Source organism: Canis lupus, chromosome X (assembly GCF_048164855.1).
Source record: "Canis lupus baileyi chromosome X, mCanLup2.hap1, whole genome shotgun sequence".
NCBI lineage: Eukaryota > Metazoa > Chordata > Mammalia > Carnivora > Canidae > Canis > Canis lupus.
The window spans coordinates 104,473,836-104,545,924 of record NC_132876.1 but is presented as its reverse complement, the minus strand read 5'-3'; the positions used below and the strand labels follow the sequence as shown (position 1 = coordinate 104,545,924).

Below are 72,089 nucleotides of genomic sequence, written 5' to 3'. Positions count from 1 at the left end.
TAACATTGATTTAAAGAATTATGACATTTTTCTGAAACTACTATTTAAGTGTTCTTTTTTCACTAGTTCATAATTTAAGCAATCTTATTCTGGCTGAAATGATTATAAATTCATCTGAAATCTAGCACAATTAAGAAGGATAATAGCCTTTCACTATAAGGCAGACTGTTCAGGTGACCCAGGACATTTGTTAAGATGATCATCTAAATCAGGGATCAGTAAACTTTTTCTTTTTTTTTTTTAAGATTTTATTTATTTATTCATGAGAGACATAGAGAGGCAGAGACACAGGTAGAGAGAGAAGCAGACTCCCTGTAAGGAGCCCAATGTGGGACTCGATCCTGGATCCTGGGATCACGCCCTGAGCAGACTCAAAACTGCTGAGCCACCCAGGCGTCCCAGTAAACTTTTTCTGTAGGGTACCTGACAGTAAATATTTTGGCTCTGATGGCCAAATGGTCTCTTATAACTCCTCAACTACTGCTATCATACTGTGAAATTAGCCATAGATAAGTAAGAGAATGGGTTTAGCTGTGTTCCAGTAAGACTTTATTTACAAAAGTGGATGAAAGGTGACATTTGGCCATGAGGATATAGTTTGCTAACCCCTGATCTAAATGAAAATTAAGAATTAAAAATTCTTGGGACATCTTTGCAGACCCCCATTTGAAAAACAATCTAGGGCAGCCCGGGTGGCTCAGCGGTTTAGCGCCGCCTTCAGCCCAGGGTGTGATCCTGGAGAACCTGGATCGAGTGCCATGTCAGGCTCCCTGCATGGAGCCTGCTTCTCTCTGTCTCTCTCTCTCTGTCGCTCATGAATAAATAAAATCTTTAAAAAACAGAAAAAAAGAAAAACAATCTATATCCTAAATTTCTGATTCTTTATAAGAGGGGTATGTTTGTGTGTTTATTTTTAGCAAGAGGGAAAGAGAACAGAGAGAGTGTGAGTTGGGGAAGGGTAGAAGGAGAGGGAGAGAATCTTAGGCAGGTTCCATGCTGAGCATGGGACCCAACATGGGCTCATCTTATGACCTTGAGATCATGACCTGAGCCAAATCAAGAGTTGGACACTTAGCTGACTGAGCTATCCAGGTGCCCCTGTGTGTGTATTTTTTTTTTAATTTTTAAAAGATTTTATTTATTTATTTGAGAGAGAGAGAGTACACACATATGCTTGTGAGCAGTGGGGAGGGGCAGAAGGAGAAGCAGACTCCCTTCCCCTTGAGCAGGGAGCCACATGCCAGTATCAAACACTGGACCCTGCGATCATGACCTGAGCCAAAGGCAGACGCTTAGCTGACTGAGCCACTTTGGCGCCTAGTTGTGTGTGTATTTTAAATTAGATTGTCAAAAATTATACAAGTTAAAACGTTCTTATTTTGACAAGTGAAACAATTCAGAGATATATAAAGACAATGTTCTTAATCTTTCCTCCATTTTCTCCATTTCTAACCATCATCAGATGGAAAATATTAATAGCTTGATTCATGTGAACACTTTTCCTGATAGTTCGACAGATCGATAAAAACATATAAATTGTCTCTTTTCCCCACTCGTTGTTGAGCCTCTTCTATACATGTTTCTTAGTATTTAAAAAAAACACCAAAAACCTAGATAATACCTTATCTATCCATTTAGACCAATAGACATAGATCTGTTTTTCCCTTCACTTATTATTGTGAAAAGGTGAAACAATAGTAATGAATGCCTATATAACTTTCATCTAGATTCATTTATTGTTAACATTTGACTATATCTGTGTTCATGCTCCCTCCCATCCCCAGTGTTAGGTTGAGCTGTGTAAAGTTGCCAATACTCAACTGTTTTTGACATTACAAAAATGGCACTTTAATATAGTGCAAACTAATATTTATTTTTTTTCTTGAATATTCCTGAATTATCTGAGACAAAGTAAATTGGACATTATGACATTTCACCCATAAATATGTTAAGTATACATTTTGTAAAAAAAAAAAAAATGTACCTTCTCATACATCCTCACAAGACTTAGAAAATCAACAATTTCCTATCTTTTTTTTAAAGATTTTATTTATTTATTCATGAGAGACACAGAGAGAGAGAGAGGCAGAGACACAGGCAGAGGGAGAAGCAGGCTCCATGCAGGGAGCCCGACCTGGGACTCGATCCCGGGACTCCAGGATCACACCCCGGGCTGCAGGCGGCGCTAAACCGCTGCGCCACCAGGGCTGCCCAGTTTCCTGTCTTTTTATATTTAGTTTATATTCACATTTCCCCAATTATGCCTAAAATCTCTTTATAGCTAGTTTTTTTTAGAACCAGATTCCAGTGAAAGTGCACACATTACAATGAGTTTTATGCCTCTTTAATCTTTTTTTAATTTTTTATTTGTTTATTTTTTTTATTGGAGTTCAATTTGCCAACATATAGCATAACAGCCAGTGCTCATCCCATCAAGTGCCCCCCTCAGTGCCTGTCACCCAGTCCTTTAGTCTTTTTTAAACTCAGAATAGTTACCTTTTTTTTTTTCTTAATCTCTAACTTTGGAAAGACTACATCTGTGGTTTTGCAGAATATAGGACATTCTCTATTTGTCTGATTATTTCCTTGCACTGTTGTTTAACTTGTCTTCTATTCCTTGTGTTTCCTGGAATTTGGCAAAACATTTGCCCAAAATTTGGCAGTGACTATAAGTAGAAAAACTCCTCCATATTTGGCAAGAATAGTTTGTAGATGATTTTCTGTATTTCTGTTGTATAACATCAGACTGCCCCACTCTTAAGTAATTTGATAACTTGGTTAAGGTAGTGACCACCAAATCTCTCTGTTGTAATAGTATGCTTTTTCCTTAGTGTTCTTTTAAAATAAGTGTAATGTTGGAAGCCTGGGTGGCTCGGTGGTTGAGCGTCTGCCTTTGGCTCAGGGCGCGATCCCAGGGTCCTGGGATTGAGTCCCACATTGGGCTCCTTGCGAGGAGCCTGCTTCTCCCTCTGCCTATGTCTCTGCCTCTCTCCGTGTCTCTCATGAATAAATAAATTTAAAAAACCTTAAAAAATAAGTGTAATGTTACATTGTATAGCCTGCTTTCATGGGTTAAGAAACTACAGTTTATTCAAGCATTCCTTTGGTTGTGGCATTTCATTTCCATTCTTTTACCATTGAAATGTCTCAATGAGCATTCTTGTATTTAAGTAATTCTGAAATATTGATGCTTTTATTTCTGAGGACTAGATTGCCTAATATGGATTGGAAAGGATGTGTATTTTTATTTTATTTTATTTTATTTATTTATTTTTTTTATTGGTGTTCAATTTACTAACATACAGAATAACACCCAGTGCCCGTCACCCATTCACTCCCACCCCCCGCCCTCCTCCCCTTCTACCACCCCTAGTTCGTTTCCCAGAGTTAGCAGTCTTTACGTTCTGTCTCCCTTTCTGATATTTCCCACCCATTTCTTCTCCCTTCCCTTATTTTCCCTTTCACTATTATTTATATTCCCCAAATGAATGAGAACATATAATGTTTGTCCTTCTCCGACTGACTTACTTCACTCAGCTATTTTTATTTTATAAAGGAAAGGAGAGGGAGAGAGAAAATCTGAAGCTGACTCCACACCGATCATGGAGCCCGACACGGGGCTCAGTCTCACAACCGTGGGATCATGACCTGAGCTGAAACCAAGAGTCAGATGCTTAATGGACTGAACCACTCAGGCACCCCAAGAAGGAAGTGTGTGTATTTATTTATTTGTTTATAAAGATTTTATTTATTTATTCATGAGAGACAGAGAGAGAGAGAGAGAGAGAGGCAGAGACACAGGCAGAAGGAGAAGCAGGCTCCATGCAGGGAGCCCGACGTGGGACTCGATCCCAGGTCTCTAGGATCAGGCCCTGGGCTGAAGGAAGTACTAAACCACTGAGCTACCCATGCTGCCCAGGATGTGTATTTTTAATTTTGGCTTTTTTTTTTCTTATTTGACATTTAAAATATTTTCTTAAAGATTTTATTTTATATTTTAAAGATTTATTTATTTGTTAGAGAGAGAGAGAGAGTGAGCATGAGAGAAAGCAGGGGGGAGGTGCAGAGGGAGAGGGAGAGAGACTCTTAAGCAGGCTCTGTGCTGAGTGTGGAGCCTGATGTGGGACTTGATCTCACGACCCTAAGATCATGACCTGAGCTGAAACCAAGAGCCAGACACTTAACTAACTACACCACCCAGGTTGCCCCTTAAAGATTTTATTTTATTTTTTAATTAAAACAATGATTTATTTATTTATTTATTTATTTATTTATTTATTTATTTATTTATTTATTTATTCATGAGAGACACATAGAGAGGCAGAGACATAGGCAGAGGGAGAGTCAGGCTCCATGCTGGGAGCCCGATGTGGGACTCGATCCCGGGTCTCTAGGATCACGCTCTGAGCCAAAAGCAGATGCTCAACCGCTGAGCCACCCAGGTGTCCCAAAGATTTTATTTTAAAATAATCTCTACACCCAACATAGGGCTTGAACTTGCAACCCTGAGATCAAGAGTCACATGCCAGGCACCCCAAAACATTTTTTTAAAATATTTTGTTTATTTACTCGTGACAGACAGACACACACACAGAGAGAGAGAGAGAGAGAGAGAGAGAGAGAGAGAGGCAGAGACACAGGCAGAGCGAGAAGCAGGCTCCATGCAGGGAGCATGATGTGGGAATCGATCCTTGGACTCCAGAATCAGGCCCTGGGCTGAAGGCAGGCGCTCAACCGCTGAGCCACCCAGGGATCCCCTCAAAACATTTTTTGACATTACAAACTTTCCAAAAAATTTGTAACATATTTCCACCAACAATAAATGAGAGTGCCTATTTCTCCAAATCTGCAATATCCCTGGATATAATTGCCTTTTAATCTCTACCCCACCTCTCAACCTGATGAGTAAAAACTGGCATTTTATTTTGCATTTCTGTGACTACTAATGAGACTTTGCAACCTATTACATAATTTGTGGTCATTTATTTTATTCTTATTTTTTAATTAAAAAATTTTTTAAAAATTTTATTTATTCATGAGAGAGAGAGAGAGAGAGAGACAGGCAGAGACACAGGCAGAGGGAAAAGCAGGCTCCATGCAGGGAGCCTGACGTCAGACTCGATCCCGGGTCTCCAGGATCAGGCCCTGGGCTGAAGGCAGCGCTAAACCGCTGAACCACCTGGGCTGCCCTATTTTATTTTATTTTTAAAAAGATTTTATTTATTTATGAGAGACACAGAGAGAGGCAGAGACACAGACAGAGGGAGAAGCAAGCTCCTTGCAGGGAGCCAGATGTGGAATTCGATCCCTGGACCAGGATCACAATCTGAGCCCAGCAGACTTTCAACCGCTGAGCCACCCAGGCATCCCATTTGTGGCCATTTAAATATCCTATTACTATTCTTTGTCCATTTCATCCAGTATTTCACCTCATTTATGGTCTCATTTGTTATGTAAAAAATTAAGATTTCCAAAATGTAGTAATATCTAGTGATGTCTGTCTTTTTCCTTATGGTTCTTGAGTTACTGATCTGCTTTAGAAGGTCTCCTCTGCCTTAGATAATATAGAACTATCCTAAATTTTCTTTTATTATTGTTGTGATTTGTGTTTATTACATGGTATGAGGTAAAGTTTTAGTTTTGCTTCCTTCTGGATAGTTTGGACTTATGTCAGTACCATTTATTAAATGATCCATCCTTTTGGCAAAGATTTGTAATTCCACCTTTGTAGAAATTTAAGTTTGTGGAAATTCCACTTTAGGGGATTTCTGCTCATGTGATAAGTTCTCAGGTATTTTTGGATCTATTTCTGCTCCACTGACCTATTTATCTGTTACTGTATTAATACCAGACTTTTTATTTTCATGTTTTTCATATATACATATATATGTATATTTTTAAAGATTTTATTTATTTGATAGAGAGAAGCAGAGACAAAGCATGAGTAGGGGAGAGGAGATATAGGGAGAGGGAGAAGCAGACTCCATGCTGAGCAGGGAGCTTGACGTGGGGATCCATTCCAGGACCCTGAGATCATGACCTGAGCAGAAGGCAGATGCTTAACCGACTAAGCCACCCAGACACCCCTATTTTCATGTTTTTCCAGTAACTTTTAATACTGAGTAAGATAAGTCTTCACTGTATTTTCCTCTTAAAAATGTCCTGGTGAGGCGGCTGGATGGTGCAGTTTGTTAAGCATCCGACTCTTGGTTTTGGCTCAGGTCATGATCTCAAGGTCCTGAAATTGAGACCTGCATAGGGCTCCATGCTCAGCATGGAGTCTGGCTGAGATTCTCTCTCCCTCTCCCCCAGCCCCTCCTCCTGCTTGTGTTCTCTCTCTCTCTCTCTCTCTCTCTCTCTCTCTCTCTCTCTCAGATAAGTAAATAAATCTAAAAAAATGTCCTGGCAATCAGTTTATAGGCATTTATTCTTTTTTTTTAAAGATTTTATTTTTAAGTAATCTCTATACCCAACATAGGTGAGAGTGAGCCAGATGGGTACTCCAACCACCATTTATTCTTCCACATAAACTTGAAAATAATTTTTCAGCATTCCCAACCTACTCCCTTAGGATTCTGATTGGGATTATATTAATTGTATAGGTATATATATGTAAAAATGTGTATGTTTGTGTAATAAATCTAGGAGGAAAATAATAAATTTGGGGGAAGTTAATATTTTAATGGTTAGATAAATATATAGGTATATATAATTGACGCTTGAATAACACAGGAGTTAGTCTCCTACTCAGAAATCCCCATATAACTTTTGGGGTGCCTGGCTGGCTCAGTTTGTAGAGCATGAGACTTACCTTGGCGTTGTAAGTTAGGGCCCCATGTTGGGTGTAGAGATTACTTAAAAATAAAATCTTTAAAAGAAATTCCCTATATAACCTTTGATTCCCCCAAAACTTAACTATACATAGTGTACTGTTGACTAGAAGTGTTACTGATAACATGAATGATCATTAACACCTACTTTGTATGTTATATGTATTATATTTTGTATTCTTTATTTTAAAATCTCAGATTTCTTTTTTTAAAGATTTTTTCTTTTTATTTATTTATTTATTTTTAAAAATATTTTATTTATTTATTCATGAGAGACAGAGAGAGAGAGAGGCAGAGACACAGGCAGATGGAGAAGCAGGCTCCATGCAGGGAGTCCGATGCGGAACTTGATCCCAGGACTCCAGTATCATGCTCTGAGACTCTTAACTGCTGAGCCACCCAGGTGTCCCTTTAATTTAATTTAATTTAATTTAATTTAATTTAATTTATTTTTTAAAGACTTTATTCTTGAGAGAGAGAGCGAGAGAGAGAGAGGCAGAGACACAGGCAGAGGGAGAAGCAGGCTCCATGCAGGGAGCCCGATATGGGACTCGATCCCGGGACTCCAGGATCACGCCCTGGGCCGAAGGCAGGCGCTAAACCACTGAGCACCCAGGCGTCCCCCTTTTCTTTTCTTTTTTAATTTAAAATCAATTTAGCATATAGTGTTTTATTAGTTTTAGAGGTACAGTTTAGTGGTTCATCATTTGCAAAAGATTTTATTTATTTGAGAGAGAGCACAGGCGAGGGGAGGGGAGGGGCAGAGGGAGAGGGAGAAGCAGATTGCCTGCCGAGCAGGGATCCAGTCCTGGGGCTCCATCCCAGGACCCTAGCATGATGACTTAGCCAAAGGCAGATGTGTAAATGAATGAGCCCCTTATGTTTCGTATTATTATTTTTTAAGTTAAAGATTGTATTTATTTGAGAGAGAGAGAGCATGAGCAGGGTTGAGGGACAGAGGGAGTGGGAGAAACAAACTCCTCGCTGAGCAGGGAGCCCAGTGTGGGGCTTTATCACAGGACCCTGCAATCATGACCTGAACTGAGGGCAGGTGCTTAACTGAATGAGCCACCCAGATGCCCCTATTTTGTATTCTTTTTTTTTAAGATTTTTTATTTATTCATGATATACATAGAGAGAGAGAGAGAGGCAGAGACACAGGCAGAGGGAGAAGCAGGCTCAATGCAGGAAGCTCGACGCGGGACTCGATCCCAGGTCCCCAGGATCACACCCTGGGCCAAAGGCAGGCGCCAAACCACTGAGTCACCCAGGGATCCCCCCCTATTTTGTATTCTTAAAGCAAGCTAGAGGAAAGAAAATATTAAGAAAGTCACGAGGAAGAGAGAATACATTTACAGCACTGTATTTAAAAAAAAATCCGATTAAGTGGACCCATGGAGTTCAAACCCATGTCGTTCAAGGGTCAACTATATACTTAAAGGTATATTATTCAGAGGAAGGATTAGCAAATTACTGATAAGCCACATGACTTTGAAATAAACCAAAAGAGAGACTTGATCTTGGTGAATTTCTTGCCAAAAATATTCTCCCTTTACCAACAGTACCCAAAACTCACAAAAATTTAGTTTTAGTCCAGAAGACAAAATTAAAAGATTTGGGTGTCATTGGAGTGCAGTTTTCTTTTGAATTGTAAAGGTAAAGTGTTTTCTTGTATGCATTGGGAATAAAAGTGTATCAGTGTATTCTTATAATGTGTCAGTAATGTATTCCCAGGTGTGCTTGAAAACTTGTCTAGATACTATTAATGTCTTAGTAAATCCATTTCCATCTGTCACACTATAATGTATCCTCTCTGTGTCGCCCTCAACATACAGATATTCATTTTCTCACTTCAAGTGGGAGACTTTTAGCACCAGTCAAATACCAATACAGTGAGCTCTGCAGGTGTGTCAGATGCTTCCTGTACCATTTTGTGTGTGGATCAGAAATGCCTTCCCAGCTCACACACCCTGTTGCTCATAGGTCAAAGGCTGGGGATACTACAGCCGGGATACGGGACCCTCTCAGTCATCAACAGCAGGGCTTCTCTGACTGCAGCTTTTCTTATTCCAACTGTTTGACCATCAGGGCTATTGACTTTGAATAAAGCTCTCAGGAGCCTTAACGAATTTAGCAAGGGTTCCCTAAGCTGGATTTGTTAGAAAGTGATATGAATGTTTTATTTGTAAGAAACAGAGGTCACCGGGCAGCCCGGGTGGCTCAGCGGTTTGGCGCCGCCTTCAGCCCAGGGCGTGATCCTAGAGACCCGGGATGGAATCTCTAAAAAAGAAATATAGGTCACCAATATGGGGGAAAGCCAAGGACTTTGGGCCTGTAGTACCGAGATCTGAACCCTAATATCCTTTGAGAGCACTGGCTTGGGTGTATGTCTTAAGCCAGTCAGTATCTCAGTTTCCTTATTTGCAAAATGGAGGTTAAAATGGTACTAAAATCGTAGGGCTATTATGAGGATTAAATACCCAATATATAATGCCTTTGAAACTTCCTGCCATATAATGAATACTTTTTTTTTTGAAGATTTTATTTTTCAGTAAGCTCCACACCCTCCGTGGGCTTGAACTCACAACCCTGAGATCAAGAGTCGCACACTCCACCCACTGAGCCAGCCAGGCACCCCCACAATGAGTACTCTTTAAGTGTTACTATTATTATTAGTTCTTGGAGGGAGAAATTGAACAGGAAGGCTTGGATCACTAAGGGAAAAGTCAGAAATGGGGCAGTGTATCTCAGGTAGGCAGAGCTTTAGATTAGACTTCTCTTGCAGGGGAGAGCTAGGGTAGCAAGACAATGAGATTAAAGTGCCTTTGTATGGACGATTCTGCAGGGAATAGGGAAAAACTGCATGCTGAGAGCTGTGTGTGTCCAGTTATTACCATAATCACTGTGTCTCCTGGGTTGATATCTGCATACTAGTTCAATATCTCATTTTCATAGGGCCCTGGTGCCCCCATATACCTTCAGCCCCAACCAGGATTGGCAGAGTTACTGGCTGAGTTACTCAGAGTGAAGGGCCTTATCTCGCTAACCTGGACGTTGCATGGCAGAGTGTGAATTGATCTTCCTTTCCTCCTTCTCTTCTTCCTCTCTCCCTTTTTAAACAATTTTTTAAAAAAATTATTCATGAGAGAGAGAGAGAGAGAGAGAGAGAGAGAGAGAGGCAGAGACAGAAGCAGACTCCACACAGGGAGCCTGATGTGGGACTCGATCCTGGGACTCCAGGATCTCGCCCTGGGCCGAAGGCAAATGCTTAACCACTGAGCCACCCAGGCGTCCCCATCACATTTGTATTTTAGGGGTAAATACCTAGTAGTGCAATTGCTGAAACGTAGGGTAGCTCTATTTTCAACTTCTTGAGGAACCTCCACACTGTTTTCCAGACTGGCTGCACCAGCTTGCATTCCCACCAACAGCGTTAAGAGGGTTCCCCTTTCTCTGCATTCTCACCAACATCTGTTGTTTCCGGACTTGTTCATTTTAGCCATTCTGACAGGTGTGAGGTGGTTTCCTATGGTGATTTTGATTTGTGCTTCCCTGATGCTGAGTGATATTGAACATTTTTTCATGTGTCTCTTGGCCTTTTTTTTTTAAGATTTTATTTATTTATTCATGGGAGACAGTGAGAGGTAGAGAGAGAGAGGCAGAGACACAGGCAGAGGGAGAAGCAGGCTCCATGCAGGGAGCCTGCCGTGGGACTCGATCCTGGGTCTCCAGGAGCACACCCTGGGCTGAAGGTGGTGCTAAACCGCTGAGCCGCCCGGGCTGCCCATCTCTTGGCTATTTTTATGTCTTCTTTGGAGAAATGTCTGTTCATGGCTTTTGTCCATTTCTTTTTTAAAAAAAAGATTTTATTAATTCATGAGAGACACAGAGAGAAAGAGACACAGGCACAGGCAGAGGGAGAAGCAGGCTCCATGCAGGGAGCCCCATGTGGGACCTGATCCTGGGTCTCCAGGATCACTCTCTGAGCCAAAGTAGACGCTCAACTGCTGAGCCACCCAGGTGCCTCGAGTTTGGTAAGTTCTTTATAGATTTTGGATACTAGCCCTTTATCTGATAAGACATTTGCAAATATCTTCTCCTATTCTGTCAGTTTTCTTTTGGTTTTGTCGACTTTCCCTTGCTATGCAAAAGCTTTTTATTTTGAAGTCTCAAAAGTTCATTTTTATTTTTATTTCTCTTGCCTTTGGAGACACGTCTAGTAAGAAGTTGCTGCAGCTAAGGTCGAAGAGGTTGCTGCCTGTGTTCCACTCTAGGATTTTGATGGGTTCTTGTCTCATATTTAGGTCTTTCATCCATTTTGAGTCTATTTTTGTATATGATATAAGATAATGGTCCAGTTTCATTCTTCTGCATGTGGCTGTCAAATTTCCTCCCTACCATTTGTTGAAGAGATTGTCCTTTTTCCATTGGATATTCTTTTGTGCTTTGTCAAAAATTAGTTGACTATAGAGTTGGGGTCTGTTTCTGGGTTCTCTATTCTGTTCCATTGATCTATGTGTCTGTTTTAAGCCAGTACCATAGTGTCTTGATGACTACAGCTTTGTAATGTAGAGTGAAGTCTGGAATTGTGATGCCACCAGCTTTGGCATAAACGTCTCTTTTTAATGGTCTATTTGTTTGAAACAGGATTCAGATGAGATTCATTTATTGCAATTTGTTGATATGTTTTATTTCTTTTTAATCTGCAAATCCCTTTATTTTTCTAAATTTCTTATTTGTTGAAGAATCTGGGTTTTTTTTTAAAGATTTTATTCATTTAATCATGAGAGACACAGGGAGAGAGAGAGGCAGAGACACAGGCAGGGGGAGAAGCAGACTCCATGCAGAGAGCCCAACGCGGGACTCGATCCCGGATCTCCAGGATCACACCCTGGGCTGAAGGCGGCGCTAAACCGCTGAGCCACCCGGGCTGTCCAGAATCTGAGTTTTTGACTTGTAGAAGTCTTCACAGCATCTAGATTTTGCCATCCACATCTCCCCTAGTGTAATTTAACATCTTCTTGTGTCCGCTGTATTTCCTGTAAATTGGCATATTGGTAGTTAGATAGAGAGGCTTGCTCAGATTCAGATTTGATTCTTTGTCAAGAATATTTCATAAATAGAGTTGGATACAAGAGGCACGTGATATCTGTTATTTTCTTTTTCTGTGATGTTGCCAGCAACTAAATGATCATTGTTAAGGCCCACTGACTAATTCTGTCATTTCTTCTTTATTAGCTGAAATACTTCCATGAAGACTTTCATTATCATTCACTATTTGGTTACACTGAGGTGGTCTTTGCAAAGAAAGGCAAAATAAATGCTTGTTTCTTTTTTCTTTTTCTTAATTTCTTTTTTTAAACCAATTTTCATGTAAATGAATTGGTCCTCTTGCGGTCTACGAAGCTTATCATTCAGAGTTAAAATTGTGTGTCTGAGTATACTCAACACACAGTGTTACATTAATGCCAGGTGTGCAACATGGTGATTAGACAAGTCTGTACATTGTGATGTGCTCACCACAAGTGCAGCTACCATCTCTCCTGATACACTGCTATGACAATATCACTGAATAAATTCCTTGTGCTGTGCCTCTTATTCCTGTGACTTATTCATTCTGTAACTGGAAGCCTGTATCTTGTACTCTCTCTCCTTTTGTTTTTAAAATATTTTATTTATGTATTCATGAGAGGCACAGAGAGAGGCAGAGACACAGGCAGAGGGAGAATCAGGCTCCTCATAGGAAGCTCGATGTGGGACTCGATCCTGGGATCCAGGATCACACCCTGAGGTGAGGGCAGGTGCTCAACTGCTGAGACACCCAGGCATCCCTGTATCTTGTACTCTCATTCGCCTATTTTGCCCAACTCCCTACACCTCTCCCCTCTGGCAACCAGTAGTTCTCTGTGTTTATAGATCTGATTCTGCTTTTTTTCTTTTTTTCTTTTTTTTTTTAGATTCCATGTATGAGTTAAATCATATGGTATTTGTCTTTCTCATTCTGACTTATTTCACTTGGGATAATACTCTTTAGGTCTGTCCATGTTAGAAATGGCACATTAAAAAAAAAGAAATGCTCATTTTCATCCTTTTTTATGACTATGTAATATTCCATTGCATATATATTGTGTGTTTTTTATTTGAGTAATTTTATGAACTCATGGATTTTCTAATACTTGATATATGTAAACAATTCCATTGTTAATGATTTTTAAAAGATTTTATTTTTATGTAATCTCTACACCCAATATGTGGGGCTCAAACTTTTATTTCCAGGATCAAGAGTTGCATGCACTGCCAAGTGAGCCAGCCAGGTGCTTCTCATTGTTCATGATTTTGAAATGATCTCCTCTTTGGTCAATGGCAGACTCTTTAAATTGGTGACCTAGTTTTTTTGATACAACACCAGAATTATTATAGTTTCTCCTTGCTTCATGATATAAGTTGGTGCAGGCTCTTGTTGTACATTCCTTGACCTTGCTATTTCTTCAAAAAGTCCTGGTTCTTTTTTTTATAAAGATTTTATTTATTTATTCATGAGAGGCAGAGACACAGGCAGAGGGAGAAGCAGATTCTTCGTAGAGAGCCCAATGTAGGACTCAATCCCGGGACTCTGGGATTATGCCCTGAGCCAAAGGCAGATGCTCAACTGCTGAGCCACCCAGGTGTCCCAAGTCCTGGTTCTTTTTAATGGAAAATGATATTTAGAGGTCATAGTCTGGGTCCTGGGGTACTCATTATTATTAGTAAGTCCTTTTTAATAGTACATTCTTTTACCAATGATAAAGATAGTATGTTTTCATTGTATAAGCGAAGATTTTGGAAGAGACCAAAAATATCATAGAGACCATCACTATTTTTATTTTATTTTTTAAAGATTATTTATTCATGAGAGACACAGAGAGAGAGAGGCAGAGACATAGGCAGAGGGAGAAGCAGGTCCTTGCAGGGAGCCCGATGCAGGACTTGATCCCCGGACCCAGGATCATGCCCTGAGCTGAAAGCAGACACTCAACCATTGAGTCACCCAGGCGCCCCATAAGTGAGGCTATATCAGAATATATATTATTAAAAATATTATTAAAATTATTATTTTAAAATAATTACTCAGAATAGAAAGCATCACCTTATATGTGAGTTCTTATATAAAACCTCTTCATTATGGGATGACCTCTGTTTGGGGAAGATATATCAGTCTGAAATGACCTTAACTACTGATAGTCTTGGATGCTTCTAGATGTCATCTGATAGAATTTGTGGAAGGGAGGCAATGAAATTTAGCACAGATTGAGTAATGAGGTTTGGGTGTATGACCTTAAATTACCAAATATTAGATGCTGTTAAAGGTCAGCTTTTTTTTTTTTTGATAGAATGCGTAAGTATACACTCACAAGATGAATGAAAAAATTCAATATTCCCATGTTATAGAAATGGACACTTTCAGTTGGGATAAAATTTCCAGTGTGGACATCATACAAAGGTTCAAATAATTATGTGCCTCAAACAGAAAGGATTTGATGGCAATGAAGCCTCTAGAACTGTTGTCGTCAAACTAATTTGCCAAGCCTCTTGCCAAGCCTCTAAAAGAATGTTGGAAACAATATACTTTCTCATAATTTAAAATTGACATTAAAAATTTTTAATTGTAGGGGAACCTGGGTGGCTTAGTGGCTAAGTGGCTGCTTTTGGCTCAGGTCGTGATCCTGGAGTGCTGGGATTGAGTCCCGCATCAGTCTTCCCACAGGGAAGACTGAATAAATAAATAAAATCTTAAAAAAAATTTTAATTGTAAGTGTGATTGGTTACACAGGATACTATTCTAGTATATTATAAATATTGACATTTTATTTTATTTTTTTATTTTATTTTTTTTTAAATATTGACATTTTAGAGTAAAACTATTATATCATTCCTTTAAATGCACTTAGCAAAATTAAATTCTATAGTGATTTGATAATTCTATCTTTCACTAAATACTTATTTTAAAAATTTATATTGTTACAATTCACTATGAACTAATAATTACATTCGATTTTCCCTACAGAATTTTATCCTAATGCAACACATTTTATGCATGAAAGTATTATATTGACTTTCCTGTTATATTTCTTGGAAATGAATTGTGTGTATGTGTATTTGAAATGTTAAAAAATGTTCTCATGACCATAGGCTATATATGTTAGCAAATTTATTCCATATAGAGTTATACAGTTGACCAAATCACAGATATTTGACACATTTTGGTAACTGCTTATCACACTTAAAAGATTATATTGGAAAAGAATCTCTTAGTGAGGGGCAGCCCCGGTGGCACAGTGGTTTAGCGCCGCCTGCAGCCTGGGGTGTGATCCTGGAGACCCGGGATTAAGATCCTGGAGACACGGGATCAAGTCCCACGTCAGGCTCCCTGCATGGAGCCTGCTTCTCCCTCTGCCTGTGTCTCTGCCTCTCTGTCTGCCTCTCTCTCTCTCCGCCTCTGAATAAATAAAAAATTTTTAAAAAAAGAATCAGTGAGATAGATGAGACTTATTCTCCTCAATTTATAATGCATATTAAACAAATACTATATATTGCAAGAATGAGACAAAGTTTGGCATCCATTCTATTGCCAGTTTTCATTTTTTATAGATTGAAGCTCTGAGAAAACTTGCACATGTAAGTAAGAAGTTGGAGATGAAAAGAGTTTGTTTATAGCCATGCTGCTTAATTCTCTGAATTCCCTCTTAGGTGCTAAAAACCACATGGCAATCTGTCATCAAAGCTTCATTTAAATCCTGTAGTGACTGACAGGTCCATTTGACCCTCCTTCAATTTTGTTGAAAACGAAGGGTTGAAAACCAGTGTACTTGCAAGAGAATCTGTTATCTATCCATGAATGTCTTCCTCTGTCTCAACACAGTACACATGCTGTATTTGGAGTTGTCCCTTTGTTTGGCACCCTGGAGGACTTCACACCTTGGAGTATTATGCCATGGTAAATTTAGAAATGGGACATTGTAAAAGGGGATGTAGAAACAGAAAACCTATTCTTCTATCATAGACATGCTTATAAGAGCTCAGTTTTAGAAGAGTATAGAAATTTGAGGATCTGGAAATGGATTCTTTTAAAAGTATCAGTCACCATGTGCCACTTGAAGAACTTCTAGTGTACTACCAGGTGTATACAGAACCCAGCTTGAAGATTTATGCTCTAGAATCTAGCATAGATTCTAGAATCTCACTGTGAGAAGACTCAAAACATGGTTTTGGTGATCACAGGCATGTGAAGAATGTAAATAAAATTATTTTTGTGTAACATGAGGTGGGGATAAAAGCAGTATTTCTAAATTAATAGTTCATATTAAATGTTAGATTAAATAGGTATGTATAAATAAATAAATACTAAGTAAAGAAATCAATCAAATACCATAAGTAGTTATTTGGTTATTTCATCTGCATCCATAAGGGCTCATGTATTTACCTTTGACAAAATCATTTTTGGGAACAAGCTCCACATTGTGAAATAGGAGGATTACTTTTTATTTAAGTATATATAGTATATAGTTTAGATTTTTATGCATGTTATGCAGATATAAATACTATATATGTGTATATATATAGTGAAATTAGGGTCATTCAATACTTTTTGTTTTATATGTTATATATTTTTAAATGTTTAAACTTTTTTTAAAAAAGATTTTATTGATTTATCCATGAGAGACACACAGAGAGAGAGAGAGAGAGAGAGAGAGAGAGAGAGAGGCAGAGACACAGTCAGAGGGAGAAGCAGGCTCCATGCAGGGAGCCCGATGTGGGACTCGATCCTGGGACTCCAGGATCACGCTCAGGCACTAAACTGCTGAGCCATCCAGGGATCCCCTAAATGTTTAAACTTTTAAGGAATTTTTAAACCTTTTATTACAGAAAACATTAGACATATATTAGGGAGAATAGAATAATGAACCCTCAGGTACCTGTCACCTAGGTTTAACGATTATCAATTCATGACCAACCTTTTTGATATTCTGCACTTGGATTCATGAAATCTCATCATTTGCAATCATATGGGTGGAGCTAGAGTGTATTATGCTAAGTGAAATAAGTTAGAGAAAGACAAATACCATATGATTTCACTCATATATGGAATTTAGGAAACAAAGCAGATGAACATATGGGAAGGAAAAAAAAAAAGAGGGAAACAAGCCATAAGAGATTCTTTAAAAAAAAAAAAAGATTTTCTTTATTTATTTGGGAGAGCATGTAAGAGCAGGGGGTGGGGTAGAGGGAGAAGCAGACTCTTCACTGAGCAGGAAACCAGACTCTGGGCTCAATCCCAGGACCCCAGGATCACGACCTGAGCCAAAGGTAGATGCTTAACTGACTGAGTCATACGGGCACCCAGCCCAAAGAGACTCTTAAGGATAGAGAACAGACTGAGAGTAGCTGGAGGGGAAGTGGGTAGGGGATAGGTTAAATGGGTGATGGCGATTCAGGAGGGCCCTTGTTATGATGAACACTGGGTGTTGTATGTAAGTGATGAATCACTGAATTCTCCTGAAACTAATACTACACTGTATGTTAATTAACTAGAATTTAAATAAAGATTTGAAATAAAAAAGAAATCTGAGGCATCATATCATTTTTTCCATAAACATCTCAGTGTGAATCAATAAAAGAGAAGGACTCTTATTTTTTTTAATATTTTATTTACTTAAAATTTTTTTTATTGGAGTTCAATTTGCCAACATATAGCATAACACCCAGTGCTCATCCCACCAAGTGCCCCCCTCAGTGCCCATCACCCAGTCACCCCAACCCCCTGCCCACCTCCCCTTCCACTACCCCTTGTTCGTTTCCCAGAGTTAGGTGTCTCTCATGTTTTGTCACCCTCACTGATATTCTCACTCATTTTCTCTCCTTTTCCTTTATTCCGAGAAGGACTCTTAAATAAGTGTAATTATGATACCATTGTTCTACCTAAAAAAAATCATAATTTTTTAATGTCAAATATCTAGATAAATGTCAAGTTACCACAATTATCTTATAAAATTTTTGAGACTATTTTAATTGGGATCTAAGTCTGTTTATTGTAATTAATGATGCCTCTTGCACCCCTTTTAATCAATAAGCTCCTCTACCATCTTTTTCTTTGCAGTAAATTTGAAGGAATAGAGTCATCTGCCTTACAGCATTTCTTACAGTGTAGATTTTGCTGAATGTATGCTCATGGTGTCATTTTTAAAAAAAAATATTTTCCTGTGATCCCCACTGCAACACTTTCTGCCTCTTTTAAGATTATTTATTTTATTCATGAGACAGAGAGAGAGAGAGAGAGAGAGAGAGAGAGAGAGGCAGAGACACAGTCAGAGGGAGAAGCAGGCTCCATGCAGGGAGCCCGACGTGGGAGTCGATCCCGGGACTCCAGGATCATGCCCTGGGCCGAAAGCAGGCACTCAACCGCTGAGCCAGCCAGGCGTCCCTCATGGTGTCATTTAACATATTCTTTTTGTGTCTTGTTGTTCCTATGAATGGGGAGATTGAGAGGCTTGATAGGATTCAGGTTTAATATTTATTTTTTTGGCTGAAGTATTTTAGGAGGCATATAATATTTTATCTCTTTAAAATTTTCTAACTGCTTTATTGCAATATAACTGAATGCAATAAACTGAATATATTAAAGTATATAATTTTGGCATATGTATATACTGTGAAATTATTACTTCAGTCAAGATAATGAACATAAGCATCACTAAAAGACCCTTTCACAGCAGGAGTGAGCATGGAGGGAAATAAAAGATGTAAACAGGAGGGGAACTTGGTCCAGTGCCACACTGGATTAGAGTGGATCTTTATGATCTTGTGGTTCTCAAACATTTTTTAGCAATAAAATGATTTCTTTTGAATGAAATATTATGCAGAGCTCATATAAGAGAGAAGATGAAAGGCAGGTGTTTTAATAGTATAAATTTATCTTATAAATATATTTTGTAACTTTTAATACATTAAAAATAATAAAGTATTATTGATTTAGCCCTTTTAAACTATTGATATGCTAAATATTAATGGATTTTTGCTTATCTTTATGCATATACAAGCTGTTAGTTGTGTGTCAGTATCAGTAGCCAATTTACTCTTTTTATTATTTATTTATTTTTTTCAATTTACTCTTTTTAAATTAAAAAAAATTTAACTGTGGTGAAACAAATAAAATGTACCATCTTAACCAGTTTCTTTTTTTAAGTGCTCTCTATGTCCAGCATGGAGCCCAATGTGGGGCTTGAACTCACGCCCCTGAGATCAGGACTTGAACTGAGATCAAGAGCTGAACACTTAACTGACCGAGCCCCCAGGCACCCCTCTGTCTTAACAGTTCAGTAGTATTAGGAAAGTCACACTGTTGTGAAAACATTGTCCAGAACTCTTTGCTTCTTGCAAAATTGAACCTCTGTACCCATCAGACACTAACTCCCCATCCTCCCCTCCCCTTAGCTCCTGGCATGCACTTTTCTACTTTCTTTGTGAATTTGACTACTGTAGGTCCTTCATATAAGTGGAATCATCCAGCATGTGTCTTCTCTCTTTTTTTAATTCAAGTATAATTAACATACAGTGTTATATCAAGATATAATATAGTGATCCAGCAGTACTGTATATTACTCAGTGCTCATTCTTTTTTTTTTAATTTTTTATTTATTTATGATAGTCACACACAGAGAGAGAGAGAGAGAGAGAGAGAGGCAGAGACACAGGCAGAGGGAGAAGCAGGCTCCATGCACTGGGAGCCCGACGTGGGATTTGATCCTGGGTCTCCAGGATCGTGCCCTGGGCCAAAGGCAGGCGCTAAACTGCTGCGCCACCCAGGGATCCCTCAGTGCTCATTCTAAGTGTACTCTTAATCTCCACCTATTTTTACCATTATCCCCATCGACAGTATTTGTCTGTAACTGGTTTATTTCACTTAACATAATTTCAAGGTTGTATCATGTCACAATTTCCTTACTTTTTAAAGCTGAATAATATTCTGTTGTACGTATACACCCGTTTGTTTATCCATTCATTCATCCCTTGATGGGTGGTTGGGTTGCTTTCCCCCTTTTGGCTATTGTGAATAATGCTGCTGTGGACATGAGTGTACAGATATTTCTTTGAGGGCCTGCTTCCAGTCGCCTGTTTACTTTTGTATTCGCTCTGGCTGTACAGTATAAAAAAGCTGAACTCATATAGCTGAATAGTTGCAAATGGTAATAAGTTGCAAATGGCAGTAGTTTGTAATAGCTTGCCATAATGTCTTATGACTCATCTGAATGTCAAATAAAATCATGCAAGACGAATTATGAGACATTTTAGTTTTAAAGTTAATCATTAGCAATAGCTAAAAAGCTCTTCTCTTTTTTCAACTAGTAAGTTTACAGTTTGGAGTCCGTGAAAGAGTTTCTAGCCAGTTAAAATCTATATCTTAGGATACAATTTATGATTTCATTTGCAGGAATCTTTTTTTTTAATTTTTATTTATTTATGATAGTCACACACACACAGAGAGAGAGAGAGAGAGGCAGAGACACAGGCAGAGGGAAAAGCAGGCTCCATGCACCGGGAACCCGATGTGGGATTCGATCCCGGGTCTCCAGGATCGCGCCCTGGGCCAAAGGCAGGCGCCAAACTGCTGCGCCACCCAGGGATCCCCATTTGCAGGAATCTTTGACCTCTCACTGTCCTATTCTGTAAGACATTTTCTCAAGGGTGCCTGAGTGGCTCAGTTGGTTAAGCATCTGTCTTTGGCTCAGGTCATGATCCCGGGGTCCTGGGATCAGGTCCCATGTCAGGCTCCACTGGTTCTCCCTCTCTCCCTGCCCCCTGCTTGTGTTCTCTCTTTCTTGTGCTCTCTACTAATAAATAAAATCTTAAAAAAAAGATTTTCTCAAACCTTCAAAACTCTCATATGTATTTTGTTCTTTTTGGTGATTACATGCTTTGTTTCAGCTTCTTTCCTTTATTTGAAGTTTTAAAACTTGATGACAGTTAACTGTGTATTACTAAACTGACTGCTGGACATACTAAACATCCACTCAACAAATTTATGGGACATCCATGCCAGATCCTTAATTCACAAATGAAGAAGAAAATAGATATAACCGTTAGGCTCATGGAACTCACAGTTTAGTAGGGTTGATGAATAATAAATAAGGAAACAGCTAGATAAATAATTACAAATAATGGGTTTTTACGATGGAAAAGAGTAGTGTACTGTGAAAGAATAGTCATGGCTGCTTTAGATTAAGTAGGCAAGGAAGGTCTCTGAGGACCTGGCGTTTAGGATGAGCCCTGATTGCAAGAAGGAATCCGCCATTTAATAATTTGGAAGAGGGCAGCCCAGGTGGCTCAGCGGTTTAGTGCCGCCTTCAGTCCGGGGCATGATCCTGGAGACCTGGGATCGAGTCCCACATTGGGCTCCCTGCATGGAGCCTGCTTCTCCCTCTGCCTGTGTCTCTGCTTCTCTCTCTCTCTCTTTCTCTCTTTGTCTGTCTGTCATGAATAAATAAATAAAATCTTAAAAAATAATAATAATTTGGAAGAAGACAAATTATTCCAGATAATTTGAGGCAGTGGGAATGCAATGGAGAGTGGTTCTAAGGCATGAAAGTGCTTGGTGTGCTTGAAACATCAAAAGACTCATGTGTCTGATAAACAATATTAGCAGATGCAGTGTATTTGTTTCTTATTGCTGTTGCAACGAATAACCAGCAGTGTGTTATTTTATAGTTTTAGAGGTCAGTCATCGGACATGGGTGTTATGGGGCTAAACTGAAGATGTCAGCAGGGCTGACTGCCTTGTGTCTCTGTCTTCTCTACCTTCAGGAGGCCACCTGCCTTTCTTTTCTTGTGTTGCCTCCCTCCCTCTTCCACGTGCATTCATCAGACCTCTCATCCTTTCATCACAACGCCTCCTCTGCTCTCACCCTCCTGCTTCCCCTTATAAGGACCCTTCTGAGTGCATCGGGCCAACCAGGGTAATCCTGGTTCATCTACCCATCTCAAGAGCCTTTTAACTTCGTCACAAAAGTCTCTTTTGCCATGGAAGGTAACACTCACCTGTTCTAGAGAAATTTCGGGGGCCATCCTTCTGTCTCCCATTTTCAGGGAGTGGAGAAATGAGAAACAAAGCCATAGAAGTGAGTGTATTACGTTCTATTTCAGGGACATTTTAGTTGTTGGAGTTTGTATTCATTAAGGTTTAATGTAAGGTGTTATAACAAAAAGACCCCACAATATTGTGGTTTATTTTATTTATTTATTTTTAAAATATTTTATTTATTTATTCATGAGAGACACACACACAGAGAGAGAGAGAGAGAGAGAGAGAGGCAGAGACACAGGCAGAGGGAGAAGCAGGCTCCATACAGGGAGCCCGACGTGGGACTCGATCCCAGGTCTCCAGGATCAGGCCCTGAGCCGAAGGCAGCGCTAAACTGCTGAGCCACCAGGTCTGCCCAATATTGTGGTTTAAACAAGACATAAGTCTATTCTTTTGTCATGTAAAGATCCAAAGGAAGACAATCCAGGGCCACAATGGTGGTTCTACTCTCCAAAGTCATTGAGAGCTCCAGACACATTCTGTCTTATTGCTCTGCCAACCCCAATGTGGCTTCCTGGTCATGGTCCAAGATCCTTAGAGTCCACACAACAGCCAGTAGGAATGTGGGAGAACTTTGTCTCTTGATCATATCTGGCTGCAAGGGAGGCTGGGAAACGTAGTATTTGGCCAGGTGGTAATGAGTCCGTCTAAAACTCAGGTCTCAGGTATTCCGTTATTTAAGGAAGGAGGGGAAAATCAAAATCTGTCTTTGCAGTATATTAAAAATATACTGATTGCTTGTTTCATCTGAAAAATTAGTACTCACACCTTGCCTTGAGACAGCTATTGGCCTTTAATGCAAAAAAAAAAAAAGGAAATTATGATATGTGCTGCCCATATAATTACAAACATCTCTGAAAAGTCTGCAATTTAAAGTCTGCTCCTTAATAAAATTGACAGTTTGCATGGTATTTTTGAACCCAATTTTGAAAGATGCTGACATCTTATTAATGCTTAGAGCTAGTCTAAATAGAATAAGAACTACTGTAGTAAAAACATGGTGGTACCAGCATTGATTGAAGCCCTTATATCTCCAGTTTATTCAGTAAAGGACTCACTATCATAAAATTTTTGTTAATTTTAACAACTAAAAGTTGTCAACGTACTTAAAGACTTACAGGGATCCCTGGGTGGCGCAGCGGTTTGGCGCCTGCCTTTGGCCCGGGGCGTGATCCTGGAGACCGCGATCGAATCCCACGTCAGGCTCCCTGAATGGAGCTTGCTTCTCCCTCTGCCTGTCTCTCTCTCTCTCTCTCTCTCTCTCTCTCTCTCTGTGACTATCATAAATAAATAAAAAAAATTAAAAAAAGACTTACATTCCTGTTGAATAAATGATAAATAATTTATGTACTTAAAGTCTTCTTTGTTGTGATCTGCAAGAACACATATAAAAACAAGCAAAAAGGAGAACTACACAAATCCATACTCATATGCAGGTCAATGATGGACTTCATATAACATCAGTCCTTGAACAGATGACCATTTATTCATTAAATATCAAGGGAGCACCTATTATGTATCAGGCATTGTTTTTGGATTCTATTCTAGCTTTTGCAGATCATGGTACAAATTAGATGTTTAGAGCCGTCTGCTTATCTACCATTCATTCTGTTGACCACCTGCTCTGTATCAGGTACTGTTCTAGGTGCTTCATGGAACTTCCACTTGTGTTGCAGTATCAGTAAATCAGAGTTTACTGAGCATTTTTAAAAAGTATGACATTTTTGTGGAAATATGCCATACATAGAGAAAAGTCCACAATTCATAACAGAGAAGCTTAATACACTCTTTGTATAAAGTGAACAAGCCTGTGTAAGCAGAGCCCCAGATCCTGTTTGTATAGCCTCTGTCTCTGGTTCCTGGTGAGTAACCACTACCCTGACTTCTAACCCCATAGATTAGGTTTGCCTGCCTTTGAACTTTATCTGAATAGGATCATATAATACATGCTCTTCTCTGGCTGCATTCTTTTTCTCAAAGTTTTGTTCGTGAGATTCATTGGGTTATTTTGTGTAGTTGCAGTTCATTTATTCTCCTTTTTGTATCACATTCCATTGTGTGAATATACTGTGGTATATTTCCTCTTCTCCTTTTGGTGTGCATTTGGTGGTCTCTTATTTTGGCTATTATGCTGTGAACATTCTTGAGCATTTCCTTCGGTAGACAGACATTGATTTGTATGCAATTCAGGTGAATATATAAGTAGGCATGGAATCACTGCCTCATAGGGAGTGCTTATGTTCAGCTTCAGTAGATACTGATAAACAGTTTTCCAAAATGTTTGAACCAATTTATTCTCTCCCGCAGGAGTGGTGGAGAGTTTTAGTTGCTCCACACCCTCGTCAACACTTGCTGTTGTCTGTCTTTTCCATTTTACCCATCCTGTGGTTGTGTAGTGATATGGCATTGCAGTTTTAATTAACATTACCTTGGTGACTAAGTGGAGCACCTTTCCCTATAATTTGTAACACCCATTTGGATATCGTCTTTGGTGAAGTATCTAATTAAGTCTTTTGCCCATTTTTAAAACTACATTGTCTATTTTTTTCTGGTAAGCTTTTTTCTATGTGCGTTGTGGCATTTTGCTTTGAAAGATCCTATGTGTGCTTATATAATCAGATTTAAATTTTGTTTGCATAATTTTTCCAATAACATTAAGTTGTTTAATTTATGCTGAAAGAACCAAGAGGCTTATTTTTATGCTCACTGTGTGTTGTTTCCAAATGATGTTGTAACTTGGCAAGGACCGCAGAACTATTTTGAAAAATTTCACTGCTTCAACTCTGCTGATGACTCGTACACTGTTTTAACATGATAAAAGCTTAAAGCCTGTAACAAATTCAGCCACCATTTTATTCTGTCTTTAAATGACATCGTGAGAGCGTTTTAGGTACATTATTTTCATTTTATGTACTGTCAATCGCTAGAGAAGGATTCGTTTGATTCCAATATGTTATTTTTTTGTTGTTTCATCTCCAGCCCAATCAATCTCATCTCTCTCATGACTGACTTTTTTGTTCAAAATGTCCTGTTTCTAATTGTAATCCATTTCTGGCTACAGGTTATAATTTGAATCCAGCAGATAAAATTGTAAATAATAATAGCTCACAGATTGTTTATGATGTACCAGGTGCTATTCTGTGCTTTAAGTGTTTTAACTTACTTAACCCATATGAGATAGGTGCTGTTACCACCTTCATTTTATCGAAGATGCAATCCAGGCCCAAGAGAACTAACTTGACAAAGTCTCAAAGTTGCTAAGTAGGAAACTTGGGATTTGAACCTTGAGACCTAGCTCTCAATTTCTCCAGCCCTTTTAGCTGTCTCTGTTAGCTTGATATGACAGATTTCCCCCACCTGCATGCTCACTGACATGCTGCACATTTTTTTCCCTTGCTGATAGCATGGTTGGTACATGGAAACCTTATTCCAAGCAAATATTCGACTTGTCTAGACTCCGGAGGTTGGCCAGGATGTTTCTTTCTTTCTTTTTTTTTTTTTTAAAGATTTTATTTATTTATTCATGAGAGACAGAGAGAGAGGGAGGCAGAGACACAGACAGAGGGAGAGGTAGGCTCCATGCATGGAGCTTGATGTGGGACTCGATCCTGGGTCTCCAGGATCACGCCCTGGGCTGCAGGCAGGCACCAACCCGCTGAGCCACCTGGGCTGCCCGGCCAGGACGTTTCATGTATCCCAGCTTCTAGGGTCCTAGTATTCACACGTCAGACAGGGTAACGTGGCTCTTTATTCCTACTCTTCCTCCACAGAGCTCGGGCAGCACATTAGAATTCATCTGCTTTCTCCTTATATGGGTCAGAGTCTGACCTTCTTGCACACAGTTTTGGAGGCCAAGCCATCTCTTTTTCTCTTTTCTCTCATTTGGATTCAGAACAGACAGAGACCCTTTTTGGACCTTGAGCCTTAGCACTGCTTTCCACTCTAGATATGAGAGCTCTATGTTAGTATTTGGGGCATAAACCCAGCTAATGACAAAGCTGTGCTGGGACTTCCCATTTGCTGCTCTCCCTAACGTAAATCTCAATGGGATAACAACAGTGTTTTGGCCAATACAAATGATGTGCTAGGGTTTATTAAATATTATTTCCTTTAGAAAGTAGAGCCCCTGCATGGCTCTTATCTTTGTTTGCGGAAACAAATCGGCACTTCTCAAGTACTCTGAATATTAACATAGAGTTGGGTATACGGAATTCTGTCTTGGACCTCATCCAAAGGCTTCTAATTATCAAGGCACGCTAACGACCAGGTATGAAGTAGTTTTGCCCACAAGGTGCTCCTATGGTCTGCACCCCTAAGCATACTATTAGAGTATTGCTGGTTTAGGGATGCCTGGGTGGCTCAGTGGTTGGGCGTCTGCCTTCAGCTCAGGACATGATCCCAAGGTTCTGGGATTGAGTTCCACATTGAGCTCCTTGCATGGAGCCTGCTTCTCCCTCTGCCTATGTCTCTGCCTGTCTCTCTGTGTCTCTCATGAATAAATAAATAAAATCTTTAAAAAAAAAGCTTTGCTGGTTTATTTCTGTCTTCTCATGACTGTAAAATATTTTGAGAAAGGGACACTTTTTTCTTCTGCTATGATCAAGTACTAAAAATTGGAAATTATCTATGTTCTCAAAGTAGGAGAAAGCAGAAGGGGAAACTCAGTAGGAAAAAAAGAGTTTTTCTTTTTTAACTTCAGTAAGTTGGGAAATATTTTTGACTTTTCTTTGAATTACGGCACTAATGGCCCTGTTTGGAACACTGCAAGTATGAGTTTGTCTAAATTATATTCAGTGGAAGTTGTTAAGCAGAGATCTTGAGAGTCAGGCTCGCTCTCTGGAATTTTCTCCCTAACCTGCAGTGGTTTGATAGCATTTTTTCTGAGCTTATTAGTCCCTTGGATTCACTCTGTGAGGCTACATTTCTTCCTTCCTTCCTTCCTTCCTTCCTTCCTTCCTTCCTTCCTTCCTTCCTTCCTGTATTTGGCAGAAGTCAGTATGCGTGGGTAACAAATAAAGCCCAATGTCCGTGGCTTAAGTTATGAGACCTGAAATCCTTATGATGAAAAACGGAGTTTATCAGGAACCATTTGCTGCCTCTGGATCTATGAGTCATTCCAGCTCTGTGGAGGTTCAACTTTTTGAATGGTGGGAATGAGTTCAAGAATGTGATAGAATAGTGGTAGCCACTTCCCCCTCACCAAAGATACCTTTTTCTTTTTATCTACTCTGTTCTGACTCTATTTTGCTAATACACTTTGCATGGGGGAAGATTTTATGACTTATTTGCCATTCGATTCAGAGGTTTCCAATAGGTATGATGGTGAAAGAGAAAAATTGATTTTCTTAAGATATACAATAAAAAAGTATTTGATGCCTTTCTGAGTAATTTTGCAACAGTAGGACCTCCCTTGCTATCCACCTTTCTTATATTCACAAGTCTATTAATTAATGGAAAGAGGTGAAAATTTAAGAGAACACTTATATGCTTGGCAGGTCTATTTTATTTTTTTTAAATGATTTTATTTATTTATTCATGAGAGACACACACAGAGAGAGAGAAGCAGAGACATAGGCAGAGAGAGAAGCAGGCTGCATGCAGGGATCCCAGTGTGGGACTTGATCCCGGGACTCCAAGACTACTCCACTTCAACCCTGGGCCGAAGGCAGACGCTAAACTGCCGAGCCATCCAGGGATCCCCCGGCAGGTCTATTTTCTTCTCAATATCATACAATAAATTACTGTAACATGGATATCTCTGGGCCTTACTTACTAATGGATACAGATGGAATTGTATTAATGGTGGGAATCCAGATTTTCTAGCTCACAAGGGTCTTCCAGCCTCCGTAAAGCCCTTTTATCTCCCCCAATATTTCTGTTTGTCTTTAGGAGGAGGTTTACATGTGCTCAGGGATCATCATGCAGAGTTGCCATATTGTTTCTTTCATGCCCCATGTCCTCCTTGCTGAAGGCTTTTTTGTTTTTTAAAGATTTATTTTTATTTATTCATGATAGAGAGAGAGAGAGAGAGAGAGAGAGAGGCAGAGACACAGGCAGAGGGAGAAGCAGGCCCCATGCCGGGAGCCCGACGTGGGACTCGATCCCGGGACTCCAGGATCGCGCCCTGGGCCAAAGGCAGACGCGAAACTGCTGAGCCACCCAGGGATCCCTTGCTGAAGGCTTTTACTCCTGACACTGCTTGTTGATGCCTCTGGTTACCACCATTTTTCTCTGGTGCCTCTTCTGGGAATGCCAGAGAAATTGTGCGGAGGGGCACTCATCCTGGGGAAGCATGGTGGTGCTTAAGGAGCATGGAGACCACAGAATTGCATATGCTTCCCCTAATTCATGCCTCATAGAATCTTTAATTAAATGGTCCTTTTAATATTTCCCTGCACTTCTCTCATTTTTCAAAAGAAATCTCTATACCCAACATGGGGCTCAAACTCACTACCCCAAGATCAAGAGTCACACTTCTACTGACTGAGGTAGCCAAGCACACCTCTCCCTGCACTTCTCTTGGTTGGAAGTCAGACTCTGTCTTCTGGGGCCAGTTGGAGAACTAGTACCAGAACATTCTTCATTTGTCCTCCCACCTCTTATTCCTGCCTGTGGTAGTGGGCCATGTAACTCTCCTGTCCTGTTCTTAAAAAAGCATATCAACACACATACAAATAGGTTATTTTGTGGGGGCTCTGCTGGTCTCTCAAGACATATGGTCTCAGGGGCATCTGAGTTGCTCAGTCGGTTAGACTCTTGATTTTGGCTCAGGTCATGATCTCAGGGTGATGAGATCAAGCCTTGCTTTGGGCTCCACCCTCAGCGAGGAGTCTGCTTGAGATTCTTTCCCTCTCTCTCTGCCTCCCCACCCCTCTCTAAAATAAGTGAATAAATCTAAAAAAAAAAAAAAAGACACATGGTCTCAGATTGATCAGGGCCCATGCTCTAGTTAAGCAACCTATATCAGAGTCCTTTTAGATCCCCCACATCAAAATGTTTAGATCTTTAGAAGTTGATGAACATTGAGACAAGCCAAAGAACTTCTATTATTATCTCTATGAACAGCCTGATTAGCTGCCCTGCTTGCCACTGTCATGGTTTTACTGATTCTCCTTCTTTTGTTTCCTCTCTCCCTTTGTTTTGCAAAAAAAAAGTATTATTTTACATTGGTTTAGAATTCAGTAAAGTTTACAAACTAGGTAAGATTGGTTCCAACTCTCAAGTCTATTATAACAATACAAACAGAATTTAACATTTACATAGCATTTCCTCATTCATGATTCAATTCTACCAATAGTCATTGACAGTGCCTTATGTCCCAGGCAGTGTCTCACTTGAACTTTTTTTTCAAATGAAGAACAGTTGACATACAGTAATATATTAGTTTAGATGTACAATGCAGTGATTTAACATTTATATATGCTATGAAATCATCATTATAAATCTAGTTACCATTTCACACCATACATAGTTATTACAGATCTCATTGGTAATATTCTTTTTTTAAAAAGATTTTATTTATTCATGAGAGAAGAGAGAGACAGAGACAGAGACACAGGCAGAAGCAGGCTTCTTGCAAGGAGCCCAATGCAAGACTCCATCCCAGGACTCTGGGATCATGACCTGAGCTGAAGGCAGATGCCCAACCACTGAGTCACCGAGGTGCCCCTCATTGGTAATATTCTGAATGTGGTTGTCACAGTTTAGATGATGCTGCCTTCCTCTTACTGCCTATGGTGCAAGGTGGGATGGACAGAAGTGGCTCTCAAAGCTAACTGTGCATTAGAGTCACCTGGAGAGCTTGAAAAATCTGCCAATGCCTGGGCCCTTCCTCCTGCAGAGCTTTGCATTTAGTTTGTTGGGGGCCCAATAAGGACCATGCATCAACTGAGTCTTGGTGCTGAAGAGAGACAGAGCATCCGAGGGAACCCTGAACTTTGATCCCAGGGACCACTTAATCTGTCAGAAATCACCATATACATCCTGGGTTTGGCATTGCCTCTTGATGTGCTTTAGAAAAAAAAATTGAGGACAACAAAATAGCTGGTCCAAGATGAAACTGAGGGCATCCAGTTTAACACACTTAATATGTATCATTTTATGGACACAACACTTTTCCAGATATCATTCTCATTATTTTATTTCTCTAGTTTGTTTTCTTTCTTTCTTTCTTTCTTTCTTTCTTTCTTTCTTTCTTTCTTTCTTTCCTTTCCTTTCCTTTCCTTTCCTTTCCTTTCCTTTCCTTTCCTTTCCTTTTTTTTCTTTTCTTTTCTTTTCTTTCTTTCTTTATTTCTTCTTTCTTCTTTTTTTCCCCCTGACAACTCATAAGAATGGAATGAAGACGAGGTTGGTAGCACCCATATGCACAAGAATATGACATTTTTTATTGAATTTGTGTTAGTTTAAATTCAGAATGCACCTGCAGAAATATCAGAGATAGGCCCCTTTCCAATACAATATAAATAGGCCATTATTATAGTTGAATGCTATGGGGGTTTCCACACAAAAAGTCAATAATAATTTACATAGGGAAAACTGACACCTCTATGGGTACAAATGCCCCTCCTAGTCCTGAGGGTATTGAGCGTTTTCCATAGAGCATGAGGTCAGTATGCATGTACAGGGGGGCTTGGGGTGTTCAGCATCAGATCAGCTCTGTGGTTCTTCTTGATATGTACGTGCATATGTTGACACGACAAGAGAAAGCATCACAGCATTAACTCCGATTGTGAGATAATTATGACTTATTCATAGCACTGCAGGCCGATTACAATAATGATTACATTTCTGTAACTGTTCCCTCCCATCCTCCTTCCTGTCCCTGGGAAGCCTAAAGAACTTTACTCATTTATTTTCACAATGTGCCCATAGTTTAGTGGCATTCGTTTCTTTAAACCACCAAGGCGTGAACTGAAGAAAAAAAAAGGAAAAAAGACTCAAATTTATGAAATGAGATGGAATTAAAATGGACCTAAGGGTGCCTGGATAGCTCAGTTGGTTAAACGTCTGCCTTTGACTCAGGTCATGATCCTGGGGTCCTGGGATAGAGCCCTTATCTGGCTCCCTGCTCAGCAGGGAGTCTGCTTCTCCCTCTAGCCCTGCCCCTCCTCCCTGCTCGTGCTCTCTCTCAAATAAATGAATGAATGAATGAATGAATGAATGAATGAGTGAATGAAATCTTTTAAAAAAAATGGACCTAAAAATCATTTACCTTTACCTGCTTATTTTTTATTAGGTCATGGGAGAACCTTAAATATTCACTTAGTGTAAGTTCCTTTTAGCAGGCCTTCATAGAGCAACAGACAAAGGCTGAAATGATGATGGGCCAGTCATGGAAGAAAAATGAGGTGTTGTTAGACTTCTTTTTAGAAGTACTGAATTAATGAGAAGAGGTAGCATTGGGGAGGATATTAATGCCTTCCCTTGGAAACTGTAAACAAGTAGGGGGATAAACCTTTGCAAAGTGATTCAGCAGTGTTTACTAAAGCTGAGTATATCTTTGCCATATGATGCAGAAATTCCACTCCTAGAAAAGTGCCCAAGGGAGATAAGTGTACATGTTTGTCAAAAGACATGCATTATAAGAACATTTATAGGGGCCTTCTCATAATAGCCCCAAATTGGAAACAACCTAAATGCTCATCAATAGAGAAGAATAGATGAATAATTTATAACACGTACATACAATGAAATACTACTCAGCCAAAAACAAATAGGAAAACAAACAGAACCCTGACTGATTGTCTTTCATAATTGACATTATGAAAGAGGCCAGTTACAAAAGAGTACATACTGTATAAATCATTGAAATGAAGTTCAAGAACAGATAAAACTAATATATGATGGTAGAAGTCAGAATAGTAGTTATCTTTTATTTTATTTTTATTTATTAGAGAGTGGGGGGGAGAGAGAGAGAGAGAGAGAGAGAGAGAGAGAAACAACCAGTGTGGATGGCTAGGAGGAGCAGAGGGAGAGGGACAAGCAGACTCCTTACCAAGTACGGAGCTCGACCTGGGGCTCTACACAGGGCTCGACTTTGGGCTTGACTTTTTAAAAAAAATTTTTAAAAATATTTTATTTATTCATGAGAGACACAAAGAGAGAGAGGGAGACAGAGAAAAAGAGAGAGAGAGGCAGAGACACAGGCAGAGGGAGAAGCAGGCTCCATGCAGGGAGCGCGATGCGGGACTTGATCACAGGATTCTAGGATCACACCCTGGGCCGAAGGCAGGTGCCAAACTGCTGAGCCACCCAGGGATCCCCTGGGCTTGACTTTGGGCTCGATCCTATGACCTTGAGATCATGACCCAAGCTGAAACCAAGTCAGCTGCTCAACTGACTGAGCCACCAAGGAGCCCCAGAATAGTGTTTTTTTTTTTTTTTTTTTGAGGGTGGGTATTAACAGAGAGGGGTCATGAGAGCCTTCTGGGTACTGGAAATATTCTAGATCTTGATTGGGTGGTGGTGACCCAGGTGTATACATATGTCAAAATGTATTGAACTGAAATTAGAGCACATTCTATAATTACTGTATGTATATTTTACTACAATAAAAAAAAAACAAAGGCAAAAACCTTGAAATACAGATAGGGAGAGGCATTGATGTCAAAGCATCACAATAAAAAAGTCAAAAATTATATAACATAACTAGAAAGTGTTTTTAGGTTTTGATAAATTACTAGCCCTCAAAATGATCACCTGGTAGCAAAGTAAATCTATGTTCTTTCTTATCCCTTTACCCATAAGATAGCCATTTTATTTTGTATTTATTATAAAGATATGTTTGTTGCAGACTGTCTGGTTGACTACCTAAAAGCCATTCCTAACCTTGTATTCCTTGTAAATTTCTTATTCTAAATGTTGGAAAGACTAGTCTCATTTCCTTAGCCTGTCTTTCAAGTATTGTATGTAGATTCAATATTTCAATGGGAAGACAGTCAAAGAATTTGCAGGTATGTTTTACATCTGCCACAACTGATATAAATTCTTACGCATTTTCAACTTTCAATTATGTTATTTTAACAAGGGAGAAATGGGAAGTCCAGTACCACTCACTTGGATTCCACCATGCCTCCATGTAAAGTTTTGATCTGTAGATAGTCTTTTGAGCTGGTAAGTAAGGAAGAAAGTGGAGATGGGCTGTGCAAAAGGCAAACCAGCTGTGTCTGCCAGAGGTTTCTCTCGTTCGTTGATCCAGACAATAGTGGGCCAAATAAGAAGCACTTTACAAAGAGAGATAACACGGATAGAATTTTGAACAAAGAAAACCATGTTTCTCTATGGAGAATTAATGTAGTCTTGGAATACATAGCCTTAGAATTTGCCTAATTTTAAAGGATTAATAAAATATAATTTATGTCTCTGAGATAATTGGATCATGCCCTTTGGGCTGTTAAAAGACAAGGGGCCCCACATTCCTTTTATTTTCTTGGGGTAAGATTACCCAGGTAGGCTTAATGGTTCTTGTTTTTTTTAAAGATTCTATTTATTCATGGGAGACAGAGAGAGAAAGAGAGAGAGAGAGAGAGAGAGAGAGAGAGAGAGAGAGAGGCAGACGGAGAAGCAGGCATGATGTGGGACTCGATCCCGGGAGCCTGATGTAAGACTCGATCTGGGGACTCCAGGATTACGCCCTGGGCCAAAGGCAGGCGCTAAACCGCGAGCCACCCAGGGATCCCCAGTTCTTATCAATTTGTATAAGAAGAAGACTTTGAACACAAAATCTGCTTATAAGCAGAACAAAGGGGGCGCCTGGGTGGCTCAGTGGTTGAGTGTCTGCCTTCTGCTCAGGGCGTGATCCCGGTCTGGGATCCAGTCCCACATCGGGCTTCCTGCAGGGAGCCTGCTTCTCCCTCTGCCTATGTCTCTGCCTCTCTCTCTGTATCTCTCATGAATAAATAAATAAAAATCTTAAAAAAAAATAAACAGAACAAAAAAGAAGCATTTGGGGATCCCTGTGTGGCTCAGCGGTTTGGCGCCTGCCTTTGGCCCAGGGCATGATCCTGGAGACCCGGGATCAAGTCCCATGTTGGGCCCCCTGCATGGAGCCTGCTACTCTCTCTACCTGTGTCTCTGCCTTTCTCTCTATCTGTGTCTCTCATGAATAAATAAATAAAATCTTTTTTTTTTTAAAGAAGCATTCCTTGGAACATCAGACAAGATAGAAGAATTTGGGATGAAAGTAAATGTTTTTCTGAAATGAGAAAGAAAAACTAAAGTTCAACACTTAAGTTTAGAAAGAGAAGAACAAATCCATAATTAGGTGTTTATATTTAACTTGAAGTTGTGTAGTACAGGGTCTCTGCTTGTACTTAGTAATTATACAGAATTTAAATATTTATGCTATTTACTTTTCCCCATCATCTTTACACAGAAAAATTGTGCAGTGAACACTCACATACTCATCACCTAGATTCTACAATGATCATTTTAGTATATTTGTTTTTATCCCATATCTATTGATCCTGCCATCCATCCACTTAACTTACTTTTTGGTGCATTTTATTTTTAAATTTTTAAAAAATATTTATCTATTTATTTCAGAAAAAGAGTGAAAGACAGCAAGCAGGGTAGGGGGCAGAGAGACAGAGGGAGAGAATCCCTACTTGGATTTTTAGGCAGACTCCCTACTCAGCGTGGAGCCCAACTCTGGGGCCTGACCGATGAGATCATGACCTGAGCTGAAATCAAGAGTCAGACACTCAACTGACTGAGCCACCTAGACGCCCCTTGGCGCAGTTTTTAAAGATTTTATTTATTTATTTGAGAGAAAGAGAGAGGATGAGCAGGGGGGAGAGGCAGAGGGAGAGGGAGAAGCAGGCTTCCCAATGAGCAGGGAGCCTGATGCAGGGCTCAATCCTAGGATCCCAGGATCATGACTTGAGCCAAAGGCAGACACTTCCCTGACTGAACCACCCAGGTGCCCCTGTTGGTGCATTTTAAAGTAAATTGTGAACATCAGTACACTTCTCCCATGAACTTTGGCCATTTAAAAAAAATTTTTTTTAATTTATTTATGATAGTCACAGAGAGAGAGAGAGAGAGAGAGGCAGAGACACAGGCAGAGGGAGAAGCAGGCTCCATGCACTGGGAGCCTGATGTGGGATTCGATCCTGGGTCTCCAGGATCGCGCCCTGGGCCAAAGGCAGGCGCCAAACCGCTGTGCCACCCAGGGATCCCAACAATGAATATTTTAAAAAAAGATTTTACCGGGATCCCTGGGTGGCGCAGCAGTTTGGCACCTGCCTTTGGCCCAGGTCACGATCCTGGAGACCCGGGATCGAATCCCACGTCGGGCTCCCGGTGCATGGAGCCAGCTTCTCCCTCTGCCTGTGTCTCTGCCTCTCTCTCTCTCTCTGTGACTATCATAAATAAATTAAAAAAAATAAAAAAAAGATTTTACCCATTTATTTGAGAGGGAGGGAGAGAGAGAGAGAGAGAGAAAGGAAGGAGCAAAAGGAGAGGGACAAACAGATGCAGGGCTGTATTCCACAACCTCAAGATTACTACCTAAGCAGAAACCTTAGAGCCGGATGCTTAACAGACTGAGCCACCCAGGCACCCCAACAATTAACATTTTTTAAGCAATGCCTAGGTACTAGGCACATAATTCTACGTTACAATCCCATGAAGCAGGTACTCTTATTATCCCCACTTTATAGATGATGTAGCTGAGATCTGGTGAGTTAAATACCTTCACAAGGTTGTACAGCCAGGATGTGGCTGAGCTGGTACTTGAACCCTTGCACTTTGACTTGAGAACCTGGTCCCTGATCCACCAAGCAGAGTACCCAGGATTGTAGGTCTAGTGTCTAGGAGGAAAGAGCCATTTGAAGGTTTCCAAGCCTGGTAAGAGATGACAAAGACTGTATGTGCCTTGGACAGTGTATACCGCTGTTTCCATCCGTTTGTACACAAGAGGGAACTGTATGGTACAGGAAGAATTTTATCATTAGTGGGTTTTTAAACTTTATGGAGATATATATATATATATATATATATATATATATATATTTTTTTTTTTTTTTTTTTTTTTTACTAATTCTCGCCTTGGTTTTTGACCACTGTATAGCTAGTTCATAAGTATGTTTATCACTAATTCTCAGGAAGGAAAATGACCAGGCATGCGTTTCTTACTTTTTCTCTAGATTAATTTTAAAAAGCAGTTTTTGTTGAAGTATGATGTATACAGAAAAGTGAGCTTAGGACAAACTGAACATGCCTGTGTGTGCTAGGAACAAAACCAATATTTGTTTCACATGCAGTGATGCCCAACTCTTTATATGGACTTCAGCAAGTCATACCTACTCCTTTGCTGCTCTAACATTTTAAGTGAAGACCAAAGCAAACCCTTTACCTCTTTCTGAACATTAGTTACCTAATCACTGGCTCTGTTTATTAAATGGATAAACTCTATAGCTGTTACATATATGGATTAACACTGCTTCAGATGACAAGTACACATTGGTTGGAATATGTAAAAACTGAAACTTTCTCATATTTTTATTCAGTTTCTATTTTTTCTTTGTCCTCATTTTTTTCTATTCTTGACATTCTCTATATTATGTAAAGCTGTTTTTACCCTTTTATTTCTATATTTTGAAGAACGTTAATAAATAAAAGATGTGAAAACCAAAGTGCTATTCAAATTCAATTGTTTCCAATTATACCAGGAACTAAGCAGAACCTAGCAATTCACAGCTTCTTAGGGTGAAAGCAGCTCAACATTATTCAGTCTTATATAAAAGAAATAGAGAAACAAAAAAGGGAAAAAGAAATTCGGAGATTGAGAAATATGATGACAGGTTAATATTACAAAGAACAGATGGACTTAAGTCTCTGAAAAATCAGTGTCAAGTCTGTGCTCCATTCCTAGTGTCATCAGTCTTCTGTATTATTCGATTTCAGCCATTTCTTGCTCTTCATTCATTTCGTTGTTTTCCTTTGATCAACTGGTAACATACAGTGTCCTTACAATGCATACTTATTTCTGTACTGACTATAAGAGCTGTAGATATTTCTTGTGTACAGAGGAGGGTAAATAAAAGAATGGTAAACCTCAGTGGTGGAGATTCTAAACTACCCCAAACAATAGACTGTGTCAGAAGGCTTCAAGAAACAAAACTCTTGTCAGCTTTCCTTTATATATAGGTTTAAAGAAGAAAAATGTAGCTAACAGTTCTGAAATGACTGCCAGAGATACTTCCACAGTTATATGGGGGAAGAAATAGAAGGCTGTCTTCTAACAAATTGACAAGGTATTGATCTAGGTATTTTGATGAGGGTACCTCTTTTTGGTTGTTTGTATGTTAGGAACAGAGATAAGACAAATGTCCCATACCTTTATGAAGTCTTCTTGTTTGCAAGTTATAGAGCAGCGTGTTAATGTATTGGACTTAGAAGACGTATTGGTCATTTTTAGCTACAGTAGCAAATAACCCCAATATTTTAATCACTAATAAAAATATTACTCTATTGTTCACAGATCTGCTGGTTGGCTTGGCTTTGTTAGGCTCAGCTGGCCTTGGGTCCCCAGGATTTGGGCCCGATTCAGGTCTGATCATCCATGGGCCCCAGGCTAAAGAACAAAAGGTTCTGAGATATGCTTTTTGCATGGTGAACTACAGAAGTACAAAAGTTGCTGGTGAAAGTTTGTCATGCCTGTTAAAGCTTCTGTTCATAATAGACACATGTCACTTCTACCCACATTCTATTGGTCAAAACAAGTCCCAGGGCTAGACCTAAAGTCGGTTGGGTGGAAATGTTTACTTTGCAAATTCTGCTGTTGCAAAGCCAAATGGCGAAGGCTGTGGATTTATAATCCTTTTTATAGGGAGGGAGTGAAGAGTTGGGAACTGTAATCCAAATTACCACAGAAGGCCTCCAGTACAGAAAGGTCTTGGGGCTAGTGGAATGTGATTTGTACCTTTTCACCACAGTTTCACCAATCTGAAGTGAGATAAAAGACATCATTAGTTTTCATTTTAAAAGTATATTTAGGAATATTAAGCTCTATTTCTTTATTTATTAAGAAATTTTATTTATTCATGAGAGACACACAGAGGGAGGCAGAGACATAGGCAGAGGGAGAAGCAGGTTCTCTGCAGGGAGCCCCGTGTGGGATTCGATCTGAGGACCCTATCCCAGGACCCTGGGATCACTCCCTGAGCCAAAGGCAGACGCTCAACTGCTGAGCCACCCAGGAACCTCAAGAATATTAAGATTTAGAATAGCTTGAACATAAGATGAATCACTCAAAGTAATTCAGGTAGTGGACTATATGAGTTACTCAAGCAACATGGACTTATTAAGCCCTTACTATTGCTCACCACCATGCCGTGTGTGTGAAGATACTAAACATCTAGGCAAGTGGGGAAATGTAGGAGAAGGCATAGCAGTTTCCTCTGTGTCTTCTTAGCTGAATTTGTGATTTTAGTCGTGAGCACCCATCTTCCCACGCTACCGGTATACCGTCATCACGAGCCCTGTATTTGGAAGGAATGTGTCTACCATTTAAGAGTTTGACAGAATGATGAGTCTGAGTGGGCCTCACTGAATCATCCTTCTGTGGGCAATACACGGGCCTACCTGTATCTCACAACTCACACTGGCACTTTGCCAGACAAGAGAGAGAGGAGCTGAGCTGGTATTTGTTTAGATGTGGCTTTCTTCTCCTTGCTTTGCCTAAATAAAAACACAAGTCCCCCATCCCCTCCGCTTCTCTCTCTCTCTCTCTCTCTTGCAAGAAAAGTTCTAACATTTCTCTTTTCTCACTGAGATGAGGATTTCTCCCACAAGAACTTGAGCTCTTCCAACATTATGAATAAACATCTTCTAGTGAGTGTGGTCAGGAGAGAGCCATGACCATTGGACCATTGTGTAAGGAGATTGAATAGCAAAATCAAGCCATGGGCTCACATGGGACTTGGAAATTTCCCTCTAATTCCTATTTGGAAAATACTCAGTCGGCCTAATGAGTGTATTTAAAGAAAGGTATTCCTGCCAGATTTTCAGAAATGTAATAACCGACCTAATTTCTATTTGGACCAGAATCAGAATCTAATCCCAGTCTATAGACAAATGAGCCTAGAAGAGATGTCTAACAGCCACCCATTCATCCTTCTCTTTCTAAACAGGGTGGTCTCCTAGCCACTGTGCTCCAAGGCTCTGGGGTCATCTAGATATTCTGCTGGGGAAGGCGCTGCACAGTTTGTCTTAGAACTGCTACAAAGCAGGTTTAATGCTACTCCAAAAACCCAGCTGTGCTTTGTGTGAGGACAGTATGTGGATAGAAAAATGGGCTCTTATTGGATGCAGTGAGTGTTAGAGGCAAGTGCAGATGAACAGCCATCGTCACACACAGGGCATTTCCTGCCTCAATCTGTTAACATCCAGTTTCACCTGGGGTATTACATCTTCTATTGTGGACTTCTTTTCAATTAGAGTTTTAGTCTTATTTAGAATTAAGGACTTTAATACTAATAAAAGCAGTGAGTACCCCCTACCTGATGCCAAATGCACATATTGATACATGCTTCATTTAATTTCAGGGATTCACAGAACTCTGGAAGTTATGGCCCCAGATTATGAGGCCCTACTTTACACCTTTCTATTTAATAGTGTTTATTGTAGGCTATTTGATGGATAGGTAGAAAGACATGGGTGAGTGAAAGGACATGGTGTAGATAGTTGGTCTCCCATGCTGCTGCCATTATTTAGTAGCCCTGGGATTTTGCTTTTTCTTCATTTGTAAACGGGGACCACCATAGCACCCATTCAGGCTGTTGTGTGGGTAAAATGATGCCATTTCCTTGGCTTTTAAATAAGTGAGTGTTCCAGAAATGGTAGTAGTTATTCTTGTTTTTATTGCTATATTGACATTGTTTAACATTGCACATCCAACAAATGGAAAGCTCATTGAAGCATCTCAGAAGTGTGAATCAAATGATACTTTAAGGCTGCTGGCTTCTCTAAGGCATCTGTGCTCATGATTGAGCCCTGCTCGGGCTCTATACTGGGTGTGGAGTCTGCTTAAGATTCTTTCTTTCCCTCTGTCGCTCCTCCCCCCCCCCCCCAAATAAATAAATTTTTTAAAAATTTAATTTTTGAAAAAGTTTTTTTGAGTATAGTTGACACACAGACCATATTTTAATAAAGTTAGAATCAAAGTCCAGGATCAAAAAAAAAAAAGTCCAGGATCATGTCTTTGTATATCTAGAACCTGGCAAAGGCTCAATAAATATCAAATGAACAAAGCAAAGGAATTAATCAATGAAAAAATTTATTTTTGGAGATGAAGGGGGCTTCTTGGTACTCTTAAAAGCTCACGGTTTTCTCTGACTCTGAATTTTCTGGCTTTGATAGTAGAACACCACTCCATTACTGATGTCCAAATACACCAAATACAGTAATATCTATGTTACTGTAATTTTAAAAGGATTTATTTATTTATTTAGAGAGAGAGCACAAGTAGAGGGAAGGGGGAGGGTCAGAGAGAGAATCTCAAGCAGATTCCACCAGTGCAGGGGCAGACATTGCTCGGTCCCATGACTCTGAGATCGTGACCTGAGCCAAAATCAAGAGTTGGACACTTAACTGACTGAGCCATCTAGGCCCCCCCATATGACTGTAATTTCTTAACTTGAAGCTCTAGTTTTCCTTCCTGTTCTAAAGCAGCCCCAGATTTACTAACATAGTAAGCTTTCTTCAAGTTGCCAGAGTGTGAGAGGATCTGAGTGAAGACACTGCTGATTCATTATTGGTACATAACAATTGCCCCAAAACATAGTGCCTTCAAATAATAGCCATTGGTTTTTGTTTGTTTCTTGTCTTGTTTCTTTTTTTTTTGTTTGTTTGTTTTTGCTCAGGATTTTGTAATCTGGGTTGGGCTCAGTTGGGTGGAAGGAAATGTAAATATAGATAAAATGAAGGAGATAAACAATCATCATTGGGCAGACATCACAATAATAGTTCTTACAGGCTAGGATTCAGTGGATGCTTAAATCAATGGACAGAGTATGATGAAAAATAGAATATTTCCATGGTCTCACAGTGTTATCCCTTAAGATATTATTGATTACAAAAGAAAAAATGGCCATCTTTAGTGTGGAGAAAGTTAGCAAATGTCCCCTTAACCATATGATCCAGGTTGACATTACCAATAATAAGACATACTGATTTCATTTATACCTGATATGACACATTGTGAAGACCACATCAACTTCTTTTTTTTTCCTAAAGATTTTATTTATTTATACATGTGAGACACGGAGAGAGAGAGAGAGAGAGAGGCAGAGACATAGGCAGAGGGAGAAGCAGACTCCATGAAGGGAGCCTGATGTGGGACTCGATTCCAGGACCCCAGGATCATGCCCTGAGCCAAAGGCAGATGCTCAACCACTGAGCCACCCAAGCGTCCGACCACATCATTTCTGTGGTATTCTTGCCAAAGTTTGTAACCACAGTCTGATCATGAAAAACAGAGAAACCCAACTTGAGGGGCATTGTACAAAGTACTCTATTAGTACTTTTCAAAAGTGTTAAGAACATGAAATGCAAGGAAAGGTTGAGGAACTGTCACAGTGATGGAGACTAAGGAGACATGCTGACTAAATGCAACATGGTATCCTGTATCAAAAAAGGACATTAGTGGACAAACTAGTGAAACAAAAAAAACCTCCATAATTTAGTTAATGTATCAATGTATATTTACTAGTTTTGATATATGAACTATGGTTATGCAAAATATTAACATTATTGGGAAGCTGGGTGAAAGGTATATGGCAGTTTTGTACTCTTTGTTTAAAAGATTTTATTTATTTATTTGAGAGAGAGAGAGCAAGCATGAGTTAGGGAGGGAGGGAGGGAGAGGGAGAGGGACAAGCAGACTGCACTGAGTGCAGAGCCCTAGGTGGGGCTCCACCCCATGACCTTGAGATCATGACCTGAACTGAAATCAAGAATCAGTTGCTCAACTGACTGAGCCACCCAGGTGATCCTCTCATTCATTCATTCATTCATTTAAAATATTTTATTTGGGAGACAGCAAATGAGAGAGAGAAAGAGAGAGTGAGCAAGAGAGAGACAGAATGAATGGCATGGGGGAGAGGCAGAGGGAGAGGGAGAAGCAGAATCCCTGCTGAGCAGGGCACTCAATGCAGGGCTCAATCCCAGGACTCCAGGATCATGACCTAAGGTGAAGGCAGACCCTTAACTAACTGAGCCACTTAGGCGCCCCCACCCCTTTTAAGAAATATTTATTTATTTATTTTAGAGGGAGAGGGAGAGAGCATGAGTGGGGGGGAGGGTAGGAATCAGGGGAGGGACAGAGGGAGAGGGAGAAGCAGACTCCCCACTTAGCGCAGAGCCCAATGCAGGGTTCAATCCCACAACACCGAGATCATGACCTGAGCTGAAACCAAGAGTCTGATTGAGCCACTCGCGTGCCCCTGTACTCTTTTTTAGAAAATTATAATTGACATATGGTGCTATGTTAGTTTCAGGTGTACAACATAAAGATTCAGTAATTCTCTACATTACTCCATTCTCACCACCATAAGTGTAGTCACCATACAATGTTGTTACACTATTTGTTGACCGTATTCCCTATGCTGTACTTTTCTTTCATCCCTGTGATTTATTTATTTTATAACGAGAAGTTTGTACCTCTTAATGTCCTTTATTTATTTTGCCCATCCTTGTACCCACCTCCCCTCTGGCAACCACCAGTTTATTCTCTGGTTTTAAGAGTCTATTTTTTGGTCTGTATGTTTTGTTTTTTAGATTCCACATATAAGTGAAATTCTCTGTCCTGTTTTTGCAACATTACTGCATGTGTAAGACTATTTTAAAATAACATTAAAAAGTGAGTTATAGGGCAGCCCAGGTGGCTCAGCGGTTTAGTGCTGCCTTCAGCCCAGGGCCTGATCCTGGAAACCCAGGATCGAGTCCCACGTCGGGCTCCCTGCATGGAATGGAGCCTGCTTCTCCCTCTGCCTTTGTCTCTGCCTCTCTCTCTCTCTCCCTCTCCCTCTCCCTCCCTCCCTCCCTCCCGAATAAATAAATAAATAAATATTAAAAAAATAAAAAGTGAGTTATATATGGAACATAAACTGTGTATAGGTGCTGAAGTAGAGACCCATTGAGAGTTTCTTATGAATGATACAGGCAAGAAATGATGGTGGTTTGCAACAGGGCTGTTGGAATAGAGAGATGAGATACCAACGGGATTTGCTGATGGATTGGTTATAAGGGGAAGAGAAAGAGGAGTTGAGGCCATATTGAGACCTCCTAGAAGGTACTTCCATGGCTCTCTGTTTCCTACAGGACAAGACCTCTTAAAAAAATCAAACACTGACCCTAGGAATAGGGCACCTTTAAGTCAAGTGATGAGAGTAGAGGTGTGGGAAATAAAGAACTCGCAGGCTGCGGACAGAGAGAGAAGTGGCATTGGTGGAAAGGAGATGCCCAGAAGAGGGTGTTTGCTATCATCTAAATCCATCATCTCTGAGTGACCTAATGTATCTCCTGCCTCTCATAAAGACAAGGAACACAACATGGTAATATGAGGAAAACATAAATTGAGAAAATAATTGCCTGGCAAACAGAATGAAAATGCCTGACAAACCATGGTGTCATCATTGGCCTGTAGAGAAAAAAAAATAGAAAAGAAAAAGAGGAAGTTCGCCAGCCCTTGGCCTAGCCTAGACAGTGAGGGTTGGTTGTCTATATGTGAGTGTGTTATGTATGGTCCCCAATGTGTTGTCAGGCAAGTAAAACATTAAGACAGAAGATGGACACAGCTAATGCTGAAAGGCCGCTCTCATCCATAGTCCACCTTTGTGAACAGCCTCATCCTAATGGACAAAACCCCTCAGCGCCACTGATGTTACTGTGAAGCATCTGTCCTTATTTCTAGGATAATCTCTCTGTGATGGAATGGAGACATCCATCCTACTGTTGAACCTGTCACACTGTATTTATTTTCTCCTTCTGCCTATTTTTGGCCCCCTTCTTACTTCTTTTCTGTAATCCCCCCCATTCTTTGTTCAGTCTTTGTCTCTCTCCCTTAGATACTCACCCGAGTTTGACAGCGTGATTACTTAATACTTACCTGCCAAATTAACTGACTTATTTTACCAACTGGGTGGATATACAATACCTTGACACTTGCTATTTGAGTATTTTCCTGCATTTTTTGTGTCCATGATGAATAAATAATGGTGCCAGCATTCAAATATTGGTATTGGTAATTGGCCTGTTTTGTATTAAAGTATGAATCATAGTATATAGTGTCTCTCTCACTGTTTGACTTTAGTTCATTGAAGATTAATAGGTTAATATTAAAATTAATAGTCTCTTCCATTTCTGTTCACTTTCTAGGCTCCCTTCTTGTTTCTCCAAGTTGGGATGTTTACAATGAAAGAGGAAAGGACATTTAGTCAAATAAGTGATAAGAATAGCAGAGTAGTCCAGTTATTTGAGAATAGAACATATTCCTGTAGTTGCCCAAGATTTAGTTTTGAAATGTCCCCAAGTTTATTGTACCTACCAAGCATCATTGGCAACCATCTGGTGGTGCTGTTCATTTGTTACATTGGAGGATTGAGTTATATTCCCCAATGCAAAATACAGTGTCATCATTAAAAGCTGCAAGACTCTCCCCTTCCTCTATTCCTCCCTCCTTCCTTCTTTACTTTTCTTGACTCTTTCCTTCTTTCCCTTTTACTGCCACTCCCCATTCTCCCCTGCCCCCCACTGGCAATTATGCCAGTGGGTCTAATGTATATATTCATATTTGTATATATCAGAATATGTAGATTGTGTAAGAATAACCTTACAGAATATGTAAGATTATATTGTGGGCATGTTTTAAAGATTTACATTAATGGCTTTTCCAGAGAAGTAATTGTGTTTCTTTTTTTAAAAATTTTTAAAGATTTATTTATATATACAATGGAATATTACTCAGCCATTAGAAAGGACGAATACCTACCATTTGCTTCGATGTGATAGAACTGGAGGGTATTATGCTGAGTGAAGTAAGTCAGTTGGAGAAGGACAGTCATCATATGGTTTCACTCATGTGGAATATAAGAAATAGTGAAAGGGATTATAGGGGAAAGGAAGGAAAATGAGTGGGAAAAATTAGAGAGGGTGACAAAACATGAGAGACTCCTAACTCTGGGAAATGAACAAAGGGTAGTGGAAGGGAAGGCCAGCAGGGGGATAGGGTAACTGGGTGATGGGCACTGAGGAGGGCACTTGATGGGATGAGCACTGGGTGTTATACTATATGTTGGCAAATCGAACTTCAATTAAAAAAAATAGATTTATTTATTTATTCATGAGAGACACAGAGACATAAGCAGAGGAAGAAGCAGGTTTCTTGCAGGGAGCCCGAAGCAGGGCTTGATCCTGGATCCTGGGATCATGACCTGAGCCGAAGGCAGATGCTCCATGCAGGGAACCCGATGCGGGACTCGATCCTGGGTCTCCAGGATCACGCCCTGGGATGAAGGCGGCTGAGCCACTCGGACTGCCCAGTCTTTTTGTTTCTTAATATCTTTTTCATTTGGGGCCACCTGGGTGGCTCAGTGGTTGAGTCTGCCTTTGGCTCAGGTCATGATCCCAGGGTCCTGGGATGGAGTCCTGCATTGGGGTCCCCACAGGGAGCCTGCTTTTCTCTCTGCCTCTCTCTCTGCCTCTCTCTCTTTTGTGTCTCTCATGAATAAAAAATATCAAAAAAAATCTTTTTCTTTTGGGACCATATCCTTAATATCTATCCATGTTGTTGTGTGTCCTTCTACTTTGTTGTTTCTAAGTGCTGCATGATGTGCTGTAGTATGTATACTTCACATTCTCCTTATCCATAGTACCCTAGTGACAGACACTTAGGTTCCTCCAGCCTCCTTTATCACAAATGAAACTCTGTTGATGGACATCGAGGCTCCTTCCAGTTTGGCTATTGTGGACATTGCTGCCATAAACATTGGGGTGCAGGTGTCCCGGTGTTTCACTGCATCTGTATCTTTCAAACTTCAATTAAAAAATATATTAAATTAAAAAAAATATTTAAAAAAAAACAAATGAAGGCAGCCCGGGTGGCTCAGCAGTTTAGCACCGCCTTCAGCCCAGGGCCTGATCCTGGAGACCCAGGATTGAATCCCACGTTGGGCTCCCTGTGTGGAGCCTGCTTCTCCCTCTGCCTGTGTCTCTGCCTCTCTGTCTCTCTCATGAATAAATAAATAAAATCTTTTTTTTCTTTCCTTTTTCTTTATTGGAGTTCAATTTGCCAACATTTAGCATAACACCCAGTGCTCATCCCACCAAGTGTCCCCCTCAGTGCCCATCACCCAGTCACTCCAACCCACCCCCCCACCTCCCTTTCCATTACCCCTTGTTCATTTCTCAGAGTTAGGAGTCTCTCATGTTCTGTCAACCTCACTGATATTCTCACTCGTTTTCTCTCCTTTCCCTTTATTCCCTTTCACTAATTTTTATATTCCCCAAATGAATGAGACCATATAATATTTGTCCTTTTCCGATTGACTTATTTCACTTAGCATAATACCCTCTAGTTCCATCCACGTCGAAGCCAATGGTGGGTATTTGTCGTTTCTAATGGCTGAGGAATATTCCATTGTGTACATAGACCACATCTTCTTTATCCATTCATCTTTCAGTGGACACTGAGGCTCCTTCCACAGTTTGGCTATTGTGGACATTGCTGCTATAAACATCGGGGTGCAGGTGTCCTGGCATTTCACTGCATCTGTATCTTTGGGGTAAATCCCCAGCAGTGCAATTGCTGGGTCGTAGGGCAGATCTATTTTTAACTCTTTGAGGAACCTCCACGCGGTTTTCCAGAGTGGCTGCACCAGTTCACATTCCCACCAACAGTGCAAGAGGGTTCCCCTTTCTCCACATCCTCTCCAACAGTTGTTGTTTCCTGCCTTGTTAATTTTCCCCATTCTCACTGGTGTGAGGTGGTATCTCATTGTGGTTTTGATTTGTATTTCCCTGATGGCCAGTGATGCGGAGCATTTTCTTATGTGCTTGTTGGCCATGTCCATGTCTTCCTCTGTGAAGTTTCTGTTTATGTCTTTTGCCCAATAAAAATCTTTTAAAAAAATAACTACCACTAAGTGAGTACTTTATATGTGCCAGGATTATGCTAGGTGCTTTATATAGTCTTTGTGTTTTTAAAAAATTTTGTATTGAAATTCAATTTAGTTAACCTATACTGTATTATTAGTTTCAGAGGTAGAGTGTAGGGATTCATCAGTTGCATATAACACCCAGTGTTCATTCCATCATGTGCCCTCCTTAATGTCCATCACCCAGTTACCCCATTCCCCCACTCACCTCCTCTCCAGTAACCCTCAGTTTCTTTTCTTTTTTTTTTTTAAGATTTTATTTATTCATGAGAGACACACGGAGAGAGGCAGAGATATAGGCAGGGTCCTGTGGGGAGCCCGATGTGGGACTCCATCCCAGGACCCTGGGATCACGACCTGAGCCAAAGGCTCAACCACTGAGCCACCCAGGTGCCCCAGAGACTAGGATTCTTAACAGTTTTGAGGGTCACACACCCTTTGAAAATCAAGTGACAACTTTGGACTCTCTCCCCCTCAGATGCAATGCACATGAAATTTTACATACATGTTATTGGGCTGGGTTTTGGACTTTTTAAAAAAAATTAAAATTCAATTAATTAACATAGTATATTATTGGTTTCAGAGGTAGAGTTCAGTAATTCATCCGTTTCCTGTAATACCCATTGCTCATTACATCACGTGCCCTCCTGGATTTTGGACTCTTAAAATCCATCCATGGATCCAGGTTCATTATCTCTGTCTACTTGATGCTGCTTGGGAGGGTAGGATGTCGGGGGTGTTCTTGGCTCTGCCATTAACTAGTCAGGCCACCTTAGGCAAATCCATTTAACCTCTTTGGGCCTCAGTTTCCTTATCTATAAAGTAAGAAGCTCAAACTATCCCTTTCAGTTCTACCATATAATTCTGTTTAAGAAGTCTTTTTTATGAAAAGGAATTTGGCATTAGCCTTAGAAAAGGCCTGAAATCACTATTTCTCGCAGAATAAAGAAAAATCCTAACAACTACATGTGGATAGTTGTCTGAGAGACATTATCATTTTTTTGGGATTCCCAAATATATACCGAGGTCCTACTATGTACCTCTGCTCTGCATAGCACTGATAAGTTTCACTGATAAAGGTTCTGTCCTTGCCTCCCAGATGGGGCAGTTTCAGTGCACTTACACATACGTTTTCAGTTTGAAGAAGTGAGAAAAGATCAAGTTGTGTGAATTTCCCTGGAACTGAATAAAATCTGCTTAAATGCTCTCTATTCAGGCTTTTCCTGACAGCCATGCTTCTAATTCGGCTCCCTTCTTCCGGAGAAAAGCTAATGTATGGAGGAGCAGGCTTTGCCATTCTCCAGCTCACGGCTTGCCAGAGGCCCAGCTTTTGCTTCTTAAAGGGACTAGGCCTTTCTTTCCTGAAACCCTCCAAACCCCCTCTTAACAGCACAGTTCACAAACTGTCAGGCCTTGGTTTCCTCACACCCACGTTGCTTTCCTGACACTAGAGCAGGAGGGAAAAAATCTGCAGGGTTGAACTGGTTTATGGCGGATACAATGGAGCATTGAGAAGTTCTCATTTTTATTTACTTATTTGATAATCTGCTACTTATTTTATTTTTGCTCCTTTGTTCAGTCTTTGTCTTTCTCCCTTTGATACTCACCCGATTCTGACAGCATGATTACTTAATACTTACCTGCCAAATTAACTGACTTATTTTACCAACTGGGTGGATATACAATACCTTGACACTTGCTATTTGAGTATTTTAGTGAATTTAAAAAAAAAATGTCCCCGGTGATATCTTATCCAAAGGCGAAGCCCTAGGGCTGCTTTTATTTAAAAAAAAAAAAAAAGACGTTTGTTGCTTTTGTATTTATAAGCCATGTTTGGTTATAATACGTGTTCCACTATAAGATAGAGCCAACCAGTTTTCTCCTTCCAGTTACAAAGGGTGAAAGATACACATATTAGCATATATTCCAGTTCAATTTTGTGGAGATTATTTTGCCATCTCTCAACAAGGATATGGCTTTGTTCATAGAGATTTAGTTCCTGGACTGGGCCAATTTAGCTGATTTTATTTGTTTGTTTGACATTTTCTTTTCTGGTATATAATCAACAATGGATTAATAAAATATTTCCCAAGAGCCAAATAACTATCATTTTTTATGAGTAGAAGTGGGATTAATGACACTATTTCTTTTCTTTCTAGAAATTAATATGCTGCCCATCTCCAACACACACATTTCTCTTCTAGGTCAGTATGAAGGAGTACAGGATAGATAAATTAAGCACTCTCATATGTGTTTTCTCAAACACTCAACTAAACATTGAATCTCAAGATTATTTTATTTTTTATTTTTTTAAAGATTTAATTCATTTATTTGAGAGAGATATTGAGAGAGAGAGAGAGAGAGAGAGAGAGAGAGAGAGAACACAGGTAGGCAGAGCAGCAGGCAGAGGGAGAGGAAGAAGCAGACTCCCTGTAGAGAAGAGAGCCTGATGAGAGGCTCAATTCCAGGACCCCAGGATCATGACCCGAACTGAAGGCAGACGCTCAATTCACTGAGCCACCCAGGTACCCAGATACTTGCTTTTTTAATTCTGATTTTTTTCTTGAGTGTAGAGTGGCAGTTTCTGGAAGCTGTATGACATATATGACTGTATGCAGAAGCAGATATATGAAACAGTTGTCTCCTATTAAGTCAGACAATAAAGAAACTTGCAAAAATATAAAACAACGCCATTTGTCTCATTATTTTTTGTTTTGGCAAATATGGCTATTTTTTGCAAAACATGTTATTTACATTAATGTGTAATAGGTCTATTGTTATTTTTATGTGAATTAATATTTTAAAATTCTCAGTTGTCATTTCTAATATGGTAAATATCAATAGATATAAGCCATATAAATAAAAGCTCTCTGGGGTTTTCAATAATTTTTTTTTCATGGACCAATCTAAGTTATTTATTTAAGCCATCTCCTGCCATAAGCAAAGGGATGGAGGATCAGTATACTGCTCATCAAAGTAAGGACGGTGAGCTTAAGGTCCCATTTACTTTTCTGGTCCGTGTGCAGAGTCATGGTCCAAACCAATCCTACGGGTGGTGGTCCAGGTTCTTTTTATTCATCTTCATATCTGGTTGGAAGTGGATTCACGTGAGAGTTATGGAATAGAGTATGATTACCGTCTCCCCAGGAAAAGGGCTTGGACCTGATGTGGAGATGGGGGTAGGCAATGAACTCAAGTCTTCCGTGCTCTCCATGATGGGACTTCAGGAAGCCGTTCAGCATGCTCAGTCCCACGCCGGGGAGCACTATGAAGTGGGTGAGGGCCTTCCATATGCGAGCTGAGCCCTCCTTGCTGTGGGCACCGCTCAACATGGACTGCCCCAGCTGTGCCCTGGACTGACCTAGCAGCCCAGAGAGCTGGAACACAGCTGCCACCACCGCCATTTTCGACCTGGACCAGGTTTTCAATAATTTTTAAGAGTGTAAGGAGTCTTGGGGCACCTCAATGGTTCAGTCAGTTAGGTGTCCAACTTTTCATCCCAGCTCAGGTCTTGATCTCAGGGTCATGGGTTCAGGCCCCGCATTGAGCTCCACGTTGGGTTTGGAGCCTATTTAGAAAAATAAAAGAAAAAAAATAAAAGAGGGTAAGGGGTCATGAAACTAAAAAGTTTGAGAATCGCTGCTTTACAAACCTACACATGGCCCATTGTTAAAAAGAACATAAAAGAAATATTGTAAAAGGTCAGAAATCAACTAATGCGGAGCCTGAGGATTTTTTTCATAATGTGGCAATAACACATCTAAATTTCACAATTATGTGCTTTACAAAGACTTATTGGTATGATGTTACACATTTTCTGTCATACGAGTCTGTTTGAATTTAGCAATTCAGGGCTAATTGCCATTGCCCTTTGTATTTGATCATTGTCATGTGGGTGAGCATTTCTTCATTAGCCACTTAAATAGACTATTTAACCATTGTTATACAGGTGAAGTTAGTGGCATTTACCATTTGCTCTGTTTTCCCCATGGTTTTTGGTTGTGGAAGATAAACAGTATTTGGTGAATTGTGTAGTGCAATTATCTATGATCATCTGAAATTCATAACTACTGTGTATTTGTTAATTAACTTAAAAAGGTGGTTGTTTCAAAAAAATAATTGTTAATGCTGTTGATGAAACTGCAAAAATTTGACATTTGCGCTGGCTCTCCATAATTCTTTATAATTATGTTTCCTTTACCCCAATCTTATATATTTTTGTTCTTCCTATTCTTCAGAGAGGACTATATCCAGTCATGACTAATTTAAATGGGAGTGTGGAACATTTAGAGAGAAATTTTATAGAAGAAAAGCTGAAATTAATTGAGTCTGTTTAGCCTGCAGAAGAGGACTTACCAGCAGTCCTAAGCATAGAGAGCCTTATTTTGCAGAGGATGGAAACCAGCTGTCTTTCAACTCCAGGACACTGGAATCTGAGGACACGGTGTTACAGTGTAATCAGAGGGATTTAGTGAAGATACACTGAACATGTTTCCTCACAGTGGAGGCTGGTAGACTCTGGAGTGGGTTCCTGAAAGCAGCTGTGGACTTTCTTTCTCCGGAGTCGTAGGAATTCAAAACGTTTTCATGTTGATCAGCTGTAGGCAGAAGTAAGGCGACTGCTTCTTATTGAGGCTTGGCACCTCGATTTTTAAAATTTGTCATCAGAACATCTGGATGTGGGTGGGCAGAAAGGCCTTCATAAAATCATATCTGAATATTATCATGAAGAAGAGAAAAGACAGGGAATAGTCTGTAAATGCATAGAATTCAGCACCAGGGGTGGTTCCTACCTGTCTGCCCACTTTCTCCTTTGCTGGAATGCTTTTTCCTTAGCTCTTTGAGTGACTACTTACTTCTCATTATTCGGTCTCAGCTCAGGTATGACCCCATTTTTATTTTCCTTATAGTACTCAAAACTTCCTGGAATTACTTTGTTTACCTTCAAGAAAGATCCAGGAGTGGCGCAGCGGTTTGGCGCCTGCCTTTGGCCCAGGGCGCGATCCTGGAGACCCGGGATCGAATCCCACATCAGGCTCCCGGTGCATGGAGCCTGCTTCTCCCTCTGCCTGTGTCTCTGCCTCTCTCTCTCTCTCTCTCTCTCTGTGACTATCATAAATAAAAAAAAAAAATAAAAAAAAAAAATAAAAAAAAAAAAAAAAAAAAAAAAAGAAAGATCCAGGAACTGGCCACTTTTCACACCTTCACTCTTACCTTCCTGGTCTGAATCACCGTCATCTGTCACCAGGATGGCCTTGGTAGCCTCCACTCTGGTGCTGCACCTGCACTGTACTCTCACCAGCCTTTTCTTAATGCATCAGCCAGGGGAATCCTTTCAAACAGAAGTCAGATCATTACTCTCAGAGAGGAAGCCAAAGTATTTGAAAATGGCCTATAGGGCCCTCATTATGTGGCCCGCTGTGACCGTTCTGACTTACCTCCTGCTGTTCCTTCTCTCACATATTTTATTCCCACAACATTGGTCTCCCTGCTGTTCACTGGTCAAGCCAGACCTGCGCTTGCCACACTCAGTGGCTCTGCACTGGCTCATTCCTTTTTAGCATTCTACAGAGTTTATTTATCTATCATATTATTACTTCTTTCCTATTTCCAGAAAATGTGGTCCACAAGGCAGGGATTTTCTTTTCTCTTTTATTCACTGTGGTATCCACATGCCTAGAACTGTGTCTGGCACATAGTAGATACTTGTTACGGGTTGAGTTGCATCCTTCCAAAAGCTGTTGTTGCAGTGCTGACCCTCCTTGTTTGGAAATAAGGTCTTTGCAGACATCATCAAGTAAAGATGAGGTTATAGGGTGAGCCCCAATCCAATGTCACTGGTGTCCTTATAAAAAGAGGAAAATGCCATGTGACCACAGAAGCAGGTGCACCCACTACCAGAGGCAAGGAAGCCTCTTAGCCAGCATCCCAGAGGGAACTTGGCCCTGATGATACCTTGATTTTAGACTTCTGGCTTCCATTTCACTATTTTTTATATTCCCCAAATGAATGAGACCATATGTTTGTCCTTCTCTGATTGACTTCACTCAGCATAATACCCTCCAGTTCCATCCACGTTGAAGCAAATGGTATTTGTCATTTCTAATGGCTGAGTAATATTCCATTGTATACATATACCACATCTTTATCCATTCATCTTTTGGTGGACAACGAGGCTCCTTCCACAGTTTGGCTATTGTGGACATTGCTGCTATAAACATTGGGGTGCAGTGACGGGCACTGAGGGGGGCACTTGACGGGATGAGCACTGGGTGTTATACTATATGTTGGCAAATCGAACTCCAATAAAAAAAATATACAAAAAAATAATTCTGTGTTCCTGAGCAGTAGAAGTCCTGATGGGCATGCTCTAGTTTGAAAATCTAAAAATAAAATAAACATTATATTTGTCATTAGGCAGGTGTTAATTGCTTTTTCTAATTGAACAACAGTAAATAGATGTTTCCTTTTAACTGGAGAAATACTCTATAAAATTGTCTGCCCATATAATATTAAAGAGAATTAAAAGTTAAAAACATTTCATAATTTCCTTAAGTATTTTAAAAATTGGTATTAAAAACCCTCAAAGGATTACACACACACACACACACACACACACACACACACACAATAGACTTCTAGCTTCCAGAACTGTGGGAGAATAAGTTTCTATTGTTTTAAGCCACTCTGTGGTGCTTTCTTACAGAAGTCCTGGGAAATGAATACAATACTTGATAAGCATTTATTTAAGTAAATGTGCCTGCTGTTTACCTATTTATGCTCCATCTCTTACACAGGAATGAAAACTCCTTGAAGATAGAGTCTGTGTCTTATTCTCCATTGTATCTTTGGTGTCCAGAACAATGAATGCCTGGCACAAAGAGGTGTTCCACAGTGTTCTAGAGGAGTAGTGGAGAGTGGTGGTGAAGCATGGGGCTGTGATGTCAGGCCACCTGGGTTCAGGTTCCCTCTCTACCATTTATCAGCCTTGTGCCTTTGGGCAATGTTTCTGCACCTCGTCCCTTCATTTGTGGAGTGGATTAGCCTACACAGAGCATTTAGAACAATGTCTGAGTTGTTAAGCACTCAATATCTGTTGTCTGTTGTTCTAATTTTTTTGGTCACCTATTGTTCTTATTAGCTAGTTTATATGGCATGATGAGACTGAGATTAGGCATGAAAAGCTTCATGAATGGCAGGTTTAGGAGGCCAAGAGCTCACTGTGCGACCTTGGGCCTTCTGGACTTCTGTCTTCTTATCTGTAGGGGGAGGGGGTTGGATTAGCACTCCTAAGGTACTTTCCAGCTATAGCCTTTTGCAAGTCCAAGTGGTATATTGCCTGCGTGATGGGTATGATTGGCGCTGCCTTCCAAGGGTAGACCAAGGATGTAATGCCCAACTGTTGGGCACATTAGAGACTGAGCATTGGTGGGCCTTCATGTGAGGAGAGGAAATGTAGAGAAAGGGAAAACCTGGCTTTTCCTGATACCCCATCCTGTTAGGCAACCTTCCAGTGCATTCTAGTGGACCTGAAGGAAATCCAGGTGGCAGAGCCTAGAGAACCTCTGCAAGCTTTATTGGTGCCATTTTGTGCTGAAAATTATAATCTTGTCAATCCCTTTCTCTTTTAGTGATATGGACCCAACTTAATAAAGAGCCTTATTTCTCATTATCTTGGAACAACTCATGTTACTTCTTTTACTTGCCAACATGCCTGGCCTGTTATTATTGTTATTATTATTACAGTTGCAAGACAGGTGCAGTAAATAGATGCCAGTGAGATTATGAATCACACACAAGCCTTGTCAACGGTAGAACAAAAGTAAAATACAGCACCTGTCACTTCACTTCAGGCTGAGACTACTTACATGTCAGGCTGCAGTATTAACTGAGCTGGTTAGTAATTGGTTAGTTACCACTCAACTCATTCAAACAGTCAAATCTTTTTGTATGTATGCGTAGACACCATCTCAGCATTCTAGATTTTAATTCATCCCCCCACTGGCGCCATTGTTATCACTAGATTTTGTGCAGAAGAATTATGAATGAGTGATAAGTTCTTATGTCATGAGGTCAGGGAGGGAGAGGGAGAAAAAGTAACAACCAAATTGAATCCCATTAGGCCACATTGCTTGTCTCAGAAGGTGGCCACATAACTGGAATTAGCAATGGGAAGGGGAGCAGAAAGAGCACGGCCCTAGGGTGTGGAGGCCAGGGTTTGAAGTGCTGCCACTTCTGAGGTGATTTTGGACAAGTCACTTGCATTTACCCATCTGTAAAAATAGATGATAGAGAAACCTGCTTTATCCACCTTAGAGAGTTGTTACAATCACAGGCACCGCAGTGTATGTCTTTATAAAGTGTCACACATTATGCAAAAGTTAATTATTACGGCTTATGATTACTGAATGAACATAGTGCAGAAAAGTGTGTATAGTGTTTTTTTCTACTAGTGTAATATAATCAAAGCATTTAAAGCCAACAATGTATTTAAGAATTTTGTAGGTAGCCCTGGTGGCTCAGCAGTTTAGCGCTGCCTTTGGCCCAGGGTGTGATCCTGGAGACCCGGGATCGAGTCCGACGTCAGGCTCCCTTCATGGAGCCTGCTTTTCCCTCTGCCTGTGTCTCTGCCTCTTTCTCTCTCTGTGTGTCTGTCATGGTAAATGAATAAACTCTTTAAAAAAAAAATTTGTGACTTAGGGTGCCTGAGTGGTTCAGTTGGTTAAGCATCTACCTTTGGCTCAGGTCATCATGATCCTGGGGTTCTGGGATTGAGCCTTGCAGTGGGCTCTCTGCTCAGTGAGGAGTCTGCTTCTCCCTCTGCCTCTGCCCCTCTTCCCTGCTTGTTCTCTTTCTCTCTCAAATAAATAAATAAAATATTAAAAAAAGAATTTTGGGACTTTATGATCAATTAGTGGCTCCAGGGCAACTTCAGGTGCAATTGGGCATTTGGAGAATTTGTAAAACTCTTAGTGAAGTAAAAGACAATAACCGTCAGCAATTCCCTCTCTTGCTGACACAGAATTATGGAACTATGCCCTTTGTCATGTGAATTTGCAGTTTTTTCCCTCTAGAGTATGTATAGTTTTCTACCCTATTGATGGTAGTTTGGCCATGAACTTGCTTTGGCCAATGGAATGTTACTCAATGAGATTCCTTGATGTCCTTTAAATGCCTTTGATGATTTGGCTTGCCCTCTTGTGCTTTTGCCATTAGAAGAACATATCTCGGATGGTGACTGGTTCAAACAGAATGCAGAGACATGTGGAGTGGCCCTGGACTCTACCTGCAGCCCGAAGTCCGTCCACGGCTGCGAAGACAGCCCAGGTGACCCTCAGAGGCATAAACAAGATAATAAATCTTTGTTGTGAGCCACTGACATTTTGGTTTGTTATGCAGTATTTTTGCAGCAGAAACCTAATACACATTAGAATAATGTATACTTTTTGTAGCATGAATAAAGGCATCACTCTACAGTTGCCTTCATTGGTTTCATTTTCAGCCAGACAACCTGGACCATACAATGTTGCCTTTATTGTTGATTTTAATACCTGCTCTCTCTCTCCCTCTTGTTTTTTTTTAATATTTAAAAAATTTATTTGTTGGGGGGGGGAAGGGACAAAGGGAGAGGGATAAGCAGACTCCCTGCTAAGTGCAGAGCCTGATGTGGGTGGGGCTCAATCCCAGAACCCTGAGATCATGACCTGAACTGAAACCAAGAGTCAGAGGCTTAACCAACTGAGCCACTCAGGCGCGCCTCCTCTTTCTTTCTTTTTTTTTTTTTTTTTTTACAATAAATTCATGGTCATGGAGGATGCTGTCACCTTGATGCATATCCACTGATTATATACTGGTCTTCGCAGCCACCATCTTTCTTCTTTCCTCCTCATTCCCTTAGGAGGACTCATGCTCTTTCCAGTTTTAGCAAGTTAACTGCTCACTGGCTCTGCAGGTATCATAACTGGGCCCTTGCACATTCAGAGTACCTCTATTCTGGACCTTTCCCCTATCACCCCTCAAAACAGTTTTCTTCTGAGCAGTATCTGAAGCATTGATAATAATTTTGTAATAGTGACTTTTGTTTTCATTTTGCATCACATAGCATGTTTTTAACTGTGTAGAACACTTAACCCTGGTCAAGTGTGCTCTGGCAGAAAGAGGAAAATAACTCCAGGCAGTGCTTAAATTTTGGCTCCATTTACTTTAATTCATTGTTAGAGAAAGGATGATTATAGTAGTTGTCCTGGTTATCTATTGCTGAGTAACAAATTACTCCAAATCTTCAGTGGCTTGAACAAATCATTTTATTTTGCTCCCAGTTTTGTGGACTACTAGTTCAGGAAGCACTTGGCTGGTTAGTTCATTTATGATCCACATGACATTAGTTGGTATGACAGTCCACTTCAGAGATGGCTGCTTCATTCACAGGCTGGGCACCTGGGCGAGGATGGCTGGGAGTTGCTGTTGACTGCTAGCTGGAAGCTGAGCTAGGGCTGTCATCTGAAGTGCCTACACATGGTCTCCCTATGTGGTTTGGACTCCCAAAAACAGTGTCCCAAGAGTGAGTATTTCACGAGACAGGAAATAGACCCTACCAAACTTTTAATGCTTGGGTCAAGAAATTGGTATAACATCACTTATACTGTATTTATTGGTCAAAGCAGTCACAGAGCATTTGTACATTCAAGAGGAGGTAACATAGAAACTCCCCAGGAGAGAAGTAGTAAAGAATTTGCAGCCATTTTTCATCTGTACATATGTGGCTGAATTTTTCTCGGAAGACTTTAAGAAACAAATGTGATCTAGGTTGAGGGCTTGGGACTAGCAATTTTTTTGCAAAGATTTTAGACATCATTTTTTGCCTTTTTTTTTTTCCAATGAGAGCTTGGTGAACTGATAGTAAACTCAACTTTTATCAGATAAATTAAAATTACATGCTAATTACTTAACAATCTACCATGATCTTTTATTTCATTTTATTTTTTAATTTAAAAAATTTTAAAAAATATTTTATTTATTTGAGAGAGAGAAAAAGAGAGAGTGCACAAGCAGGGGGAGCAGCAGAGGGAGAGGGAGAAGCCGACTCCTCAATGACCGGGAGCTCGATGTGGGCTGGATCCCAGGACCCCAGGACAAGACCTGAGCCACCCAGGTGTCCCTACCACAGTCTTTTAAAGTGTAAATAATGGAACAGTAATAACAATAATAGTAGTTTTCTATGGGCCTCATTTAGTTCTAAATGCATTTTCTGTTGCTGATTTCATTTGATCTTCATAACAAAGCCATGAGGTCAGTTCTTTTATTAACTCTATTTTCATATGAGAAAACTGAGGCACAGAGAGCTTACATAACTTTTAGGGTCATATAGCTAGTAAATGGTGGCACTGGGATTTGAACTGCATTCTGTGTAGTTCCACTAGCTCAAGGGAAATTATCTGGTTGACCTTTACATTGCTCCTTTCACGCGGAGGAAAATCAGCAGGTGTGTGAATTTGCTGCTATTAAATACTATTATGTGCATAAATTATACAAATATGTTTGTATCAGAGCTTGGAGCCAGAAGTGGAAAAATGGAAACATGTTCTTTCCTCTATAGGTGATCTTCAGAGAAGCTATTTCAGGAAAACATTTTCATATTTTTGTCCTCCCAACCCTGTCCCTCCCTAGTCAACTTGTTTTGTTTAAAGTTAATAATGCATTTATTGACTCCAAGCTTGTTTTTATCAGTTCCATCCTTCTGTCAGATGTAATTGTTCATTCTAAAAGAGTGGGATGTACGTGCGTGTGTGTGTACGTGTATGTGCATAAAAATCCTATTGCTGTTGTGAAAAAACTTAGGAGTTTCAATAGACAAATCTAATACAGTCCCTTTTCTGAAATCCCGTTTTCTGAATTGTTTCTGAAGAGTCTTTAACTTATATGCTGATAGAATTTGTGTTAATTCATATTTATTAACTCACACTGCAGTTTCCTCTCTCCTTGCTGTTGGGAAATTTTGGCATTTCAGGACAGCTGGCCACCTTTGCTGAGGCCCCAGAGCACTTTTTCATGATTCACAAAGAAAGCTGGTGTGTGGCCAGAATGGGCAGCGACAGGTGGAAAGCTCAAAGGTTACCCTTTGTACAGGTTCCCACCACAAGTGTACACTCTCCACTTTTGTTATGTTAACCTCTTAATTACCCATAGACAGCCATGGATGGTGATAGAAATTCGCTAATGTAGAAGGCTGCTGCACAGCCAGTTGAAATCCATAGATAGGCTCCGGACAACTTTCTGGTCTGGGAGCAAACCTGAAATAGACTTCAGAGGATTTCAGAAATTCTGAAATAACCCAAAGGTTGAGGATCATTTCTTAGGGCACAGCTGCATGCAGTGCTCATTAAACAGACAGGTTTGTGTAATCTTCCTAAATGATCAAGAATAATGTTTGGATTTTCCTGGTCCTTGGATAATATGTTCTTGGTTTAAGAGTGGGATTTACTCCCTGGTATTTTTGCTTGTATGTGGAAGGGTTGAGATTTATTAATTAGCAAAGAATTAAGCCTAGCTGATGATCAAGTCTTGAACCCAAGATGACATTCTAGTCATGAACATGTTTTTTTTTTTCTTAGAGTCAATTCCATATTGAATTTATTATTTGATGCAGGAGTCTGAAATAAATGACCTTTATTAAAGGTAATTGCAAATGCTGCCCAATATAGACATTTTTCAAAAGACCAGTTTTCTTAAATTACTACTTTGTTGAGGAGGACTGTATGCTTTATAGACATTCTCTCTAAATTTCAAAAAAGTCGTATAAAGATCTGTCTTCATCTCAATGATGAGGAAACTAAAATCCAGAGGGATTTAGTAACTTGTCTAAGGTCCCTCAAAACAAATAAAAGCAAGAGTTTTTCCCATTGAATCGTGCTACCTGTTTCTCTGTCTACATTATTCAACTTTTATTGTATTTCATTTCATTAAATTTCAGAAAAGTCTTTAGCAAGCGTTCATTTATGTAGTCTGAGAAAGCATCCCTATATGGCTTTTGGGGTGTGTTTAACTGTGCTGGTTTGCTGGAGGATCAACTCTTTATACCACGGATGTTGCTTCTGTGAACATAAGTGGATGAGTGCTGATGTTTGGTAGTATATCTACTTGATTTGTAGTTTCTTCATAGGATGCTATACCAAATAGGAAGGGAATAAAGTAAATTTTGTTTCATATGTTTAGTTATCCATCCAACAGCTGTCCAATAGGTGAGAGGACAGATTAACATAAGATCTCAGTCCTTGACACGACCATAGACAGGTAGGGGGCCACTCCAATATGGTATAAGGACTATGAAAGAGGTGCCAAGCCCTAAGAGGAGAGGTAAGGAAGGAACTAACTTTCTTTGGAGGATTCATGGAAGACTTCTTAAGGGAGGTGGCATTTGAATTGGGTCTTTAAAGATGGGGAGTTAGTTGGATAGAGAAGGGGAAGAGCATTCAAACAAAGTATATTAAAGGGCATGGAGTGTTTGGGGAGCCATGAGTGGCTTGATGTGGGTGAAGTGCAGAAAACATATGTGTGAGTCGAGAAAGAAGAGTTTGGGGAGGTAAGGTGAAACCAGACCATGAAGGGGTCCTCTGAGCAATGGGTGAGGGAGGCACAGAAGGATGGAATAGTATAAGCAAGTTTGTATTTCAGGTTGAGTTTGAGGAAGGGGGACTGGAGAAAAGAGGATGGCTGGAAGAGTGGTACTGATAAGAGCAGCAGCAGGGTATGATTGAGGAAGAGAGAGTCTCTAGAGACCACTGGGAGAGACTCCTCACTGTATTTGAAAATAAATTGTTTAGTGTGGTTGAAGGAAAGTGTGGAGTGGACCTTGAATTTCAGGTTTTTCTGTTTTAGACAAAGTGGGGCCATTAACTGAGATAAGGAATTCCAGAATAAGAAGTGAATTTGGAAAGGAGTATGAAAAAATGAGTTTTGGGATGTTGGGTTTGAAGAACCTATGAAATGTAGAGCTGGAATTGACCAATGGAATGTTAGAAATTTGAGTTTGGAGCTTAGGAGAAAATAGAGGTTTGAAGTAGAGATGTAGGAGACATTTAAAGCTTTAGAAGTCAGGGGCTCAATTAGAGGGACAGAGGGACCCAGGGGAAACTCCTGTGTGGAAAACAGAGAGAGTCCAAAAAGACCCAATGGTTGGCAATGCCACATGATGCAGGGAGGCTAGAGAGACACAAGATTAAGAAAAACCGTAAGATTTATCACTTAGGAGGTAATAAGTGACCAAGTCCATTGGCAAGCTGGTTTCCAAACAGTATGTAGAACACACATCCAACAGTATTTTTGAATACCATTTTTATAGCACAGTGCATTCAAAACTCTGAAGGGGCAGATTTCTTACTTTTAAAAAAATTTTATTTATTTGTTGATTTGAGAGAGAGAGAGAGAGAGCCCATGAGTTGGGGAAGGAGCAGAGGGAGAGGGACAAACTGACTTCAAACCAAGCATGGAGCATGATGCAGGGACCCGAGATCACGACCCTAGCTGAAATGAAGAGTCTGACACCCAATGAACTGAGCCACCCAGGTTCCCCAGAAGGGGTAGATTTCTTTTCTTTTTTCTTTATTTTACTTTTTAAAATATTTTGTTCATTTATTTGACAGAGATCACAAGCAGGGGAAGCAGCAGATAGAGTGAGAGGTGAAGCAGGCTCCCTCCTGAGCAAGGAGTCCAACGTGTTACTCGATCCCAGGACCCCAGGATCATGACCTGATCCAAAGGCAGACACCCAACTGACTGACACACCCAGGTGTCTCATCTTTTCTTTTCTTTTCTTTTCTTTTCTTTTCTTTTCTTTTCTTTTCTTTTCTTTTCTTTTCTTTTCTTCTTTTCTTTTCTTTTCTTTTCTTTTCTTCTTTTCTTTTCTTTCTTTTCTTCTTTCTTTTTTCTTTTCTTTTCTTTTCTCTTCAGATTTTATTTATTTACTTATTTATTTATTTGAGAGAGAGAGAGCATGAGTAGGGGAGAAGGGCAGAGGGAGAGGGAGAGGGAGAAACAGACTCCCTACTCAGCAGGGAGCTTGACATGGGCCTCGATCCCAGGACAGGGAGACCATGACCTGAGCTGAAGGCAGACACTTAACTGAGTGAGCCACCCAAGCGCCCCAGAAGGGACAGATTTCTTTTTTTTTTTAAAGATTTATTTATTTATTTATTTTATGAGAGAGAGAGGGAGAGAGAGAGAAAGGCAGAGACACATAGAGAGGGAGAAGCAGGCTCCATGCTGGGAGCCCGACATGGGACTCGATCCCAGGACTCCAGGATTGCGCCCTGGGCCAAAGGCAGGCGCCAAACCGCTGAGCCACCCAGGGATCCCTGAAGGGACAGATTTCTAACAGTGGTTACCTCTGGTTGGTGGGATTAGGAGTGTTTTTTTGAAGAGAAGACCCATTTTTATTTTATTATTTTTTAAAGATTTTATTTATTTATTCATGAGAGACACAGAGAGAGAGAGGCAGAGACACAGGCAGAGGGAGAAGCAGGCTCTATGCAGGGAGCCCGACGTGGGACTTGATCCCGGGACTCCAGGATCACACCCTGGGCCAAAGGCAGACGATAAACCACTGCATCCCCAAAAGACCCATTTTTAACCTCATTCAGGCATCCCCAAAAGACCCATTTTTAACCTCATTCAGATTGCTTTCTGAGTTCTGGTCCCGGTTCCTGCTGGCTGTCAGCTGGGGTTAAATTTCAGCTTCCATTTTTTTTTTATTTTATTTTTTTTAATTTTTATTTATTTATGATAGTCATAAATGAGAGAGAGAATGAGAGAGAGAGAGGCAGAGACACAGGCAGAGGGAGAAGCAGGCTCCATGCACCGGGAGCCTGATGTGGGATTCGATCCCGGGTCTCCAGGATCGCGCCGTGGGCCAAAGGCAGGCGCTAAACCGCTGCGCCACCCAGGGATCCCTAAATTTCAGCTTCCAGATGCCACCTACATTCCTTCCTTGTTGCACTCCTTACTCCATCTTAAACCAGCAATGGGGGATTGAGTCATTCTCATTCTTTAAATCTCTGAAGAGATAATGGCTGACCAGGGTAGAAAAACTTGACAGTTCTCATCCATATGGTGGCTGTAGAGCACAGAAGAACGAACATGTACTTTGTCATGAAAAGCCTCTGGTTGTATTCTCATATGTGACTTTCTAGCCAGATGGTCTTTATCATGTTATTTAACTTCTTCCTGAGTTTTCTGATCTTTTCCAGCTTCTAGAGGGTGCCTGAATTTCTTGGCTTCCAGCGCTCTTCTTCCCACTCTGATCAGGGGTGATTTTTTTTTATTGCCTTTCTGGTGTGTTTTTGCTTATATGCATTTTCTAAATGTCCACAGGGACCATGCATTAGCCTTGTAATCATAAAAGAATATGAGAAAATTCCTACAAAAGGATCTTATTGGTGGCCTTGGTGAGCATAGTTTTAGTGGAGTGATCGGGAAGCGGAAGTTGAATTCCAGTGGGTTGCAAAGATAATTGAATCTGAGGATATGGAAACAGGGAACGGTTGACTCCCTGTTAGTGGCAAAGGCAAGAAAAGAGAGAAGTTTCCTGAGTGGGTAGCAGGACTGAGAAAATTATTTATAGTAGAAGTTCATAAACCCTTTGGTTTCAGGACCCTTTTCTAGGCTTAAAAAGTTATTGAGGACCCCAAAGACCTTTTATGTATTATATGGGTTTATATTTACCATATTACATATTAACACAGAACTTTAAAAATATATATTGATTCATTTAAAATAACAATAATGAGCCTATTATTTCTTAACATATCATATTTATGAATAGTAACTTTTTCAAAACAAAAACATTTAGTGAAAAGAGCAGCATTGTTTTTCATTTTTGTATATCTCTGTGTGACTTAGTAAAGAACCCAATTCTTCTGCATCCGTTCTATTGTAATATGTTGTCCTGGTTGAAGTAAATAAGAAAAATCTGGCCTTATACAGATGTGTAAAAGGAAGACCCTTGTGGATCCCCTCAAGGGGCCTCAGAAGCCTCTCACAAGGGTTCTTGGACCACACTTTGAGAACCCCGTTGATTTATAGTATGGGAGGAAATTTGAACATGCTATAACTGGAATAAAAGGAGCTGGGAGAGAGAGAAAATTCTGGAGAGGGAATTATAATGGAAGGAATGTGCTAATGTAGATAGAGAGTTCATCTTGAGAGGAGGTAGGTAGGATGGAGTTGTAAAGATAGATGTGGCGATAAATATGTTTGGAGGAGTGGAGGAGGTTGATAGATTTCACCTCCATTACTTTCAGTTTTCTCTGAAACAGGATTGAGGGGTCGCAGAATGGGATGGGGACTTATGGAGTGCTGTGAAGGTTATTTCTATAGCTTGTCTATGTGCATATTGCAAGATGAGATGCTAGCTGTGTGAAGATTTAAGTACTTCTATGAGCAGGAACTTCCATTTCTAGGAGAACGCAGGGAATATCTTGAGCTGGACGTTAACCCCAGGAGCCTCTTCTGCCACACTTTAATCCAAATGATCCAAAATAAACATCAAGGACACCTTTGGTTAAAAAGAGAAATCAACAAAAGGGTCCTGGGCTTAAGATGTGTCAGCACAATTGGGGAGAAACATTTCTTTTTTTAACTTGGTTTTATAAGGTGATATTTATTAGCTAGTTCTGTGTATGTGTATATATATAACATATATTTGAGTATTTGAACCTTGGGTATTTTTAGCATTAATGAGCAGTGCTACTTGGAAGACAAGCTCTCCAAAGCCCAGTGTTTGGGATTGTGGCCTCCATTCCTAGGATGGGCATGCCTCTGAGTAGGTCTCTATTGTACTAGATTCTATATATTGAGATTGGGAGAACTTGTGTGTATGCCCATGTGCATATGTACATATGAGGCAGATTTACTGCTTTGTCAGGAACATTTTATTTTAGTGTCTTCAGTGTTCAAGTCTTTCTCAAAATGTTCAGTAAGATTGGAACAACTGAAAGTAGAAATAGGGAGAAAATTAAACTAGAAGTACCTTGGGTCCAGAAGAAAATTGTTTGAGAAATAGAAGTACAATATTTTTTACAATTTCTTTTTTTACTTCATGTGATTAAAACAAAGTGATTTAATAAAAGCGTAAAAGCGTTTTATGGGGAATGTTTTAAAATTAGAACTGTTTCCATCAATCTGAAATATTATAGACCTTTCTCTCCCATAAATTTCCCCTAAAGATGAGGGCTTAATTAAATGCATTTTGGCATCTTTTCACTTTTCCGTGGAAAAGTATAAGTTTGGGGTGAGAAGTTCCTGGCTCACAGGCTGACTCTTAGGATAAGCCCTGAATTTAGAAAAAGCTTTTAATTCACTTACCAAATGCCAAGAAAATTTACTGTATCTCAATGAAATCTTGAATCTGGAAGGAAGCTTACTGGACATCTGGTTTATCTTCATTTTGCAGCTTAAAGAACAAAAACCCAAGAAATTAAGGGAGCTTCTGAAGCCCACGGTGGTGACTTACTGCAGAGATTTTTTTTCCTTCTAGTCTTGTAAACTTTTCTTTGCACCAGAGATCTAAACTTTTCTTGCTTACAAAACTTCAACAATGCTATAGAGTCTTATGTGGCACAAAGTTACAACACCCTCTATGCATTTGAAGAGTCTCCCTTTAAATCACATTACCAATGTCGGGAATGAAATGGAATATCAGTAAAGATCCTGGAGCTGTTAAAAAGATAATAAGAGAATTTGATGAACAAATTTATACTCATAAACTTGAAAACTTAGGAAAAATTGACTGATACCTTGAAAACCACAAAATGCCAAAATTAAACCAAGATAAAGTAGATAATCTAAATAGTCCTATAACTATCAAAGATACCTTTTCTCTTTTGTACTATAAGCATTTAGTGCTATAAGCTTCTCTCTCAGCACTCCTTTGACTGTATTTCTACATATTTTGTTATGTTTTGTTTTCATTTTCCTTCAGTTTTATTTTTATTTTTATTTTTTTTTTTAATTTTTTTTACGTTTTTATTTATTTATGATAGTCACAGAGAGAGAGAGAGAGAGGCAGAGACACAGGCAGAGGGAGAATCAGGCTCCATGTACCGGGAGTCTGACGTGGGATTGGATCCCGGATCTCCAGGATCACGCCCTGGGCCAAAGGCAGGCGCCAAACCGCTGCGCCACCCAGGGATCCCTTTCCTTCAGTTTTAAATGTAATTTATTTCATTTTTGATGTCCTCTCTGATCATTTGGAAATTAACCAATACACTTCTTTTTTAAAAAATTTATTTATTCATGAAAGACACACATACACACACACACACAGAGAGAGAGAGAGAGAGAGAGAGAGAGAGAGAGGCAGAGACACAGGGAGAGGGGGAAGCAGGCTCTGTGCAGGGAGCCCGATGTGGGACTTGATCCCGGGACTCCAGGATCACGCCCTGGGCCAAAGGCAGGTGCTAAACCGCTGAACCACCCAGGGATCCCCCCCTAACCAATACACTTCTAAATAATTATTTTCTTTTTGTTTGGAGAAGTTCCTTTAGCCATTCTTTAAGGGTAGGTTTATTACTGACATGTTCTTTTAGTTTCCCTTCATCTGAGAATGTCTTTGTTCCCTCTTCATTCCTGAAGAATAGTTTCATCAGATACAAAATTTACAGTTACCATTTCTTTTCTTCAAGCACTTGAAAAATGTTGGGCTACTTCCTTTTGGCCTCTGTGGATTCAGATAAGAAATCTGTTACCATTTGAATTGATTATCTCTTATAGATTGTTTTTCATTGGCTGATTTCAATATAATTTGTCTCTGGTTTTTGTAAGTGTAATAATGATGTGTCCTGGCATAGATTTATTTGTGTCTATATAATTTGAGGTTTGTTGAGCCTTCAATCTATAGGTTTATGTCTTTTTCCAAATTTGGAAAGTTTTAAGTCATTATTTCCTTGAATATTCTTTCAAACTTGTGTTCTCCATTTGGACTTTTCTCCTTTTTTTGGACTTCAAAGATAGGGATATTGGATCTTTGCTTATAGCCTCAGAGATCCCCAAGGCTCTGTTAAAACAGACAGGCTCTGTCTGTTTTCTCTCTGTTTTATAAATTGAGTGAATTCTATTGATGTGTCCCCCCCCCCCCAAGTTCTCTGATTCTTCTTTTGTTCTCTTTTTTTTTGGTTAAGCCCATTGATTGAATTTTTAATTTTGATCATTGTGCTTTTTAGTTCTATAATTTCCATTTGGTTCTTTTTTTTAAACCTTCTATTTCTTTTGCTGAGATTTTCTACTTTCCATTTGTTTCAAGAAAACATATAATAGCTGCTTGTTGAAGTATATTTATTATGGCTGCTTTAAAATTGATGTCAGGTAACTCCGACAGCTGATTTGTCTTTGTGTTGACATCATTTGATTGTCTTCCCTCATTCAAATTGCGATTTTTTCTGGTCCTTTGTACAATGGATGATTTTTGGTTGTATTTTGGCCATTTTGGCCATTATGTTAGGAAACTCTGGGTCCTATTAATTCTTTTATTGTAGCAAGCAGTCTCCCTGTTTTGATTTATCATACAGATTGTTTAGTGTAGGACTTTCTTCTCTACTTTTAGAAGCTGTCTATATATTAAAGATACATTCATTGAGAGTATTACATTTCAAAACTTAGATATAATGGATAATTTTGTTGAAGAATACAAATTATTAAAATTGACTTTAAAGGAAATATCAAACATGAATAAATCCATACTCATTAAAGAGATTCACTCAGTGGTCAAAAATTTGCCTCTAAAATCTCCCCTAACAGGTTACCCTTCGAATCAAACAAAAAACAAGCACCAGAGCTATTTTACAAATGAGATTTACCAAAATTTACAGGAACATAACTCTTATGAAAACTTCTAAAAAATTTTATTGAGTATAATTGACATACAATATTATATTAGTCTTAGTTGTACTACACAGTAATTCAAGCTTTCACAGTGTATACATTGTGAAATTGTCATCTCAGTAAGTCTGGTTACCATCTGTCACCATACAAAGTGAATACAATGTAATTGACTATGTTCCCTATACTGTAGGTTACGTCCCATGACTTACTTATTTTAAATGAAAACTTGTACTTGTTGATCCTCTTCACCCATTTTGTCCTTCCCCAACCTCCTGTCCCCTCTGTTCACTTTTTAATTGGATTGTTTGTATTTTTGTTTTTGAGTTGTGTGAGTTCTTCATAATTTGGATATTTATCCCTTGTCAGATATATGATTTACAATCTGTTTTCTGTATTTATGATTTTGAGTTTTGTTTGATTTGTTTTTTAGATTTCACATATAGGTGAGATCATGTGGTATTTGTCTTTCTATTTCACTTAGCATTATACTCTCAAGGTCCATTCATGTCTCAAATGGCAAAATACAGCAAGATTTTATTACTTTTTATAGTAATAGTATAGTTGAGTAGTCCCATTGTGGATATACCCCCCCACACACACATCTTTATCCATTCATCCATTGATGGACACTTAGGTTGTTTCTGTATCTTGATATTGTAAATAATGCTGCATTGAACATAGGGGTACATATATGTTTTCATATTAGTATTTTTGTTTTCTTCAGACGGATACCCAGAAGTAGAATTGCTACATCATATGGTAGTTCTATTTTTATTTTTTAAAAAGATTTTATTTACTTATTTGACAGAGAGAGAGCACAAATAGGGGGAGTGGCAGAAGCAGGCTACCCACTAAGCAGGGAGCCCAATGTGGGGCCCAGTCCCAGGACCCTGAGATTACAACCTGAGTCTAAGGCAGATGCTTAACTGACTGAGCCACCCAGATGCCTCTGTAGTTCTATTTTTAATTTTTTTGAGGAACTTCCACACTGTATTCCACAATGGCTGCACCAGTTTATATTCCTACCAATGGTGTATGAATTTTTTTTTCCTCTACATTTTTGCCATTTGTTATTTTTTTGGTCTTTTTGATGCTAGGCATTCTCACAAGTATAAGGTGAAATCTCATTGTGGTTTTGATTTGCATTTCCCTGATAATTAGTAATATTGAGCATCTTTTCATGTGCCTGTTGGCTACACTATGTCTTTTGTGGAAAAGTATTAAGTTCCTCTGCCCATTTTTTAATTGGATTGTTTGTGTTTTTGTTATTGAGTTGTGTAAGTCCTTCATAATTTGAATATTAACCCCTTATCAGATGTATGATTTGCAAATATCTTGTTCTATTCAGTAGGTTGCCTTTTTATTTTGTTGATAGTTTCCTTCACTGTCTAGAATCTTTTTACTTTGATATAGTGTTATTTATTTTTGCTTTTGTTGCCCTTGGCTTTTATTTTTTAAGATTTTATGTATTTATTTTAGAGAGAGAGAGCATGCGCACACATGAGCAGAGGGAAGGGCTGAGGGAGAGAGACAGGGAGAAGCAGACTCCTTGCTGAGCAGGGAGCTCAGATTTGGGGCTTGATCCCAGGACCCTGGGATCATGACCTGAGCTGAGGGCAGCCACTCAGCAGACTGAGCCACCCAGGTACCCTGCCCTTGGCTTTTTAAAATTTTATTTTATTTATTTTATTTTATTATTTTTTAAACATTTTATTTATTTATTCATGAGAGAGACAGAGGGAGAGAAACAGAGACACAGGCAGAGGGAGAAGCAGGCTCCGTGCAGGGAGCCTGACGTAGGACTCAATCCCAGGACTCCAGGATCATGCCTTGGGCGGAAGGCAGGCGCTAAACCACAGAGCCACCCAGGGATCACCGGCTTTTTTTTTTTTTTAAAGATGTTATTTATTTATTCATGAGAGACACACAGAGAGAGAGGCAGAGACACAAGCAGAGGGAGAAGCAGGCTCCATGCAGGGAGCCTGACATGGGACTCGATCTCCGGTCTCCAGGATCATGCCCTGAGCTGAAGGTAGACACTCAACTGCTGAGCCACCCAGGCGTCCCATCTTCCATCCATTTTGATTTAATTTTTGTATATGGTGTAAGATAGTGGTCCAGCTTCATTCTTTTGCCTGTAGTTGTGCAGTTTCCTAACACAATTTAATGAAGAGATTGTCCTTTCCCCACTGAATATGCTTGCTTCCTTTGTTATGAATTAATTGACATATATGTGTAGATTTATTTCTGGGCTTTCTATTCTGTTCCATGGATCTGTGTGTCTCCTTTTATGCCAATATCATACTGATCTGAGTACTGTGACTTGGTAGTATAGTTTGAAATCTGAGAACATGATATCTCTGACTTTGTTCTTCTTCCTCAAGATAGCTTTGGCTATTTGGGGTCTTTTGTGGTTCCACATATAAATTTTAGAATGATTTGTTCTAGTTCTGTGAAAAATGTCATTGGAATTTTGGTAGAGACTATATTGAATCTATAGATTGCTTTGGGTAACATGGACATTATAACAGTATTAATTCTTGCATTCTATGAGCAGAGACAACCTTTCCATTCATTTGTGTCTTCTTTAGTTTCTTTCATCAGTGTCTTTTACAGAGTATAAGTTGTTCACTTCCTTGGTTAAATTTATTACTGTGTTTTATGTTTTTTTTGTTTTGTTTTATGTTTTTTTTGATGCAATTGTAAATGTCATTGTTTTCTTGATTTTCTCTTTTGTTATTAGTATATAGAAATGCAACATATTTTTGGCATTGATTGTGTATCCTGCAACTTTACTGATTTCATTTATTCTAACAGTCCTTTGGTGGAGTCTTTAGGGTTTTCTATAGATAGTATTGTGTCATCTGCAAATAGTGACAGTTTTTTTAAAGATTTTATTTATTTATTCACGAGAGACACACACAGAGAGAGGCAGAGACACAGGCAAAGGGAGAAGCAGGCTCCATGCAGGGAGCCTGATATGAGACTCGATCCTGGGTCTCCAGGATCACGCCCTGGGCCAAAGGCAGGAGCTAAACCACTGAGCCACCCAGGGATCCCAATAGTGACAGTTTTATCTCTTCTTTTCCAACTTGTATTCTTTCTTTTCTTTTCTTTCTTTTCTTTTCTTTTCTTTTCTTTTCTTTTCTTTTCTTTTTTCTTTTCTTTCTTCTTTCTTTTCTTTTCTTTCTTTTTTTTTTTTTTTTTGTAATTGCTGTGGCTAGGATTTCCAGTACTTTGTTGAATTGGAGTGGGGAGAGTGGGCATTTTGTTTTGATTCTGATCTTAGAGGAAAAGATTTCAGATTTTCACTGTATATTACTTGAGAGTTTGTCATATATGGCCTTTATTATGTAGGCATGCTCCCTCTCTACTCAGTTTGTTGATAGCTTTTTATCATAAATGACTGTTGAATTTTTGTCAGATGCTTTTTCTGTGTCTATTGAGATGATCATATGATTTTGAGCTATAAAACAGTGATCTTCCAAATGGAAATCTCTGGAAGCTGCAGAAAACAAGTGCAAAGTAGGATAACTTTCATGGAGAAATCAAATAAAGGGGATCAGACAAAGAATTTAGACCCAGAGCTCTTTGTACACTGACTTGACTCCATTCCACTGGCTTCCTAAATTGTACACTCTTTCTTTATTGGCATAGAGGAACAATAAAGGCAAAAATTCTAGTCTATGGTCACCTCGTCAGACAAAATGTCCAGCTGCCCATCAACTGGTTGCAATAAATAAAAGGAAGAAAACAAAATCATGAATGCTGGAATCCATAAAACTATGTTTCACTTAAATATTCTCAGAATCTCAGTTAAGAGTTTAAGTCAAACAGGCATGAATGAAGGCAGGCACTGCCAGGAAGAAGATGGTTTTGATGTTCCTTGTATTTAGGAACTCATTTATAACTTATAGCTTTGTGGTATAAGATATAAATTTTTCCCATTTTGTGCTTTATCTTTTTTGCTTTGTTTATTGAATGTTATGCCATGCAAAATTTTTCTGTTTTTATATAATCAAATTCATCTGTATGTTCTTGAGGGTTCTTCCAACACTTACAAGTGGTTATAGTGACTCTAGCCATGATAAAATGCCTCAATTATATATGCCCAGTGGC

At 39.7% G+C, this 72,089-nt stretch overlaps 1 pseudogene; it reads right to left on the bottom strand.

The window, feature by feature from the left end:
• Positions 1–50,004: 50,004 nt before the first annotated feature.
• LOC140628734 (cytochrome c oxidase subunit 6A1, mitochondrial pseudogene) lies at positions 50,005–50,503 on the bottom strand (annotated as a pseudogene).
• Positions 50,504–72,089: the final 21,586 nt, after the last annotated feature.